The 60948-nt window shown below is 38.8% G+C and overlaps 2 protein-coding genes across 2 annotated transcripts; both read left to right on the top strand.

Annotated features, from left to right (window-relative positions):
* The first annotated feature begins 4889 nt into the window (after positions 1-4889).
* On the top strand, positions 4890-21648 carry LOC130917203 (zona pellucida-like domain-containing protein 1). Its single transcript, XM_057838348.1, has 10 exons — positions 4890-5653; positions 8299-8519; positions 8631-8812; positions 14166-14238; positions 16895-16992; positions 17208-17288; positions 17396-17567; positions 17638-17743; positions 20655-20684; positions 20894-21648. The coding sequence occupies exons 1-10, from the start codon at positions 5512-5514 to the stop codon at positions 21073-21075; spliced, it is 1287 nt and encodes a 428-aa protein (XP_057694331.1). The 5' UTR covers positions 4890-5511; the 3' UTR covers positions 21076-21648.
* A 6613-nt stretch (positions 21649-28261) lies between these two features.
* On the top strand, positions 28262-39727 carry LOC130917867 (zona pellucida-like domain-containing protein 1). Its single transcript, XM_057839604.1, has 10 exons — positions 28262-28387; positions 31468-31688; positions 31777-31961; positions 32036-32108; positions 32185-32282; positions 32545-32625; positions 34612-34780; positions 34843-34948; positions 38999-39022; positions 39148-39727. The coding sequence occupies exons 1-10, from the start codon at positions 28291-28293 to the stop codon at positions 39285-39287; spliced, it is 1194 nt and encodes a 397-aa protein (XP_057695587.1). The 5' UTR covers positions 28262-28290; the 3' UTR covers positions 39288-39727.
* Positions 39728-60948: the final 21221 nt, after the last annotated feature.

Genomic DNA, 60948 nt, shown 5'->3' with positions numbered 1-60948 from the left:
GACGAGCGTGGATGTTTGAGCTTCATCTGATAGCCGCAGCGCTATCTAACACATCTTGAAGTTAGCAGTAGGTCGTGGGCCTTTAAAGGTCTCAGAGCACAGCGTCGCGCAAAATGACAAGTTGAGTTTAGTGGAGATGCACAATAGCATCGTGAGCGTGCTGAAACTTTCAATGAAGAGTTTGAAGTATATTTATTGATCACAAATTTATGTACTGTACATCGACAGGCTAGTGTCTGAAAGAGGAGCCCAGAAGTAGAGCACATGGCTTCACGTTGGCTAAATAGGTCATTTGCAGGGTGGGAGTTGTAAAATAAGAAAGATGCTAAAGGGCTCACCATATGTATACATTTCATGCATTTGCTAGGCCATACGATCTCGTTTGCAACTCAATGTTGCTTGTTTTCTTGGAAGTGGCTCATATTTGATTTCAGCCCTACCTCATCGTCAACAGCCGCGGGCAATCACCACAAATTCTAAACAGCATTGGAGGCTGACACGTGAGGCCCTGGGCCAGGTCTATTCAGAAGGCTTTTTTAGAGGAGGAGTTCAACACTCACACTGGTGTAAAGGAGGTGAAAATAGGAAGCACTGCAAGATATGAAATTATTTGCATCTACTAGTATACAGTGGGGCAAATAAGTATTTAGTCAACCACTAATAGTGCAAGTTCTCCCACTTGAAAATATTAGAGAGGCCTGTAATTGTCAACATGGGTAAACCTCAACCATGAGAGACAGAATGTGGGGAAAAAAATCCCAGATAATCACATTGTTTGATTTTTAAAAAATTTATTTGCAAATCATGGTGGAAAATAAGAATTTGGTCAATACCAAAAGTTCATCTCAATACTTTGTTATGTACCCTTTGTTGGCAATAACGGAGGCCAAACGTTTTCTGTAACTCTTCACAAGCTTTTCACACACAGTTGCTGGTATTTTGGCCCATTCCTCTATGAAGATCTCCTCTAGAGCAGTGATGTTTTGGGGCTGTCGTTGGGCAACACGGACTTTCAACTCCCTCCTCACTAGAGGTGTGCAAAATTTCCGATTCTTAGATTATTCGCGATTCGGCTGTGGAAGATTGGAGAACGATTCACAAACATCCAAATTCCGATTATTGAAATATGCCAAGTAAAGAGGAAGTACAACACACTCAGCGCGCCACGCGGTCTTCGGGGCGCAACGAGGAAGAACGCAGCGAGAGTAGCTAAACATCATGCTTCTCATTACCCAGCCCCTCGGGTAATGCCAATGCTCAACTCACGGCTCTAGCGCAACTCATGCCACGAGATAAAAAAAAACACAACAACATACCTGACTGCTGCCGAAAAGCTGCTACAAAGTACGTCATCCACATAAAGTAATGGTAGATATCATTTATATAGGACTAGATGGACCATTGATTCGGTAGCGTGAGCAGCACATCTTCAAAAAGCTAGATGCGGGCGTAGTAAACGGCCGCCATCTTAAAGCGGTACACTTCCCTGCAAGGCTGTTGTAGCGAACCTTCCAAGCAAACCTAATTAACTTTTTATCTAAAATACTCCTAAATCGGTAAAATATTGACTTGAATCTATCTTTAAAATAGTTTTTAAACTTTCACGTCGAAAGTAGACAAAAGGGAAATTATGGAATAACGGGAGAAATTTTAACAACTTTAACAGTTGATTCACAACATTAAATTAATTGAATGTAGTTTAAAGCTGCTGTTACAGAATGGGGACTGGAGTTTTTTATTTACTGTTATTTTTGTATATTTGTTTACTACTATATGTTAACTTGATACTGAAATAGTAGTTTGGTTTAGCCTGAGAGGATTTTTGAACAATTTTGTAACTAATGTACAAAACATTTAATTTAAAAAAAAAAAAAAAAAAAAAAGGAGGGGGGGTGCATCAATAATCGTTTTATAATCGAATCGGAGCCTCTGAATCGTAATCGTAATCGAATCGTTAGGTGCCCAAAGATTCCCAGCTCTACTCCTCACCCATTCATTCTTTCCTTTACACAGATCAGTCGTCCTGGTCCCTTAGCAGAAAAACAACCCCAAAGCATGATGTTTCCACTCCCATGCTTCACAGTGGGTATGGTTTTTTTCTTCGGATGCAATTCTGTATTCTTTCTCCTCCAAACACGAGAACCTGGTGGTGTCTGGAAGGTGTCTTTTATACCGATAATGAGTTAAAACAGGTGCCATTAATACAGGTAATGAGTGGAGCCTCGTTAGACCTCGTTAGAAGAAGTTAGACCTCTTTGACAGCTAGAAATCTTGCTTGTTTGTAGGTGACCAAATACTTATTTTCCACTATAATTTGGAAATAAATTCTTTAAAAATCAAACAATGTGATTTTCTGTTTTTTTTTTCCACATTCTGTCTCTCATGGTTGAGGTTTACCCATGTTGACAATTACAGGCCTCTCTAATCTTTTCAAGTAGGAGAACTTGCACAATTGGTGGTTGACTAAATACTTATTTGCCCCACTTTATATCGAGACTACGTCGTTCTCCCCGGGGGGGCGGCCGAGAGGCTGGGGTTGGAGGCGGTAGCGCGCCTCGTGGCGGACCGTCAGCTCGATCCCGAGATCCAACTACGAGCTTTTTAACTGCAGCAACTTTAAGATATGCTATTGGAGCTGGAATTACTGAGGACAGTGGGAGAAAGCCCGTCTGAAGGCCGTAATATCGGGTGAAAGTTTGGCGAGGCTCTCAAGCCACTCCGGAGCTCTGCTGTCTGATATCACATTCTTGTATGCTATTTTTCCAATGATTTTATAAATTGTGATTTATTGACTAATCGTTTTAAATAAAACAAGAAATGGAATTATGTTGTCCAAATGTTTTATTGCGATCAATATCTGCAATAAAAAAGAATGACATACTATTGTTGTTTACGTGTACATACCGCGTAGTAACAAAATCTGTGACAGCCCTTCTGCATTCGGCAAATGTAAAATATTTTGTAATTTTACCTCATTTTGTCAATCAAGTGGCCGGCGTATCAATCTATAACTCACGTCAACACAGGCTGACAGGTTATAATTTTGTCCACAAATGATCAACGAAGTGATAAGAAAAATCATACAATCTCATATACGTCTCATCCACGTCATGCTGAATCCATTTTTGGACATTCCGTGGGTTCCTCCGGCTTGATTTTGCAGTTTAACTTCGTCAACACACTTCTAACTTGAACCGCAACTCACGAGGTTTTTTCTAAACTGGAAGTTCGAAGCAAACATTTTTCCAAGATGGCGCCGCCCATATTTCGCTCAGGAAACTTGTCTATACAGTGTTTCGAATTGGTCTGCTTTACACCACTGGAAACTATCATAAAAAGGCAGTTTTTACTATTCAATTACTTCTTAATCTGTATATACTATTATTTCATATTGTGTTAGTACAATGGCAGTTATTTTAATTTAGCATGAGGGAGGAACACTATAATAACATCAGGAACGGCCGCCATCTGTCCCGCCTGCGTTTTTTCATTTGCTGGCATCATTTGAAGGTCTGCAATACACCCCTCTTTTGTCTCTCTGTAGTCTTCACATAGTTTTATGATGGATGGCACATAATCGGGTGACAGCAGATTGTTGCTTTTCTCTCCTGCAATGAAAAAATACAATGAAGAAATAAATATGCCGGTAGGATGAATGCACATAGGTTATTCAATTACATTACTACACCCGAGCGCACGAATCACTTTTGATCAGATTTTATTTCTCTCTGCATGTGGAAGTGCGAGGCATTTCTCTTGAAGCATCTTCCCTAGCGGAGTGGTGGTATGGCCCAGCGGCCAAACACGCCCAATCACATTCAAATGTTAGCATAATTAAAAATTATAATAATAATTTGCATTCCTCCTATGAAATGGCGCTACAGAGCTTTGAACCATCATTTGAGAAGAAGTTTACCCGTCTGATGGCAGTCAGCCATTTTTCACGTCGCTCCTTCACTTTTGGGATCTGGTAAAAGTTCAGATTCTTAAAATTCTCCTGCACATTTGTGCAGCCAAATGCTACGCAGTACTTTTCACCATATTTTTTCGCGGGGTATCTAATTTGAAAAAAGATTACCACTTAAAAGTTTAAAAAGTTTAAACATAGCCTTGCAAAGCTACGGCGTGTTTACAAGCGACAAGCACGGCGTCAAGTCCATTCCCTGCAAAGTTGCGACACTGGCTAAGGGTTAAAAAAAAGTCATTATGTGTGCATCTAAGGTTTGGAATGTTAAGTTTTAACCGAAAAGGTGTTTTCGTTCTTTTTAGTTTTCCATCAAAACATGAAAATTCAAGAGAAACTGGTTAACTTGCAATTTCAAGCTCTGTAAACTTACCTTTTTTTTCACTTTTTTAAAACGATTTTTACAGTGTACAGAAACTAGCTTTCTTATAATTTGAAAACATTCATAATCTTGTATGTCTTAGCAACGGGTGGAATAAAACTATCATACTAATACATACTATAAATGTTTGAGTAGACCGACAGGTGATGTTGCCTTGCCAGGAAAAATGTTTCTGCCTTTAACTCACAAATTTTAATGTATATGTGTGAGCATTTGCCAAGTTCAAAACTTATTACATTTTATTTCAAGGCTATGAAGCTCTATAATAAACCATGAAGTTTTTGTAGCAGAAAATTAAGTGGAGACGACTGTAGTTCTTGTTCGTGAGGGGTTGGCACCCTACCATGTTACCATATAAATGACCAGTGGGTAAGAGCATTAACTCTAGGCCGTGAGGACAAAAGTGTAAAATGAACTCTACATTCCCACTTTTGGTTGTGCCAAGCTGAATGCACAGCTTTTAGTGACGCTTTGTGCGTCCCAATCACCTACAGACAGGTCCTCATCGGACCATGAGCTGACCATTATGCGGATGTGAATGTGGGCAGTCGCAATGGCTGATGACAGCTTAATTCCTGGGCTGCCTCCGCAACTCATATATGATCCCCCCCACCTCTGGTGAGGCTTGGCGTTTGTGTCAGCTGACAGGTGATGATCAGAAGCGGCAGAGGCGAGTGGGAAACCTCTCAGCGGGCTCGGATTTCTGGGCTCTGTGAAAAGATTTGTTGAGGCCGTTTCAGATCTGATGGAGGTTCCCATGTCCGTCACCGAGGCCATGCTTGGATAATGGCCGCCGTTATCTATCATATCTGTTTGCACACAACAAAATGCAGAAGAGGCTGACGATCGCCATCAAGAGTGCCCCCTCCCCGGTGGGGTTGCTTTGAAGGCATGAGGAAATGCTTAAACAGGTGTAGAAAAGAGGGCTGTGGGGGTGAAATGAGGCGCGACACGACTTAAAAAGGCCTTGGAAAATGAGGGCGGGGGGGCTGGCGGTCATCATGAGCGAATGAAGGCAAGAGGGGATCGGAGAACCCGGAGATAGACAGTGGCAATACTTTGATCGAGGTCACAGAGGGCAGTCGCCTCCAGGCTCGGGAAATACACGCCACTTTGGAGCGTCCGGCCCGGGAAAGGAACGACACGCCATGGTGACCCTCTGAAGATGATCGCGGCCAAACGTCTCACGGGTGCCCAAATGACGTCGTCGTGCCTCCTCATCCTGCTCCTGATGAGCGCCGTTGCCTCCGTATCGGCGCAGTTTAACGGATACAACTGTGACGCCAACCATCACAGCAGGTTTCCTGGTGAGGATGATGTAAAAAGCAACCGGCCGCAACACAGGAGTACTTTACATTTTCAAGTACATAGATGATAACGTCAAGTTTCTTGTTTTTTTTTTGTTTTTTTTTTTGTCTGTATAAATTGCAGTAGTGTAGAAATATACTGTAACATATCAAGAGATGTTCATATTACTAGTGCATTGCAGTAATTTTGTGAGAATCTTCCTTTGCAGTTGATTCCAGCATATTAATGATTTGGGTCCAATTCTCAATTCTCTTGTCAGTTTATACCTTCTTAATCAGTTTGAAAAAAGTTTGAATTTTTTTTTTCTCCCATGCCTTTTTTCCCCAATTGAACAGTGCTGTCTTTGACTCTTTCAGTGCTATTAACGATGATAGACATCCAATCATGTGGCTCCTTTCTGCCGTGAATTCAAAATAGTTTGTCACTAGACATCCAATCACTAATAGACATCCAATCACCGTCCATAGCGGGCAAAGGGTTAAGCAAATCAATCTCAAATTTGGAACTCACACAGTATATTATGTTGGTTCATTAAATACTTGAAAATTAGTTGCATCATTTGATCTGATGCTCCCTTTGTTTTAGTGCAAAGCAACACATTAAAACATTTATACGTTGTACAAAATCTATAAAAATTGTACACTGTAAACGCAGATGTTCAATATTATCAATTTGACTGAGTAGCGTAAACATCAACGCACAACTTAAAACAGTTATTATAATAATAATTCATAATGTCCAATATGAGTATGTTCCCATTGTTTCAACATTACGGCACATGTCTCATGTTAATAAGGTCATAGTGTGGTGAAAGATGATACAAAAGCAATTACTCATTTTAGATCAGCACAATCCAGATAAGGATCCGATATAATTATGTATTGTGCAAACAATGTTCAAAAAAGAAAATACAGAAATACTGTAAGAACCAATATGGACAGTTTAGAATAATGCCTTGTGCACATGTAGCAGAGCTTTTTAAAACCGAATATCGTCCCACCTCGTTTGTAGTAAAAATATCCATACCCAACCTCATCAGTGCAATTTTATGTATATTTCATATTAGTTCCTGGACGTTTCAAAGAGTGTAACCTCTAATACACCTTGAGGAACTTTTTTTGTGGCCACTTCGTAGCGTCGTCGTCAAGCACTTGCAGCAAATATGCCGCTGTTGAACATTTCCTTCCTAGGTTCAAGTGTATATACGGTCCGCAAGACTGGAGTGTTAAGTTAAAGTTAGCCGTAGACATGTTCTGACCCAAAATATTACACCCCCATCTTACAGTCCGAGACAGACCCTCCTCGCAATTGATGTTTTATTACTTATTTGATTTTAAAATCTTTGCGTTCACTTAATATACATTTCTAACTTACCTGAAATCATCTAGTAAAATTAGTAGGTAATCATCAAAACTTTTAAGTTTTTCAAAACTCAATATTTTTAAGTTTGTAACATTTTTTGACACTGTTGACTGTCTTAAATATTTTGAGTTCTGGTAATTCATTGGAGTTTACAGTGTACAGTACTCAATTTAAAATTGCATTCCATTGCAAACTATTGAGGGCAGCCTCCGATTTCTTATACTTTGCTTCAGTTTGGCACAGAAAAATGTGGATGATTTCAAGAAATTACTTTAAAAAAATGGAAAGCAGTTGGCCTCTTAAAAATATTTGAATATGATTATAAAGTGCAAATATTTACTGATTTCATATCCAAGTATTGTGTTGAATCCACATACACGTATTCTTTGCAATGTTGAAATAAAATATTGATACTGCAGTGCGCAGTACTACAATCGGTTATAATTCAGCATTAATATTGATGTACATAAATCAATATAAATAGAATGATTTCCTCTGTGTTTGAAGGCAAATCTACTGTTATTGTATCAATTGACCATCATGCTCTTATGTGTACTAGAGTGTTATGATAAAATGAAAGAATAATTGTACAAATGTTTAACCCTTCACTTGCCAAGTGACAATTAGTTTTAATTAAAAGAAATGTGGACCTGACATTTTGGATCATGCAGGCCACACTCGTACTGTATTTTTTAAAATTTTGTTATTGTATTATTTAAAAGAGTGGCTTATAAAAGGGTTAATGTGCTTGTAAGTTAATATATTGACTACCATGCAACGCTACATCACAATAATATTGTTTGCAAAAACTTATAAGACAATAAAACTGCTACTTTTTGATTGTACTTGCGATACAGACCTCTAAACACAAATCAAAATCAAAACAAAAGGTACACCAACAGAATTTAAATGAGAGTGTGTCTGAGCTACACTCCATCATACTGACAAGTATCCTGACATGTATTATCATTTTTAATATTCTAATAAGGTGCTGTGCTTGACCATATTATATTATTCATTACATTTTAATGGAATCTTTTCTTTTTTTGACACAACTGTCAGTATGATGCAGTGGTGGTATTCATCAAAACATAGGCTATAACAGTTTTGAGCAAAACAAAATTATTATCATGATAAAGGCAGTATTGGGGAAAAAAATGCTAGAAATGACATACCGTGCACTGTAAACAACAAAATGGACAATTTAGAATGGCAATACATGATACACTATATACAGTATAAGTAATACTGAAAGTAAAAATGTGTCATGTTTGTTTGAAAGGTGAAAGAGACATCAGCGTGTACTGCGGCGTGCAAACCATCACGGTAAAGATCAACTTCTGCCCGGTATTGTTCTCTGGCTACACCGACACGGACCTGGCCCTCAACAATCACCATGGCGATGCCCAGTGCCGCGGCTTCATCAACAACAACACCTTCCCCACGGTCGTGCTGTTCAGCATCGGCCTCAGCACCTTGGAAGCGTGCGGAAACAGCCTGGAGGTAAACAACATGTACAATTACACACGGGTATTTTATGTTGATATCATCAATAAGTTTGCTTCATTATGTTGTTTATCGATCCGGGAACACGTCTCTATTCTTGCTCGGCAGGTCAGTACAGCCTTCGGGCCAAATGCCTATGGAAACGTGTCGCTTGTACAAATCGGGAATGTCTCCGGCTTTATCGACACACCTGACCCGCCGACTATTATCAGCTACCTCCCTGGTCTGTTGTACAAATTCAGCTGCAGCTACCCATTGGAGTATCTGGTCAATAACTCACAGCTGGCATCGTAAGTTGGCCTTCCTCTTGGCTACTCATTTATTGATTAGGAGTGGGAACTAGGGTTGGTGATTCTTCATCTAATTAAAATATTATAGACCATCATCTAGAGAAATGTAACTGAAAAAGTGTTTATGTACTTACAGATGGGATGCAAACTTTTTTTTTTTTTTTTTTTTAATCAAACAGTATATACACTGTGGGGGGAAATGGTTGAAGTTGAAAAGTTCAAGGTTTGATTGAAAACTGACACATTGAGCTCAAAATGCTAAGTAAATAGGATTTTTACAATATATACTATCTGTATACCGAATTTTTCGGACTATAAGTCGCACCTGAGTATAAATCGCACCAGCCATAAAATGCTCAAAGAAGAGGAAAAAAACATATATAAGTCGCATTTTGGGGGGAAATTTACTTGATAAAATCCAACACATAGAACAGATATGTCATCTTGAAAGGCAATTTAATATAAAAATACAATAGAGAACACCATGCTGAATAAGTGTACAGAATGATGTTACATGATGCATGAACAACGAAATGCGAATATACTGTCCTCACCAGGACGCTACCGCTCAGTCCTGGCTATACAGCGAGCTAAACTCCCAAATGACGATGCTGGAGGTCCGTATGATTTGCTGAATTAATTTCGTCCTCAATACCAAACAGGTTCGCATCAATGTAAATAAATGATAATTAGGTGCTATTACAGCAATGACACAAACGGTTAGCATGCGTTCGCTAGCATTAGCACATCATTCAAACAACCACACAACTGGCTCTAAGGCTACGTTCATACTACAGGTCTTAATGCACAAATCCGATTTTTTGTCATATCCGTTTTTTTGGCGTGCCCGTTCAGACTGCCTTTGTCCATTGAGACCGTTCAAGTATTACGCATGCGCACTAATTCGCAGTCCGACCCGCATGCGCAGAAGCATCAAAACAACTGACACACGTCATCCGTCATTCCAGGGATATATTTTGCTTTTCTAAAGGAGGACAAAAATAACAGACATAAATAATCCCCGTTTAGGCTTATATTCAAAGTTTATATGGATCGATAGCATGCACGCACTGTCCGTGCATGTCACACACACAAACGGGCGGCCGTGTAGGCAATGTTGAAATATTGCTCACTTGGAGCAGAGAGAAAACTGAGCATTCTCAGGCTTATCCTCAACCCATTTTCATTTTTTATGACTGTTGTCAAGCCCAGCCCTTCCCCAAAAGCCGTGTTCACTGCAAGCTAGGCGCTAATAACGCACAGCTGCACCGGTACGGTAATGTCTCTCTCGCTATTTGATGACGTAATTGCTGCATGAAATCCGATTTGGGAGACTGGACAGTACAGACCGCCGCGACAGTCTAGAAAAATGTGGCCCAGATCGGATTTGAACCACATACGAAAGTGACCCAGATCGGATTTGAAATGGTCCAGTTCTATGCGACTTGTCACGTTCAGACCGTCAAGTTAATGCCTCACTCGAGTCGGAAAAACACGAAAAAATCGGATTTGTGCATTAAGACCTGTAGTATGAACGTAGCCTTATAGTCCGAAAAATATGGTAATTATTATTACGATAGTTATTATTATTACTATAATTATGTTGTTGTTGTTGACCAGCTCAGTTGTGATAGAGTTGTAGACTTTGCCACAGTTGTGGTGTATTATATTCAACAGCAATTGTTTTTGGCTGTGACCACTGGGCAGTGCTGTTGCATTATGTAGTGTTAGACACAATCATATTTCTAAATGTGTGTTTCACCTTTTAGAGAATAGATGGAGGTATGACGTATGTAGAAAAGAGAATTAATTATGGCGGCAGCAATTACTCCCCTTGTTTGCTGCATTGCGGCCGACAGCTGCTGATTGTATTTTGCGCTCTATGTTATCGCCTTGTTAATAAAGCGAGTGAACTGAACATCACGACTCATTTTCTTCTGTGCGCTCTCATAATACAGTGATCTCTCGCTACTACGCGCTTCAAACATCGCGCCCTCAGTCCATCGCGGATTTTATTTTTCAATTTAAAAAAAAAAAAAAAAAAAAAAATGCAGGATTTTATAGAGATGTCCCATTCTATCGAGTACAGCCTCTCACTCTCCTGAAGTGTTTCTTTCTCACTAGGCAGCTTGTTAAAGTAAACGATGAGTGACAAGGGAGCTGCTTCGAAGTGGCCAGACAACTACCTTTCAAAGGCCACCGCCTCATTTAGCTTTTTAAACAGCTATAGTTGCTATGACAACTCATTGTGTTGTGACGTATGTTGATCTAAGGAGCATGAATTGATTCGAGACGATTTAAGATTAAGAATTTATTAAAGAATTATACTTTGGGAAATTAAAGGGGGGAAAATGTGTCTTAAATGTACAGTGGGGCAAATAAGTATTTAGTCAACCACAAATTGTGCAAGTTCTCCAACTTGAAAATATTAGAGAGGCCTGTAATTGTCAACATGGGTAAACCTCAACCATGAGAGACAGAATATGGAAAAAAAAACAGATAATCAATTTGTTTGATTTTTAAAGAATTTATTCGCAAATCATGGTGGAAAATAAGTATTTGGTACATACCAAAAGTTCATCTCAATACTTTGTTATGTACGCTTTGTTGGCCATAACGGAGGCCAAACGTTTTCTGTAACTCTTCACAAGCTTTTCACACACTGTTGCTAGTATTTTGGCCCATTCCTCCATGCAGATCTCCTCTAGAGCAGTGATGTTTTGGGACTGTCGTTGGGACTTTCAACTTCCTCCTCACCCCATGGCGTCAAAATGATAACAAGAACGGGGATCAAAAATCCCAGAACCACACAGGGGGACCTAGTGAATGACCTTCAGAGAGCTGGGACCACAGTAACAAAGGCTACTATCAGTAACACAATGCGCCGCCAGGGACTCAAATCCTGCACTGCCAGACGTGTCCCCCTGCTGAAGAAAGTCCACTTCCAGGCCCGTCTGCGGTTCGCTAGAGAGCATTTGGATGATCCAGAAGAGGACTGGGAGAATGTGTTATGGTCAGATGAAACCAAAATAGAACTTTTTGGTATAAACACAGGTTCTCTTGTTTGGAGGAAAAAGAATACTGGATTGCACCATACCCACTGTGAAGCATGGCGGTGGAAACATCATGCTTTGGGGCTGTTTTTCTGCAAAGGGACCAGGACAACTGATCTGTGTAAAGAAAAGAATGAATGGGGGCCATGTATCAAGAGAGTTTGAGTGAAAATCTCCTTCCATCAGCAAGGGCATTGAAGATGAAACGTGGCTGGGTCTTTCAGCATGACAGTGATCCCAAACACACAGCCAGGGCAACAAAGGAGTGGCTACGTAAGAAGCATTTCAAGGTCCTGGAGTGGCCTAGCCAGTCTCCAGGTCTCAAGCCCGTAGAAAATCTGCAGAGGCAGTTGAAAGTCCGTGTTGCCCAACGACAGTCCCAAAACATCACTGCTCTAGAGGAGATCTGCATGGAGGAATGGGCCAAAATACCAGCAACAGTGTATGAAAAGCTTGTGAAGAGTTACAGAAAACGTTGGCCTCCGTTAGTGCCAACAAAGGGTACATAACAAAGTATTGGGATAAACTTTTGGTATTGACCAAATACTTATTTTCCATCATGATTTGCAAATAAATTCTTTAAAAATCAAACAATGTGATTTTCTGGGTATTTTTTCCACATTCTGTCTCAATGCTAAATCTGAATTAACACATTGAACACACAAAAAAAATTTATAATAATTAAGCTACAAAAAGCTACACCTCTAATTTGTGGATTTCGATTATCGCAGGGGGCGTCCCCATAAACCGTGAAAAACAAGGGATCACTGTACTACACTTTTATATTCTAGACCAGTGGTTCTTAACCTGGGTGCGATTGAACCCCAGGGGTTCGGTGAGTAAGTCTAAGGGGTTTGGTGAAGGTTAAGACACACAGGGTCCTATTATCATACTCTGACTTAAGGCCATCTGTCATTTTAGACTAGGTTTTGGACTGGGCTGCCTCCAATTTACTGGCTTTAATCCATTTCTTTCAACTTCTAGCCCTCTGTCTAATGGGAGGAGAAAGTGGTTTGCTCATTGAAAGGTTGACTCACACTTGGTATGAAGAAGTATAACAGACTGGCCGGCAGCGTGCACTGCACAGATAATAAGAAAAACATTTTCGTCACATTTTACGCCTTGAAAATAGTATGTGATGCAAGGATGCGACCATAAAATGAGAATGTAGATATGATGAACAACCATAATGGGATTATATCAAATTCCCATGTGATACATTAAAGCTGTTCAGACCATAAGGATACTCTGATTCCCTGTGTCTAAGCAGCTGAACAGGACAGGTTAAAAGTAAAATAAATAATAAAATAGTAAATAGTAAAATTAAAATAAAAGAATGTAGACATGAAATTTCATTTTCCAATGTGAAAATTAGCTGCAAAACATTTAATTTATTTGTTGTAAATTTGAAATAATAATAATTTGAATACATTTCAACGGGAATTTGCTTGCTAGCTTAGCTATATCAGTTTTTAATTTGAAGGGGGGAAAAAATTCCGAAGGCTTCGGCAAATGTGAATCTCATGGGGTTCGGTAACTAGCAAGGTTAAGAACCACTGCTTCAGGGTGTTTTGTTGTCTGTGTGAGCTGTAGTTCACAAAAACAAAACAATTTTGCAACTTATTTACAAATATATTTTGTGTGAAATGTTATTTTCCATTCGTCATGAATATTTACCATGGATATTATTTGAAATTGGGGCTTTAAAGTCCCTCAGCACTGCCAGCGGGCATTTGCATGTTGAATTTCAGCCCAATTTGTATGTGTTGAAAGACTTATTTTTGACTTGTCTTCCCTGGGCTATTTCATAGTTAGTTTGCTTTCCGGCACTTTAGGATGTACAAACTATGCACTGCATTAAGTATGGACCACATGCTTCATCATGCAAGTTCATACAGCTCAGTTAATCAAGCTCAGAATGTTAACTTGGTAAAAATGAGTTTGGAATACTTTGAATGACAAGTTACTTAATAAAACTAAATTATTTGAGTTATATCTACTTAAAATACTTAGTTAGCTTGACTAATTGTAATACTATTTGTTTGCTTGTTTGTTTTACAATGTAATGATTACACTCGGGGACAATTTCAAAAAATATTTTCAGTCAACGGTCAGAGTTAAAAACAACAAAATTGTGCACACAGTGTTATGTTTTAATTAGCATGTACATTTGGTCGAAGTTGGAAAAAAAAAAACTTACGCGCTTACGTACGTCAGTGGCCGCTGCTAAATTAAGCTGTGGCGTGGGATAAAGCCAATTAAAAAATCCCACTTTGACTACTAACTACGTCTTTTCACAGCTCGTCGGCAGCCATTTCTGTTAAGGACAGCAACGGCACGTTTGTGAGCACGCTGAGTCTCATGCTGTACAATGTGAGTGAGTTCGCCTGCTTTGCCTCATTACCAGGGAACATTTCAAGAACATGTTGGGATCATGGTTACGTTAGAAAGTTCAGAACAATTGGTATTCAACCAAGTGCATGCCTATTTTGACAAATGTGACAAATGTTGTATTTTTCTGCGGTTTGATAAAGGAAATCAGAAACTCTTTAAATTCGAGACCCAAGTTTAGCTCCTCCATAGACTTCACAATCAGTTGACAGGAAACGGGGCGAGTACCGTTCCGTAGGGGGCCTATTTTCAAAAACTTAAATTTCAAATATTTTCAAAACCAAAGCCGCTAGCAACCTTAAACCAAAACAGCCACTTCCCTTAGGCAAATATGAGTCTCCATGAGCAGTGGCATCAAAAAATTTAAAGTCATTCCCGAATAAAATCCAGATTAATTAATTTTTATATAAGTATAAAGAACCTTAAAATGGCTTTGAAATTCTCTGAGTTAAACCTAGATGCACAAAAATCACCGAATGCAAAGATAATCATCTATATTTTCCGGATCAATCGCAATATTTAACATATCATAGTTTTTGCCCGAAATAGCGACTTAAAAAAAAAAAAAATTATTTGCAGAAATGTAGATGTTTTCAACAGCTAATAAATCACTCAATCACTCAATACTTTAGGAAATCATGCAGAATCATTTCAATTTGACTCAACGAAAGCAAATTTAGCATTTTTCTATATACAATCACGACTTATTTACCGGTAAGTTGAATTCCGATGTCAATGTTGTCTCAGCACGTCTTGTAGGCTATCTGGCCCTCATCATTTTTAGATTGAAATTTTACATTGAATAAAACACTTTAAAAGCCGAATTTTATTTTGTATGGACATAGAAATGTCTAAATTACTAGTTTTAAAATTACGTAAAGTTAAAGCTATTGTGTATGGATACAAAATCTAGCATGGCGATCATCACAAAACAAAGAGCTTTTTAAGTTCTTGTAAATTAATGTTAAAATCCCGGAATTAAATCTTTCAAGATAAAGATACGCAAAATCTTTTCCATACATTTTATTTTTTTTCACGTTTCAAAGGGCATGCATGGTGCTATTATATACTGTATAATAATTACCTTGAATACTTGATCAAATCACTCCGGAGACACTCCTGCCTGCTTGTATGCACTAAAACCTTCATCCTATTTCAACCTAAATCTGGTGTTAGAAAACAGCGTGTGTTTGAGTTTATTGCAGTAAAAGCTTCCACGACACTCTACCTGGCCCAGCCCCTATGGGAAACCGTGTCACAATGTCTGTAGGTGCCGTCTGGTCAACTGGGATGATAGTGAAGACTATAGCCCCTTTCACATATGCCTAATCACTGTTATAATCCCAGGATTTCAACGGGCAGCCCTTGTATGTGAAAGCAATTTCCCCTTTTCACTGGTCGCGTCCTAGTATAATGCCCGGGACTTTCCCGGGACGAGGCGTACAGTATGTGAAAGCAAGCGCTAAATTCCCAGGTCACAGCACGTTAGCCGATGGCGTAAATATCATGGCGGGCCGATCGTCACTTCCTCTTTCTTCGCAGTAAGAAGAAAAGCAGTAAACAAACATCGCAACTATCAACATAGTAAGCTGGAAATAGCTAAATTATACTGAAAACATAAGGAAATTAAATTGCTACGCGATCGTAGAGCCAAGAAAGAAAGTCCATCGTCCATCCGTTTGGAAATGTGTGGTTTATTTTGTTGCCGATGTTAGGATCCGCAACGGCGGAAACAAGGTTGTACCTCAAAGCAGAAAACAATGGAGGCATACGTTCAAGCGTTCATTAAATACAAACAGAAATACACGTGATCACAGTAAAGGGGGAATAACACAATGGGTCCGTGACAGTAGGTCGACGGGGATCAATAATACTAACCTAAGCAGTAGGCAGAGAGCCGATAAGACAACAAAACGAATACACTCAAATACCAGCACAAGGTAGGGGATTTCAAAACAAAGGCGGCAGAGGTGTCGAATGGCGCCCACCCAGTTAATATCTCGGCACCCTTCTCTTGGCTCGCCTGAGTCTTGATGAGCTTGAATTGGCTGCAGTTACGACATCGGGAACGCTCCTGCAACTGGCTCTATAACAAAACACGATTTGACTAACATTGTGACAGCCGATGCGGACCAAAAATGACGTAATGTCCGGGTTTAAAATCGCGCCAGAAGCCCTCCCCGCACGGAGAGCGCCAGTGGGCAACCTGGGACAATTCTGTGAAAGTGTTCAACCCGCGTCATTCTCTACATGCGTAAAAGCAATGACGCGAGTAAATCCTGCGTCATTTTACACAGGAATTTACCAGGATTTGTTTGTGAAAGGGGCTTATGGCTCCTCTCCCTAATTCAAACTTGCTAGAACACGTTTTGGGTGGCTATAACCCTGATTATTGCATGGATATGGGTGGGGGGGGGTGCTAATCACATTTTTAAAGCTATTTTTAAGAATTGTCTATCTGCTAGACCATCAATAAATTAGTTGATAATCCAATGAAATTTAGAGATCCTAATAAATTGGGGTGGGGGCATTGAATTTAAGCGTCCTCTGTTGTTTTTACGCATTATTGATCAATTTGAATAGCTAAGGTACAAATCTATAATCAGAAACTTATATCTCAACGTGTCCTTTCGTGTAGGATTCAACATACAACCAAATGCTCTCCATCCCCATGGCCGGACTGGCTTTGAAAACCAGAGTGTTTGCTGCAGTCAAGGCCACAAACCTGGACAAACGGTACCGTGAAGCAGTTATTTAATGCCGACTCAATTCTAAAGACGCGATATGAATGAAAATAACTCAAGGGGCGACGACATTGACGTCGCCATTATGATATTATACGACAGCGAGGCGCCAAGCCGTGACAGAAGGAGAAAGACCTGTGTGTGCTTTCCCATGTGGAGTTAGATGGCTATCTAGCTTCCCAATCATACAGTTTTGTCCCCCTGCAGTTGGAACATCTTGATGGACTACTGTTACACAACCCCCTCAGGGAATCCTAATGATGAACTCCGCTACGACCTTTTCCTGGGGTAATCTGACTTCTCGGCGAACTACAAAAGGCGGGCTATTAACTATTCATGCCATTCATGTCTGAACGAACTATCGCTTGCGTGGCTGTTCATCTGTCTCGGCGCAGCTGCTACAAAGACCCCCAGACCACCGTTTTCGAGAACGGGAAGAGTCAAATGGGACGCTTTTCCTTTGAGGTCTTCCGCTTTGTGAAGCACCGGCACCAGAAGATGTCCACAGTTTTCCTGCATTGCGTCACCAAGCTGTGCAAGAGCGACGATTGCATCATGCTCATGCCGGTACATACTTGCCAAACTGCCGTAGGCTCCGAGTTTATGATCCAAGGTTGACCGTTTACGGCTTTTGCAGATCTGCGGGCGAAGACGAAGGCGGGACGAAGGGGCTGGCCTCGTTTCGCCTCCGGCCGCTAGTGGGAATGCGGTCATTAGCGCTGGACCAATCATCACCAGGAGTGGTATGAACTCATTCTTGACTCATTTAAGATGTATCACCTTTGTTCTGAAATGTTTTTTCAGTTTAAAATTTTAGGTGTGTTTGTCTAGCTATTTATACCTCGAAGGGTGGGTCACCTCGCCAGAACCCTATCTTGACATCCCAAGTTCCAAGAACTCATTTTAAAAACAAAAAAAAAAGAATGTAAAGCAAAATACTGCCGCATTTCAATTTTTGGTAAAGGAAATTAGAATTTCATAGTTTTGATTTTTTTGGGGGGTGGGGGGACTACTGTATAGGCATTCAACAAAACAGTCTTATTTTTACAGGTGATGTTGGATGTTTTACAATATAACAAGAATGATTGAAATGGAATGTTAAAGGTGTATGCTGTCGTTTAGGAGAAAAAAGTGAGATTGGTATAAATCGGGTTCGGCAGGTCAGGCTTTTCAAAAATCAGTGATCGTCAAGAAAATTGGATTGGGGCACCCCTACTTCCTACTGTTGTAATGGTAATAATAATAATTAGGGCTGTCAAAATTATCGCGTTAATGGGCGGTAATCAATTTTTTAAATTAATCACGTTAAAATATTTGACGCAATTAACGCACATGTCCCGCTCAAACAGATTAAAATGACAGCACAGTGTAACGTCAGCTTGTTGTCTTTTGATGTTTGGCGCCCTCTGCTGGCGCTTAGGTCCAACTGATTTTATGTGTTACACCATGAGTGAGCATGGTGTAATTATTGACATCAACAATGGCGAACTACTATTTTTTTTTTTGATTGAAAATTTTACAAATTTTAATAAAACGAAAACAAGGGGGTAAGAGGGGTTTTAATATAAAATTTCTATAACTTGTACTAACATTTATCTTATAAGAACTACAAGTCTTTGTATCCATGGATTGCTTTAAGAGAATGTTAGTAGTGTTAATGCCATCTTGTTGATTTATTGTTATAATAAACAAATAAAATACAAACAAATACTTATGTACCGTATGTTGAATGTAGATATCCGTCTGGTGCCTTATCTTTCCATTCCAACAATAATACACAGAAAAATATGGCATATTTTATAGATGGTTTGAATTGCGATTAATTACGATTAATTAATTTTTAAGCTGTAATTAACTCGATTAAATTTTTAATCGTTTGACAGCCCTAATAATAATATAATACAGTGGTACCTCTAGATACAAATTTTAATTCGTTCCAGTACCTGGTTTGTAAGTCGAAACACTCGTATGTCGAGCGTGAGTTTCCCATTAGAATACATTTTACAGTAATTCAATTAATTCGTTTCACAGCCCAAAAACCATGACCTCTTAAATCCTAAATAATGCAGGAACAATTACAAATATCTTTAATTACACATGGATAAACAAATTATAAATACAAATTGGAATAATATTTATAATATTGTAATAATTGTTTCTGTCTTTTGGACGAAAATACTTATTAGTCTTCAAAATGTGTTCGTCTTCGTCTAATTTTAGTCAACGAAAACTCAAATTTCATCTAGTTCTAGTCGACAATACTCAAAATGTTTTCGTCTATAAACTTTTAATGTTTTAGTCCATGAATAAATAAATAAATAAACCAATAAATAAATAAGAGCTTTCCATCAATTTCAAATGAACATGAACGACGAGCACATAACTTTAAATTCTACAAGGATATCACCATTTTCATGATGATAATACACACTCAGCAGTAAAACAGCACATTACTGTATCTGCAATTAATTAAACTCGTCTGGATGCCACGAACTGTATCTAAAATGTTTTCCAAGAGTTTAAGAAGACACGGAGTCACCGCGCTAAATGCTAATGCTAACACAAACGCTATGTTAACGCTACAATTTAGTTTAGTGTGTGTTGTTTACTCAGCACAGACCTTTAAAGGCTAAGGTAACATGGCATATCTAGCCAAGATAAGAAAGCAAAACTACACATAAAATAAGAAAATATCACACATTATGAATTTATGACGGAAACTATGGCGAATTTTAATCTCGTTCTCAACTGGCATCCATCTCGTTATGTTTTAGTCTCCCGAGACACGTTTTCAGCTCGTTATCGTGACGTCATCATCATGAAAAAAGTTGTTCGTTGACCCAATATTTTCGTTGTCGTCATCTTTGACGAAACCACCTCTGCTGTCGAGCCAGTTCACTGACACGCACACCACGTTCATATTTTTCCATCCTTCTTAATTTCAATAGTAAGCGTTGCCTTTTCACTTTTTTCACCACCGGCAGGAACCTTCTTGGGACCCATGTTGATTTCTCTCACAAAAGAAATCAGCCATGATGCCGTCTTGCAAGAAAATAACAAAACTGCGACGCTCTCATAAATCGTCATATTTCGAGGATGTCATCATATGTTGAGACAAATAATGAGTCAAATTTTACGTCGGATGTCGAAAGGATTGTATGTCGATGCGTTTGTATATTGAGGTACCATTGTATTGCCTAAACGGTGGCAGAGTGGTGAGCCCGTCGACCTCACATTTCTGAGATTTTTGATTCAATCCTGGCTTCGGCCTCCCTGTGTGCATGTTTTCCCCTATGTCTGCGTGGGTTCTGTGAGGGTACGCCGGCTTCCTCCCACATCCCAAAAACATGCATGGTAGGCTGATTGAACTCTCCAAATTGTCCGTAGATGTGCATGAATCATTGTTTGTCTGTATGTGCCCTGTGACTGGGCTTGCAACCTGTTCAAAGTGGACCGTTTTTGGCTGGGCTAGGCTCCAGCACCCCGAAACCCTTGTGAGGGTAAGTGGTTCAGAAGATGACTGAATAATGCATAAATTAACTCATCGGCTGCCACTGACAAAAATGGAGTTGACATTTCTCACTGTAATGCCAACAAATGAGTTAAACAAGAACAAAAGTGAGTTTAAAAAAGAAAATGTTTTTCTGATTCCAGATGATGTTCCCATCAACAACACTCAGCTTGGTAAGCAGCCTTCCACAATGTTTACACAATAAAATGGTGATAAAGTAGTAATTTGCGAGCCAGCTAAAAATTATTATGGGTTATGCATGTTAATTGCTGTTTTTTAACATGTTTTGCTGCAATCATTGTGATAAGCTCATGTCAAAGCAGGGTTTCTGTATTATGTTCCTTCTTCAACTGTCCACGCACTACTTTTTACCTGGCAACAGCAGGCGACCCCCCCAAACTGTTAAATCCGATGACCACCGCGCTAATCTCAGGCGTGGTGGTCCTGGGCGGGATGAGCGTGGGCTTCGTGCTGCTGTCACTGCACCTCCTTCAGAAATCACGTCTTCCCTCGTCATCCTCGGCAGCTGCAGCCTCAGGAGCTTGGAACCCTACTTTTAAATGAACCCATTAAGTTATCAACATGTCATAGTGAATTCATTTGCACACACGTGGCAAAATGTGTGTTTCAGGTGTTGTGTACTGTTTCTTTTCTTTTCTTTTTTTTTTTTTAACATCCACTGGATTATTAAAATCTTAGAAAATAAAAACAAATTGAAAAAAAATAGAACATTAAGTTAGGTAGAACTTTTAATAATTTTGGCAGATATAGTAAGGACATTTTTTATGGGTGCCTCGATGCTATCACTGTTACTATGATGTTGATGATTGCAATAAACCATAAAGTATAGAAGGAGAATGATTTAATATGATATGATTTACTGTGTATAATTTTTTCATAACATTTTTTCAGGTCCTTCATTCTGTTTTAAATGTGGAATACTTTGAATAAAAATCGTCTGTTCATTCTATGTGTGTGTAGGTTAAAACAACATTTCAGTTGTAATGTGTAATATAATACTACTATTCTTCATTCTTACGGAAATTTTGTATTCATTTAACAATAGCTGCGTTTCATTAGTTTGCAATATTTCAAAAATTTCAGCAAAGTATGATTGCTACTTATACATTTTTTCTATTGGAGGCTTTTTATTTTATTTTTTTTATTTTATTTTTTTTTAATCTTGTGAAGTGATTGGGAAGGTAAGTGATCATGTGACTAGGTATGTCACATCCAAGGGTTTGGTCTCAATATTGGTAGGGATGTTATAACAGCATAACCTGCATGTACACTTTTTGCTGGGGACTGGACATTAATAAGACCAAACAGATTGGGTGAAAGGGGGCAGGGCTATATTTCTCACAAATATGAACCTAATTAAGTGATAGGCTAAATTATGAGTGCAAAATAAAGTTTTTTATACTAACTTTTACGCGTATCGGTTCAGGTAATACACCGTTCGGTTAAAACCTTTGTTTTCAAGAAATGCTAAAGAAACATTTTGAAAACCTCCAGAATAAATCTCAAATCTCTGGATTTAATTAGCCAATTTATATTGCAATACAATATTTGAACTTCGTTATATTAACATACACAATAAATACAAACTTGTTAATCACTTAACTATCCAGGAATGCAAAAAATTAACATTTGTCTTAAGAGCACTCAACATTGTCCGTCTAAATAAATAAATAAATATAACTGAAAAACCTCTCAGGGTATAACAAAAATAAATAAAAATGGAGCCTTTTTAGCCTGAAACCTCGGTTTACCTCGGTTATGATTAGTGTATGATTATCTGAAAAAACTGCATAGGCTGCAAATAAAAAAATAGTGTTCAAAAAATACATTTGAATCCCTTCAGACATATTTTTTTTCTGCTGGGCAAAAAAAAAAAAAAATCACTGTTTTTTACTCTACACATACGCCAGAACAAAGTGTGATTTTTTTTGGGGTCAGGGATATTCCATACTTTAATGTTATTTTTATTCTTAATGTGTTTTTGATGAGAAATGAGCACTTTTTGAAGTTGCGTTGGGTCAGCCATTTTCAAAGAGCCAAACATAGCAAAGAGGGCTTACCAAAACTCATGTTTTGATTTGATGGGTAAAGTTTCATCCGATCATCTCCCAGGAGAGGCAATAACAATTAAAGTCAGTGTATTTATTGGTTTAGAGACGCGAACGTTTCATGTCCTTCAGCAGCATGCTTAAGTCTGAAGGGGTTAAATAAATGCAAGTCATCAGCCAATCAAACATGCGTTCAAGTTAAGGGTGGGGGGTACATTCAGCAAGTGAAAAGGAGTAAATGTAAGTCTGAACATAATGAAAATAATTCACTTAATAATGGTAGGGTCATTTCTGTCCGTACAACAATGGGAAGACATTTTAAATAACCTATTTACTGTAACTGAACTCATTACAATACATAATATTAGCTATATTTGTCTACTATCAAAATGAATAAGTTGGCTACAAATATATCATGAGCCTTCATGATACGCCAATAAGGTTGGTAGTAGAGCTGGGAATCTTTGGGCACCTAACGATTCGATTACGATTACGATTCAGAGGCTCCGATTCGATTATAAAATGATTATTGATGCACCCCCCTCCTTTTTTTTTTTTTTTTTTTTTTTTTTAATTTTGTACATTAGTTCCAAAATGTTTCAAAAATACTCTCAGGCTAAACCAAACTACACTATTTCAGTATCAAGTTAACATATAGCAGTAAACAAATATACAAAAATAACAGTAAATAATAAACTCCAGTCCCCATTCTGTATCAGCAGCTTTAAACTACATTCAATTAATTTAATGTTGTGAATCAACCGTTAAAGTTGTTGAAATTGCTCCCGTTATTCCATAATTTCCCTTTTGTCTACTTTCGACATGTGAAAGTTTTAAAACTATTTTAAAGATAGATTCAAGTCAATATTTTACCGATTTAGGAGTATTTTAGATAAAAAGTTAATTAGATTTTCTTGGAAGGTTCGCTACAACAGCCTTGCAGGGAAGTGTACTGCTTTAAGATGGCGGCCGTTTACTAACGCCCGCATCTAGCTTTTTGTAGGTGTTCTGCTAACGCTACCGAATCTATATTGCATCTAGTCCTATATAAATGTTATCTACCGTAACATTATGTGGATGTACTTTGTATCAGCTTTTCGGCAGCAGTCAGGTATGTTGTTGTGTTTTTTCATCTCGTGGCATGAGTTGAGCTAGAGCCGTGAGTTGAGCATTGGCATTACCCGAGGGGCCGAGTAATGAGAAGCATGATGTTAGCTACTCTCGCTCCGTTCCTCATTGACCGCGCGGTGCGCTGAGTGTGTTATACTTCCGCTTTACTTGGCATATTTCAATAATCGGAACTTGGATGTTTGTGAATCGTTCTCGAATCTTTCACGGCCGAATCGCGAATAATCTAAGAATCGGAAATTTTGCACACCTCTAGTTGGTAGTGATATGTCCCTGCCGTCCCTAAGCAAACCTTGGCCCTTCACATCATGTTGCATTTAAATTTGAAAAAGTTTTTGCGTTCTGGCAATATATTTTATATCGAAACATCTGAAAAATGTTATGAAAGCGTAAAAACATTTTTGCAATATTTGAGTTGGAAATTCCGGCATTATCATTCCACAATGTCACAGTGGAAAAAGTCAGACTTTTGTAATATAAAAAAATGTGAATAATATCATTTCTTAATGTTTTTCACAAGTAATGCTATACTGGACTGCTAACCTGGACAACTTTTATTATACATTGCGGAAAAAACAGACAAGACTGAAAAAGCAGTTTCTGCTCTTGCACTCCTCTTTAAAAGAAACTGCAGTATTTTAAGCCTAAAGAACTGTTGTCTTTGATAGAACAACGTGTCTATAGGCTGCCATAGCAGATTCATGGCGCATTAAGCCCCCGAACTATTTTTAATGAGTCATTTTTACCCTGGAAATCCCCGTTTACAGACGTTGCGCAACCGCTTTTGTTTCAACCTAGCCATAAAAAGAAGGTAAGTAATTATATTTATTATTCAAAATGTCTGTCATTTTTTAGCTCATAATCATTTATTGATGTCAAATATTTAGTTAAAAAAAAAAGAAAATGACTTTAAAAAATTATTCCCTCGCATATTTTAAACTATTAAACAAATTACGTCACAATAAAAAATTTGGCGTCTGTAAAAAAGTCACGGATATCTACCTCATAACTATCACTTAATTGTATTTTTTTTTTTTTTTTTTTTTTTTTGTAACTCGCATTTTCGGCGATATGTTAGATGATAAATAATCAATCCAAAAAAAGAAAAATTGAAAAATAACGTTTAAAAAGGTAACTATATGAAAAAGAAAATCTAAACCACTCATTGTTATCTGCGATTTCTGCATCGCAACCCTTGTTATATCACCATGTTTCACCCATAAAATAAAATTTTAAAAATCTGGCTGCGGCCATTCACAGCTGTGTCTTGACACTCAGTGATACATGCGACAAGGAGTTTTTGGATTGAAACAAGGTAGGTACGTGATAATATCTCGTTAAAATCGTGGCGTTTTTAATTCTGCTCTGGCGTGCTCTCGCCTCCAGTTAGGGTTTTGCTGTTTAAAAAAAAAATGTTTAAATGCCCTCCTGTTCAAAAATTTTCTAGCACCAGAAACTTGAGATTTTAAGCTTTCCAATGATGTATCACACATGCATATCGGACAATTTTATAATTTGGCGAAATTGGGGGTCTCAGAGCGGAACTTCAAGTCACCAGAGTGTGTTCCACCATATATATATATATATATATATATATATATATATATATATATATATATATATATATATATATATATATATATATATATATATACACACACACACACAAATCCTCCATCCAGAAAATAGTGGCCTCTCTGACCAACCTGGAGGCTTCTCTGACTAACCTGATTCAAAGCCAGAATCGGGAAGTCATGAAAGAATTACAGCTGATGCGCGCTGAAAACGACAAGCTCTAGCAAGTGGTTGAGGAGAAGGAGGCTCGCATCAAAAGGCTGGAAATTCTGGCTGATGATCTCGACCAAGGAAGACGCGCAAATGATCTCATCATCTCTGGATTACAACTGATGCCCAGATCATATGCCGAGGCCGCTAGCCCACCTGTGGCTCAAGAGGCAATTGCCAAGCTGCAAGAATTTGGAATAAAGGTGGTCCCGCAGGACATCCGTCACTGCTTTCTGCTCCCAACGGGGGGGGGGGAGGACCGGCGACGGTGGTCGTGAAGTTGGCAGACCACAAGAGCAAGGTTGCCCTGCTTGACCAGCGCCACCGCCTGAAAGGAACGAAGATTTTTCTGAATGACAACTTGATTAGCCGAAATGCCCACATAGCGAGAAAAGCACGTCAGCTCAAAAAAGAGGGGAAAATTGCCAGCACCTGGGTCTCTGATTCCAAAATCCTTGTCAAGTCGCAAGACATGAAGATAAGAGTCGTGAGAAGCCTGGAAGAGCTGACCTCATTCGAAAATTAATGATGACACCTGGTACCACCTTTTGGATGACCAGATTGATGAGTGCCATGACAAAAACATGTCGAACAACTGTAAGTACTACACAGCGGAACAGTACTACAATTCCATGGATGTGGACGGTAAACTGAAACAAATCTAATGAAAAAAAAGGAACTGACTTTAATTTGCACGGATACAACATTGCTGTGATATCACCGACCATCTGCCTAGCTTCACAAACTACACTCAACCACTGCGTAAATCCGACAAAGACAGTGTACAAAAGAATCAGAACTGATCAAAACATTGAAAACATGAAAAAAGATCTCTAAACTCAAGACTGGAATGATGTTTACAATGCAAACCCACGAGACAAAGAATGCAAAACAAACCTTGGATGACCAAGACGCTTATCAACGCTTGCAAAAAGAAAACAGCGCTGTAAGAGTATTTTATCTCCCAAGGACAGGGCCTGCGAGGAGAAGTTTAAGAAATATAGAAATAAGCTAAACTGGACATCAACTGATACAATGAACCCACTCAAATTGAAAATATGTGAAATTCCATGGCAATCAATGAGTTTTGAATGACATGTGGAAAAAACAAAAAACAAAACTGATAATAACTGGACTGTAACACAAACATGCTTGACAGTGCGTCCCGGGCTGTTGGGGGATGGGTATCGATAAGCATTTGCTTTTTCCCGTCTTTCCTTTGTCTGTCATCGTCTTTCTTTCGGGCAAATTCCACACTCTGAAACTGTCAATGATTATGATGATGATGACAATGACAATAAATTCATTCATTCATTCATATATTTTCAAATCCTAAATTTGATGGGGCAAGTAAATCGAGATCTTGTTGTTGCACAAATGTGCACACCTTATAACTGCAGATGTGTGGACAATCAACCAAATGTGAGTTTGATCACCTGTTATTATCTATGCTATTTAACTATAGCTAGAATTAAAATAGTTTTTCAATTCAAAACGTTTCCAGTTGTTTATTTCCTGTTGTATTACTAATGACTATCATTCAGAACTCTTGATCATCCTTTACTAAGGTTCCAGCAGAGGAAAGAAAAGAAATAATTGTATTTAAGCACAAAAAAATCGTTCCATGAATTTTCTTTGTGTTTTAATAGATCACAAGTATCACCAATCTTCTAAAATCAAATGCTTATTTTCAGTGCTGTACAGCATGTGATGTGTATTTCTGTATTTTTTTTTCTTTTCAATTCGTCAAGACTTTTCCCACATGGCTTCAAAAGCGAATACTACCGTGGTTTATGATTGCTGGAATTAACTTTCCAATTTTCAGCGAATTGATTTTCCTCCGCCATGACCCGTATAATAAAACTCCAGACCTCACGTGCATGACCGGCTGCACTCTAATCCAGACTTTCAACAGCCATTATGTGAGCATGTCTCCATTACGCCCAAGGAAAGATGGAATAAGTGGAGCGAATATTGTGGTCCCCCTTGCTTCGGGTTACTAAAATGTTTTCTGAAAAGTAAACGCTGGAAAGAACCCGCACAGAGTCACGTCATCATATTGTGGCGCTGATGCTGATGGAGACACCCATCCTTCATTCTGACCCCAATCAGAGCTTTTTCTTCCCAGGGGCTCAACTGACAAGATCGCTTACGGGACGACTGCTTAGACTATTGCACCAATTTTCTCTTCAATTTAAAGATAATCAAGAAGTATCCATGTTTTCAAGTAAAGAAACTCCAAACTGATTAGATATGCCGAGCAAAAAGCTAAAGTGTTGTTACATCTCAAACACATCAAAAGACAACAGGTACTTTTCTATACATTGTGTCCTGGTTAAAGAGCTAGCATACATTCCCTCACGTTTTGAAGTTTCAGATTAGCCATTAAGAGGCTGTATTTCACATATGCATTCAAAAACCTCAAGCCTATTGTTTGAGCATGTATGTTTATTGAGAGTCTTGTGTTGGGTTTCATCATTTGCCTCCAGGAGATGACCGTGGAGCCTCAATGTCACAAAAAGTGAATTGTTCACGCCAATGCATTATTGACCCTGTTCCCATCCAATCCTAAAACATTCCTCAAAACAGCATTCAGGTCGCTGCGTATAAAACCATGTCCACAGCATGCTCTCTTCACAAACTAGGCCAAGAGACTGAGGTAGGTTCAACCCCTTCACACTTTTCACATGTGGACTTTACGCTCAAATCCAGGACAACTCTGCTGGATTAATCTCCCACTGAAGTGATAGTTGTGTTTCTCTCTCAGATTTCGTATGTAGAGGGAGAGCAGTGGGAGATGGCTTTGATCGGCGTCCTCATCCTGACCTCTCTGTGGATTGCGGGCCGAGAGGCCCTCAGCCTGTCTGAATGTGGAGCACACGCCAGAAGACCCGGTGAGGCCGCCTTCAACCTTACACCTCACTGTTTTGATTATCTCCAAGCGGGGTGCATTGATTTTAGTTCAGACACGCCTTTGTGGATGCTGCATTGACTTCACACATGGACAAATGTGCTGAAACAATATATTTAAAATCAGGTTGAATGTCTGATTTTGTTTTAATGTTTGTATTTTGATGTCCTTAAGTGGACTGATATTCCTTATCAAAAAATGATTAGCCTTTAAGGTAAATTTCGTTTGATTAACAAGAACAACTGTGAAGCCACAGCAGCAGTGTTTTTGGAACTAGCTTTCGGTAGCAAATTGTGGGGGTCCTTAGCTTTCCAATGGTGAGGACGTAACCTGAATTTTGAAAAGTGCTACTACTTTTTCCTCTCCCTCTGCTCATTAGAATCTTGATAGATAATATATTTACATGTCTTTAACCTGTCCTGGTTAGCTGCTTGGTATATATTAGATATCAGTGTTGTTTGTTCAGAAATTGCAGCTAGGCAGAAGATATTATAAGGGGATTTTAAGAATGAAAGAACAGAGGGAAGTAGTGAAACAAAAACATGATTGAAATACAGTAAGGAGCACAAGTATTTGCACCCCTTGTGATTTTGCAAGTTCACCCTCTTTGAAAATAGGTAGAGGTCTGACATTTCAATCATAGATGCATTTCCACTTATAGAGACATAATCTACAAAAAAAAAATTCATTCATTTTCCATGCCGCTTACTCCTCACGAGGGTCGCGGGGGTGCTGGAGCCTATCCCAACTAACTACGGGCAGTAGGCAGGGGACACCCTGAACTGGTTGCCAGCCAATCGCAGGGCACAAGGAGACATACAACCATTCACGCACACACTCATACCTACGGACAATTTAGAGTGTTCAATCAGCCTACCATGCATGTTTTTGGGATGTGGGAGGAAACCGGAGTTCCCGGAGGAAACCCACGCAGGCACGGGGAGAACATGCAAACTCCACACAGGAATGCCGAAGCCCGGGATTGAACCCTTGATCTCAGAACTGTGAGGCAGACGTGCTAACCACTCAGCCACCGTGCCGCAAAAAAAAAAAAAAAAAAAAAAAAAAAAAAAAAAAAAAAAAATTCATATTGTATGATTTTTAAATAATTTATTTGTGATTAACTGGGATTCATAAGTATTTGCACCCCTGAGAATCAGCAATAATCATGAAAATCAAACAGTTGTCAGTCTGCCTTAAAAAAAAAGTCCACCTTAACCCCGTAACCACACACCCACCACCCGTTTGACTTCATTATTATCACCCGTGCACCCCACAGTCGGTCATAATCCAACTGCTACCATGGCAAGACCAGAGAGCTTTTGAAAGACACCAGAGGAAAAAAAATGTTGAGCTCCACAAAGCTGGAAAAGGTTATGGGTCAATTGGAAAGCAGCTTGGTGAGAATAAATCAACAGTTGCAGCAATTGTTAGGGAATGGAAATGGCTAAACATGACTGATAATCTACCTCAGACTGGGGCTCCATACAAAATCCCTCCTCGTGTGGCATCACCCAGGATGAGAAAAGTGAGGGCTCAGCCTAGAACTACACGGCAGGAGCTGGTCAATGACCTTAAGAGAGCAGATGCACAGTTTCAGTAGAACACTACGGCGCAATGGTTTAAACTCATGCAATGCTCAGAACGCTCCCCTTTTTTAAGCCAGTACATTTGAAGGTGTGTCTGAAGTTTGCCAGGGACCATCTGAATGATGCAGTGGGGTCATGGTAAAAAGTCATGTGATCAGATGAGACCAAAGTAGTACTTTTGGTGCAAACTTTATTTGTCGTGTATGGAGGAAAAAGAAGGATGAGTACAATCCCAGGAACACCATCCCCAATGTGAAGTATGGGGGTGGAAACCTCATGCTTTGGGGATCATTTTCGGCAAAGGGGAGAGGACGACTGTACTGTATAAAGCAGACGATGAATGGTGAAATGTATCGTCAGATTTTGACCCACAACCTCAGAGACTGGCTGGATTTTCCATCATGACAATGATCACACACAGCCAAGCTGAACAAGGAGTGGCTGCGTAAAAAGCATATGAAGGTCCCTGGAGTGGACTAGCCAGTCTCCAGACCTTAACCCAATAGAAAATCACAAGGGGTGCAAACAAAATACCGTACTGGCCCAAATGTAAGACAGCCCTGATTATAAGACCACCCCCTCTTTTTCAAGACTCAAGTTTGAAAAAAGACTTTTTGAACACCAAATTATTTTTTTATACAGAAAATTACAGTATTTATTACAGTACATCCGAAACAAATGATTAGAACAATATATTTGAGAGAAAAAGCATGTTATTTTGCCTCATTCAAATCTTAATATCTTAACATTTAAATCTGTAAACTAAAGCGCAATACATTCGTAAATGAATGGCTTCTGGTTTTTGAAATGGAAATAAACCAATCTATTGTGATAAAACAACAAAATTGCAATAACTGCATTAACCATCAAAGTGAAGTCTAACTGTTAACTGTGGTCTTGAAACAAATCTGAATAAGGAAAAACATTGCAATAAAATAATGCAAACTGGTTAAACTTGAGAGTAGCTGAGATCTGTCATGACAGAACATCGCTTCAATGATATCTGGCGCCATCTAGCGGCGTGAACGGGTATAATGTCCATATAAGACGACCCCCTCTTTTTCAGTCTTATTTCAATATAAAAAACACCGTCTTATATTTGGGCCAGTACGGTATTTCTGCTCCTCACTGTATATGCTACCTTGCTTTAAGTAGTATTGCAAAGTCTTTACGACTGCCCTTACAGAAGGGACTCTTAATGGGGAGGGAATAGGGAAGATAGGTCAGATTAGTGTGTCACAGGAGTGTGTAAGTAATGTTAGTTTTACTGTGTAATTAATAATCCTCGCACCAACAGTTCTATACAAATATATCTAGTGATACTTAATTATGCGTGTATCCACTCTTACCAGTGTGTTAGTGACAATAAATCAACTCATTTGCTCCAATTTACAATGAATGAATTATTGTGAACATCTCTACTTAGAAGTAACCTGAACATTCTTGTTGTGTCACCATTTCTAATCAACATCAGAATACACGGACATCACAGTAATGTGTGGCACATCTGCCATCGAGCTGGCTATCCAGGTCTGCCCAGTGATCTACACTGGCTACAATGCAAGTTTACTGATCCTCAACCACGTTGTGGGCAATTCAGACTGTAAGGGTATCCTAGATAATTTGGCGGAACCCCCTGTTGTCAGATTCAGTTTCCCTATTCGAGAGGGAACTGCCTGCGGGAGTAAGTTCCTGGTGAGTGGCATGCAGGCCAAAACAAAGAGAGCTCTACATAGGTTGGAGTGGGTGTAAAAAATCCTGTTTTTAATGTATTATTCTTCAGACCTCAAGTGCAGCAGGAACTGGCATTTTCTCCGACTTCTCCAACATCCAACGGGTTAATGTCAGTGGTGTGGTGCGATCCTTGGATCCCACCATCGGTACGATAACCTACAACGCTGAGCTCAAATATTACTACTCGTGTGCCTACCCTCTGGAATATCTTATTAACAACACCCAAGTGGACGTGTAAGTAGGCAGCGACAACACGTCGAAAAGACAAATTTGACCACCAACGGAGTTGTGTTCGTTCCCCTTCGTAGGTCATCTGCTTCAATTGCTCTAAAGGACAACAATGGCAGCTTCATCAGCACCCTCAGCATGGCCTTGTTCCAGGTGCCACCATCCCCAGTTACAAACCCTCAAATTGGCTTGTACAGTATCATGTGTAACATATTCAACTTCTTTCTAGGACAAAAACTACACCGTTCCTCTTATCATGCCAAATGAGGGCATCGAGCTAAGAAAAAATATCTACGTGGAGGTGGTTGCGTCCAACCTGACGTCGCAGTAAGAACCTTTATAGATCTGGATGGGACGAAGGCCAGTGTTTATCAAACCCTTGTTGTAGGATCATTCGGATATCCTGCAGAATGTAGTTTTGTCAATCAGGTGGTTTGATAAATGCCGGTACTAGATACTTCCTGGGTGGCTCTCCTCTGTCCTCTCCCGTCTGCAACTACATGTGTCATGATAGTTTGTAAATGTGAGGATTCCGCCTGTGACCTGGAGTCTCTGACTCGGTGCTGGGGACCTCATTGTTTCTTCACAGGTACTTTGTGCTTCTGGACCGGTGTTACGCCTCAGTGTCCCAGCATCCAACCAACTCTACATTCTTTAACCTTTTTGTCTCGTAAGTTCCAAAAATGACAATGCACCAACTTCTTTTCTTGATGATTGAAAAAGATAGCTACTAAATCTAATCATGTTTAATCCTGGGATACACTTGGGATACACTAAATGCTTGAATTGTCATTGTATAATTTTATAATGTGATGTGTTCTCAAAAGCCTTCATTACACTTGTTCAAAGACTTCACTATCAGTTGATGAGACAGCTTGTACAAACATTGTGCCACGGCTTCCCGTAGGTCCTGGGCCAGGCAGAGTGAGTGGCGGCTTTCACTGCAATAAACATATGCTGCATTCTAACGCCGAATTTTGGTGGAAACAGGACGAAAGTTTGAGTGCATACAAGCTGGCAGGAGTGTGTCGAGAGTGATTTGTTCACGGATTCAAGGTAGTCATTATATTTTTAAAAATCCTCATGCACGCCATCCGAAACGTGAAAAAAACTCAAATGAGTGGAAAAAAATTAGCGTAACCTTAGCTTGAAATATTTACATAAAATGAATGATAACTGCAGGTTTTTTTTTTTTTTTTTTTTTGCTTTTAACCAAGAATTTGGACTGTTTTACGTTCATATCTCCAGAAAATCCGGGAATTACGCAATTATTTACAAGAATTTTCAACTTAAAAAGCTTTGTTTTGTGACGCCCCCAAGTTGGATTTTGTATCTTTAGACAATAGTGTAACTCAGCCAACTGCGCGTTTTTTGGCAAAAAAAAAAAAAAAAAAGTAATGTTGACATTTCTGCGTCCATACAAAACAAATTTCGGCTTTTACATGTTTTATTTCATGTAACATTTTAATCTTAAAAACGACAAGAGCCAGATAGCGGGCAAGACGTGCTGAGGCAATAGTGATTCAACCTAAATAAGTTGTGCTTGTATATAGAAAAATGCAAATTTTGCTTTTGTTGAGTAAAATCAAGATTATTCTGCATGCTTTTATCATGTACAGTATTCTGATGTGAAAATGGAGTGATTTATTCTTGAACTGGCCTCCCAAAGCGCCTCACATGCATTTTCACGAGCAATAAAATCGCAAGTTCCTGCACCATAGCTAATTTGTAGGGATGAAATTTCAATTATTCATGGAGGATTTGTCTCAAAGAACGAACAGACAACCCAAGAGGACATGCGTGTTTGCGGGCAGACCGCCGGGGTTCTCAAAACATTGTCTCAAGGGTCAATGTTTTGGGGTGTCCTTGCAGTTTGTGGGAGGCCAGGTTTCTTTTTCTTTACATCACCTGTTTCCCTGAAGTTGTTTACCCATGAAACAATCGACTGCCGGCCAGCAACACGACCACAAGGGGCAATATTGAAATGTCAACGGAATGCATGTTGCGTTGCGACAATTGAGTGACCGCTTGAAAAAAACGCCTTAACAGCGAAAGCGCGTTCCAACTTCGTCCACTCCATGATGCTCACTGGGGTTCATGAAAAATAAAAACCGCACGTTAAGAACCAAACTTTAAGCCCCACTCTCTCAAATAAGTCCATCCTTACCATCCTCAGTGCAACCATCGCTTCAGGGCGGCAAATTTCTATAAGCTAATTGCTCTGCCTCGCCCTATATGATATGTTAAATATTGCTATTGATCCTGAAAATATAGGTGATTATCTCTGCATGTGGTGATTTCTGTGCATCTAGCTTGAAATCTGAGAATTTCATATCCATTGTAAGTTTGTTATACTCATATTTAAAAAATTATTATTCAGGATTTTATTAGAGAATGACTTTGAATTTTTTATGCCTCTGCTCATGGAGACTTATAAATCCCTAGGAAGGTGCCTTTTTTGGGTTTAGGTCACTAATGGCTTTAATTTTGAAAGAATTTTAATTTTAAGGTTTTGAAAATAGGGCCCCTACGGAACGGCCCCGCGCCCCGTTTCCCGTCAACTGATAGTGAAGTCTCTGACTTGTTTGGTATTAACACGTTGGCTTAATGTATCAGTGCCAGTGGAACACATAGGAGGTTCTCCTTGTATTGAAAGGTGCTCCATCGCCCAGCTGACTACTATCTTGGAGAACGGCGAGAGCCAAAAGGCTCGTTTCTTCTTTTCTGCTTTCCGGTTCATCGAGCAGCAAAACGAGACCATTTCCACTTACTACCTACACTGCATCACCCGACTCTGCGAGCAGAGCTCTTGCAGCACCTTTAAGGTAAGAAGGCCTCCGCTCGGAAGAACAAAAACACAGCTCCACTCACCATTGACGACTCACAGCAATGCAACAATCGAAGGAGGAGGAATGTGGAGACTACGGTGTTCCAGGACAGCATCAATGAGCTATCGGTGCTCACCGTCCCCATAAAAACCAGGACTGATGAACGTATGTACACTTCGATGTCATTTTCACACTTTCGGTTTAAGCAGCATTATGTCACCGCCATATTTTATTGTGTCTTTTTTCTTTTTTTAATCATGTGATAGCACCTTACAATCTTTTGAAAATGAGACAAACTAGGATTTTTATAATCCAATACTTTCAGCTCAAAATCCAAAGGCTAATTTAATTGAATCTTTCACTATTAACATACAGTATGCTGCTGGTATTAACGCAATGAATCGCTAAAGTCACAAACTTGTGTTTTTTTTCTAACCCTGCAATCTACTCATCATCATTCCCATTAGTTATCGAAGGCCATTATTACAGGAACATTCCTGATGAGTCGACTTCACGACTTCAAAATTCGACTTCAAATTCAAGTCTCACCTGAATTTTCCAATTTTGATAAAAAATTCACAACGTTATCATTTGAAACTCAACATTTTAGGTAAACTGGACTTCAGAGAAGTAGTTTGAACTCATCGTTTTAAAGAGTAAGTGTAGAATCTTTGAGTTAATGGGGGTTTAATTAGTAGGTGGAGTTGATTTCAACAAATTTCATGCAGTTTGTCAGTTATTTGTTAGTTTCAGGGCTCCGAGGTGGCTAAGCTAGCACGAGTCAATGGTGCCTGCTTACTATACCAATAAATAAATAAACAATATTAACAGATCTAACATAGTCAAATAAATTCAAAATGCAGATCATTGTTCGAAATACCCACGCGGTCAAAACAATGTCGACCCAAACTGCCGTTAATTCCTTTCATTCTGCAGGACTATTTTTTTAAAAGATTTTTTTAGATGCGTAAATTTCGTTCCTACAAAAAAAAAAAAAAAAAATCAGCGGTGAAAAAGAAAAAAACAAAACAAAACGATGTTATATCACTCCACCCTGCTTGCTGGATTACAAATCATGCTTTTCATACTACAATTATTGACATGCAATGGCAAGTTTTAGTAACTTTATCCTGAAAACATAGCCAACACTATTAATTGCACGGGTCATTGGGGATTCTCATTCGCCCATATATCGTTTTTTTGTTGGTACGCTAAACAGGCACCATTGACTCATGCTAGCTTAGCCACTCCAGAGCCCTGAAACTTACAAATAACTAACAAACTGCATAGAATTGCATGAAATCAACTCCACCGACTAATTAAACCTCCGCTAGCTCGAAGATTGAGCCTTTTGTCAAAAATTCTGGACTTCCCCTTTAAGTAAATTGAACTTCAGATAAGTAATTTGAACTTATCATTTTAAGTAAAGCGGACTTTAGTTGCAGCAAAAACCATTATAATTTATTGCAAGCTAGCACTGAACCCAGGCTGCCACAGTGGCAGTGGAGTGCGCAGACAACTGTGCTAAATGCCCCAGCTGCTTGTTAGCGCTTACTTTTGAAGGCATCAGGAGTAAAATTAAGGCTAAATTCACACAACTTATCATTTTAGGTTAAATTTATGAAGAAATTTCAGTATAGCCCATAAACTTCAAGTTCAATTCAACTCATTTAATCAACTTCATAATATTAAATGAACAGAATGAGTTAAGAATCCTCAAAATAATAACTACAGAGAAGTGGAGAATTTGAGTTATTCTACTTAATATCTTCAATTAGCATGAAGTTTCATTTTATTACCGGATATACAGGTAGTCCCCAGTTTACGAACAAGCTCCGTTCCTGCGGTGGCGATGTAACCTGGATTTCAGCGTAGGTAGGAATAAACCCTTTAAATTAGGGTGACCATATTTTGATTTCCAAAAAAGAGGACACTCGGCCCGGCCTCGAGATACTTGAATTTTACTCGGAGTTCACTCAAAGATGCCTATATCACTTTAATATATTTAAAGTGTGCCTCCTCCGTCTGGATAGAAAAATTCAGTTTCATTTAAAAAAAAAAAAAAAAAACATAAAACACTGGCCTATTGCCATATTGTACTGTATATATATACTATATGGAAATATTTTTTTACTCAACAGGCTTGATTCTTCCTAAAAAAAAATCCAACAATTACAAAAAAAAAAAAAAAAAAAAATCAAACAATTACAAAAAAAAAAAAACAACAACAAAAAAAATAATGATGATTAAAAAAAAAAAAAAAAATATATATATATATATATATATATATATATATATATATATATATATATATAATGCAGACCCATGGAAATGTAGTCCAGTCAATACACACACACAGAAGACTATGTGCCAACTCAACATTTTTATAAATTACTATCACGACAATTGTCGTTGACAAACTGTTATTCCCACTCAATTTTTATTCTCATTCAATGTTCTAAATTGTTCGCAAACAATAACTGAAATAAAGTGACAAGCTACTCAACCAGCATTTTTCGAAACACAGCAGTTCAAAACTACATTGCCCATAATGCCTAGCGCAGCTGAGCTCAATGATTGCTACCCTATTAGCGAGTACGGGAGCCGAGGCAAAATCAGACTTTGCGAAAAAAATTTTACAATCATCAGCAGTGCAAAGACGCGACACCAAACGGGATTTTACAGATTACACGAGTACAAATCTGTTGCCATTATATATGTATTTATCATTTAAAAAAAACTAATAAGAAACACAGCTATTTAAAATGCATTCAACCAAATAAGCTAACGCAGAACAATTACAAGACTCATACAATACTGTATACTGCATCTCTGAGTACACATATAACCCAATATACAACAGAAGACACATGATCGACATTAACAGGAGATAAACTTACAGAAAGGTGTATGGAGCCATGTCTTTTAGAACGCCTTACTGAACTCCTTAGTCTGATCTCTCGCCGAACCGTCAGTAGATGGTGGTAATTCCCCATGAAACAAAGGGTAAACTGCCAACAAAAAAGAAGAAGATCTATTCCTTTTCCCGCCCCTACTAGTAGGAGCCACGTCAACGCAGGCAGGCGCTGCCCCCTAGCTGCCGGAGGGATTATCTTCAAATTGGTCCGTGAAAAATCATAAACCGGATATTTTCATGAATTTATGAAACCAGGCCGGAAGCTCCGGAGGGCACGTAATAAGAGGACTTACCCGGGCAAAAGAGGACGTTTGGTCACCCTACTTTAAATACCTCTAAACGCATTCTAAATTTAAAAAACAACTATCCAAAAACATGTATTATATGTCAATGTGCTGTCCTCGCCAAGACGTTGGAGCTAAGTCCTAGCTAGACAGTGAGCTAAGCTCCGAAATGACGATGTTAGACGTCCGTTCGGTTTGGAGACTATATTCAGTTGCTCATGAAATTAACACTTGCAGAATGAAACTAAAATAAAATGAAATTGAATCAGTCTCGTCTTCAATAACAACAATTCAACTTTGCATTTACAAGTAGCTGCTGATACAGCAACAAACGATTAGCATGTTTCAGTTAGCAGCCGCACATCTTCAAAAAGAATGACAGAAACTCACCCTAAGTATTCGAGCACAATTGAAAACACACAAAAAACAGCACAAAAAGCGTTTATATACAGCCGTGGCCTCTGGATGCTTCGCAAGCAACAAATGTGCGCGCAGTCTGTCAGCTGTCTCACTCGGCTGCGCTCTACCATGTGTGCGTGTGCGGGGCAAGCGCGTGTGTACATGCGCTCGCGTGCAGAAGTACTGCCTGCTCTACGCTTCCTGTGCCAAAATAAAAGCATGCATCACAAAACAAAAGTCAACATTAAAAAACAAAAACGAAAAAAAACGACGAAACTCAGGTGTCAAAAAGTTGAAATCACGTATGTCGAGTACGTCGTAACCTGGGGACTACCTTTTTTTTTTTTTTTTTATGTGTAAGTCAATTCGTATCAAAAAATGTGAATATGACAGTACAGAAGGTCAAATTCCGAACACAGGAGGATTGCTGTTGCAGAGAAACCCTCATAACATAACAGGAGGGTAAAAAATTTAAAGCTTCCACCCTTATGATTGGAAAAAGATTGATGTACGGTGCTGAAGTCTTGGTCGTTTACAGTGGGTTTATATGAAAAAACTTTTCTATAAGTTTTAGTTTTTAGTGTCGATGTTGAAATATTCTTCTTATCTTTCTAGCAATCACTCAGTCTAAAGAAGAGGGTGAGTATATTTTCTCTCATGCCACCTCTGCAGACATAACCCTTCATTTTTTCATGATCAAATTTCACAATTTCCTGTGTGGTCAGTCTCTATGAAATAATACATTCCATTCTTTGTGCATACAGCCCTGTCTGGCAACAACCAGTCTAACGGCAAGGGCGCTTGGGTGGGCCTGGGGATTGCTGTGGGCGTCCTTGTTGTGCTGGCTGTGACGGCTGTTTTGATGGCGGCCTCTTTTTATCGAAAGATGAAGCTGTTGAGCTAGCGGTGGGTCAGCGTTCGCTTAAAGCGAGCAGGGTTTGGGAAGTACACGATGTATTCAGGAGCACTAATCAAGATTGTTTCATACATATTTATGGAACGCACATCTATACAATGGCTGCATCACGACGCATACAAATGATATTACTCCAGTATTTGCATGGACCCTGAACACATAGTTTGTTGATAGTATTTCGTGCAAGCAAGAGTTGACACTTGCATTAGTCTGTTTCAACGTTTTGCATGTTTTATGTAGACGAGCATGTGCAATCAATTAGATACATGCCGTTAATTTAATCTGTGTTGGACACTTGTTGCAATAAGGTATCACCCTTAAAGATTTCATGATGTAGTAATTTATTTTCAGAATGTAATTGCTTTCAGGCTGGGCACAAGACAGTAAGCATCGGAATACCACATATCATAAGAAAAATGTTGTGGCAACATCAAAATGTTTTTGCTTTCTTTTTTGTTGTTGTTGGGGATAACGTATGCATTTTTACTATTAAATCTTGCAAGATATGCAAACAAAGTGTGTTCCAGTGGCAGATTCAAATCGAACACTACATGGGATTTCTGACAAGGACATAATCATGGTTACCTAGAGGCACAGTGTCAGCATTTAGACAAAGATGAGTGGTACTACAGTTACCCACATTTTTGTAATGACTCTCCACTAGAGGGTGTCTAATCACCATTTTTACCGTTTTCTTTCTTTCTTTCTTTCTTTCTTTCTTTCTTTCTTTCTTTCTTTCTTTCTTTCTTTCTTTCTTTCTTTCTTTCTTTCTTTCTTTCTTTCTTTCTTTCTTTCTTTCTTTTTTCTTTTTTCTTTCTTTTTTTCTTTCTTTTTTCTTTCCTTTTTGCTTTCTTTCTTTCTCTTTCTTTTTTCCCTTTTCTTTCTTTTTCTTTCTTTCTTTTTCTTTCTTTCTCTTTCTTTTTCTTTCTTTCTTTCAAGTATTTCCATATTGCTATTTGGTATGAAACACTCTTATCGTGATTGCACTCTTCAATGCAAATTCTTCCTAAGGTTCATAAATACTGTTGTTTAACTTTATTGCATTAACATTTAAAGAACTGATTAAGCCATTAGGGAATTCATTTTTATTTCTAAAAGGTAAATAAGGGAATTAATTTGGAACAACACATGCAAGAAAACCAGTTTTTGTTGTTGTTGTAACCAACTCATTCAGTGCCATTGAAATTGATAGGTATTCCATTTTAACTGGTACGGGTGACATTGACTTATCACATATCAGTCCCATTGACAATGATAGACATGAATATCACTGTCAATGGTAGCCAATGAAAGCTTTTATAACAGTAGGATGGTTGTTGATCTGTGTCCTCAGTTTCAGTGTTGTAAATGGTAATGTGTCAAAGTTACTTTGTGTTCAATGTAAAGTCACTGAATTTTTTTTAAGCAATTCTGGTTGTCTATCATGTCAGTGGCAGACAATAAGTTAATGATTTAAAGAAGGAAAAAAATGAAGAATGTAAACACACCAAGAGGCGTGACAGCTTGCTGACATGCTAACCCGAACCAAGTGACGTCTGCGAAAAATCACACAAAACTTGCCCGGATCATGCATGTCATACGGCGGCGGGGTTGTTGATTGTCTTCGCCAATCGGCAACCCGCCCGGCGGCGAGCAAGTTACAGCTCCTTCCCCTGCTACGGACAGGGGAGCTCGCCGGGAAAGCAGCTGGAGAGTACCGCCGGACAAACGGCCGACATCGGAGGAGCGCGTAGCTGCCACATGGTCAACACGAATATGGTGCATAATAATGCTTTGCTACACGGCGAAGACGTAAAAAGAGAGAGGCGTGCAATTGTTGTGCAGCTAACATGGCAGAATGTGTCTGAGGAGAACTTGTCCACATGTCCGTCCTTGATCAAACGTAAGTAAATAGTCCTTTATTTAAAGAAAGTTTTATAGTGTTTACTTTGTAATCGCTGTATTCGGGCCCATTTTTAACACAAAGTTACAATTTCTGATGGGGTTAAAAATTTGACAGAACACTGGGCACACTAAGAGGGCAATAAGCCAAGTTTAAAGAGGGGGTGTGCAAACAAGCCGCCGGTCATCGGCCAAGTGGCATTTTCGGTGGACAATGAGCCACAAAATGCAAGCCACCTCCGAATTAAAACGTGTGCCACGATCCCAGTATTTGACATAATACAAAATACAATGTTTACTCACTTCCTCGAAAGTCCAATGGTCCCATAGTAGTTTGGCTTGTTTTGGCCAAAATCCGTGGTGAACGGGAACCTTTTGAAACCCTAAAAGGCTCACATGCCTCTCTCTGGTGCAGCAACAATTTTCTGCAGCCGTCTGGCTGGCGTGATGCGAAAAATAAATGAATGAATCCGCAAAATTGGCTGAATCCTGAATCCTGAGTCCATCTGCATGCTAAAATGCAATGCTTTATTGTTAGATGCTGACCTGGGCGACGTCACATTCGCTTTCGTCTTAAACCTGAGACTGAAGCCGGAGGTCACTCAATTTCATGGCGTGGGATTCAAAAATTGAATGTATAAAACGATCGCTCCCTCACACATCCAAGCGGTCCATTTCATTCAGGAGCATAAAACACAGTGTGAAATATGAAATAAACATGCCTTTTGGTGTCATACGCACTTTACGGAGGGTGCGAGTCCCCCCCCCCCTCCGAGGGTGCCCCCCCTCCTGGTGGCCAAAAACAGTTTTCTGGTAAAATATTGTCCATAGAAGTTGTAGAGCAATAAAACAAACAACAAAAATGTATAAAATTAACAAAAAATATATATTTTTATAATGGGTCACAGGTCAAATTTATTTTTCGAACAGATCATGCGACTAGCATCTTAGACGGTCATTTGCTTTGCTTAGCCAAAACCACCCGAGGACCGAAGAGGCAAGATGGATATACGTAATTCTTTCAAACCGAAGCATAGGCGGAGTTTGACTTTTAGGGCACGGGGGGCACAACATGTTGATGACCCCGAAACGCAGTGTCAGCAATAAAATTAACTTACAACATTATTTATAATAATAAGTTGACAATGAGCATTTTTTTGTTTCCCATCATTCTTGAGGGGAATTCTAAATAAGGCTGCTTAGGCAATACTTTTCGCCAAGATCGTCATCTATTGAATATGGTATGCCCTGCGGTGTCATCCCAATGTAGTTACCCAAGTCAAAAATTGTATCCCCTGGGCGGAGCCATATTGAAGTAGATTTTTGTCTTTATTATTCAATCCAAAAAAAGTTGTTTCAATCAAAATATATATTTTCAATCCAAGAAAAATGTCGCTTCAATCAAAAAAAAAAAAAAAGTGTTTGAATGCAAAAATAAATTTTAAACTCAAACATCCCCCCAAAAAATGCATGTGAAAGCTATTTTTCTTTGATCGATTATTTTTTTAACTGAAGTTGTTTTTTTTTTTTTTTTTAATTTAAGCAACTTTTTTGATTGAAGTAATGTTGATTTGTGTTTGGGCCACATTTTGGTTAGGACATTTTTGTCTTTATTATTCAATCAAAAATAATTTGCTTAAAATATATATATATTTTCAAAAAGAAAAATCACTTCAATCCAAAAAAAAAGAAAAAATTCAATAGTGGAACAAGTTTTTGAATGCGAAAAAATATTATACTGTACATTGAAAAATTGGCATTTGAACACTTAACATTTGCCCTCCCTATATATATATATATATATATATATATATATATATATATATATATATGTATATACATATATCAGTACTTCTCAAATAGTGGGGCGCAGAGCGATGCCAGGGGTGGCGCGTGTGACCTCGGGGAACATGCTTTTCTTTTCTTCTTTTTTTTTTTTTTTTTTTTTTTTTTGCCGTACTAGAATAAAGTGTACTTGCACATCCACTCAGTGGGTGGCAGTGGAGCTCTCATTTTCAAAGTCCGCGCAGTATTTTTGAAGTAAGCAAGAGGACACGGAAGAGACTCATGAAGACCTAGAGAGCTGTGCGCCGTTTTCGAAAGCCGTTTTCCGGCCGGACTCACGCAGCGACCCACTGTCTTCTCCGGTTCTCATGTGTCCGCTCGAGAAGTGCCATTTTCGGCTTGGGATCGTCATGACGACCGTCCTCACCTACGGTTCTCCCTCGGCCGCCGAGAATGCGCTTAATTCAGGCGGTTTGCCTTCTGGTTTTGACATTTAATACAGTGGTAGATGAGGAAGACCACTGTTTACTGTGTCTAAAAATGATTATAGCGGACAGCCGGAAGCCAAATAAATTAAGACGCCACTTAAAGACATTAGACCCCAATCTTATTGATAAGCTGCTTGGTTGTTTTTCAGCGAAAACATGCCGAATATTGCCAACAATCGTCCCGCTTTGTCAGTGTTATATCAGTAAACCAGTGAGCACTGTGAGCATGCTCAGTTCAATATAACCCCACATCATTGCAAACAGGAGGTGATACTGCGAGCAGCGAAAATAAAAACTGTCCTTCTGTCCAAAAACACTTTTTTTTTTCTTCTTCTATTCAGTTTTGTTTTTTCGGTCAAATTTTTTGGCATATTGTCCTCATGAGTTTATGTTTCTAATCAATTTGAATTTGTTATTATTTACTGATTTTATTTTTCAGTATCAAATGGTAAAAAAATGTACCTTGAGTGTATTTCTACAGTTTGGATGTGACTTTTTTTTTTTTAATTCAGGCAAAATGATGCGCGTTAAGTTTTTTCTGTTACAAACAAAACAATGTTAATAAAGTTATACTTTATAAGATGATGTCTGTTATTTTCTCTAATAGAAAAAAAAGGATACAATGTGAGGCAGAGGCGTACTTATAATAGTAATATTATAGACAAATGATACTATTTACAGTGGCGGCAGAGTTTGGGGGGGCGCGAAACATTTACGTCTTCCTTGGGGGGCGTAACAGAAAATAATTGAGAAGCACTGATATATATGTATTTATATATATATATCAGAGGTTGCGCTAGACTTTTTCGTTGTCTGTCATTTTGACTGACAGGGTCATAAAAATCCGGTCATAATCTATTTTTACCCGTCAATTAAATTTTTAAAATGATGATAATGACATTGTGGTGACCCTTTGTTTGGCATAATTCACCTTCCGTACTTGTGTGTCCATTTGGCCGAGCGCGTTACCGGCTACGACAGTCACGTGACAGAGACACTTAAGAGCCGCGCGCGGTCCCCTCACTATCCACTCGCTCTCGCTATATGATTGGCCGAAGAGTCGAAATACTCTCTCGTGAAATGCCCGTTTAAAAATGTTCCCGTTGTTACTTCTTGCGTTCGCTTATAAGTGCCCATTTAAAAAGGAAAAGCGATGGATGATACTACACACAGAGCGTATTATTAACAAATGTTAAAGTTGTATAATCATATAGCGAGAATAAGGAACGTCACTGACAAGCGCAGGCCCCCGCGAGTGGATAGTGAGGGGTCTAGGATAGTGCGCCTACAGCTAACAAGACTCTTAACGTTGCATACCGCTTCAACATATTCAATAGAATTTAGTTTTCATTCATTTTAAATTAATATTCTGTCCGAACAAGCTTAACAGAGAATCCACACCGTGCCATCACACATCAAGCAGATGAATATGTAACTTTTTCTCCGCAGTGACAAAAACAGCTGACTGTGGCCCCAGTAGTTAGGTAGCCTACCATATGTAGCATATGGAACAATGAAATTAACAGTTCACCTGCTGTGGCCTGAACGTAGTCTCACACTTTCCTCCTGGTGCGCATGGACTTGAATTGCGTGCCCGCTTGTGCAGTCCCTGTTTTTTCACCTCTTTTATCAACACCATCATCGTTTTGGGGCTTTTTGAAGAAACTTCGGACACTCAGTTGCCTTGACATTTTTAAGAGTAAGGCCAAGGACGTCATAGGGTTAGGGTTAGGTTGATCCTCTCAGTCACTGCAGCACAACAATGGCTTTGATCTGGCCAAAGAAGCAGACTTCACACGGGCATCTGTCAATCATCGTTTAACTTGTTAAACAGTTGCAAGGAAGCCGCGCTGGAATGAATGTGTGTACTGTGTTAAATGCCAGAAGTGATCATGAGGAGTTTGAAATTTCTACATGTCACTTCAACGGTCACAGCTAAAGTAGATAAACAGAAGCATTTAATAAAGCTCAGCATTTATCTGCTACAGTACTTTATTCTTGTTCAAAAATGATTTGGTTGGATATTTATGTTTAAAACTTATCATAATTATGAAATTTGAAGTGCTTAAAAACCATTTATTTATATACATTTTTTAAATCACTTTGGGGAGGGGGGAGTGAGAAAAAAACATGTCTTATACACAGTGACCCAAAAAAAAGTTTACACTGCCATAATACAACTTAAATGCCATGTTTATTCAGCTTAGAATTAGAATTGAATCACAAATTATACATTATTGTAAAGAACATGTACAGTACACTCTATTTTTCAATGTGTCCTCCCTTAAGTGTCACAACAGCCTCCAGCCGCCTGCGGAACGCTTCTTTATGTAGGATGCTGTCATCTTTTCCCAAGATCTAACAATGGACCTCTCCAAGGCTGCCACAGAAGTTTGTGGCTTCTTACAGGCACTGTCCTCCACAGTTGCCCATATGCTATAATCCAGGGGATTGAGATCTGGACTCTGGGGTGGCCACATATCACCTTGTCAATCAATTTTTTGGTCCGCACAGATCGGCACTTCCAGACCCAGGTTTTCGTGAGGCTGTTCCAATATCTTTCAGTTTCTTTTTAACTTTTTAGACTGCACATCTGGATATTCTCAGATTTGCTGCAATCTCAGTAGGTGTCAGACCGGCACGCAGCAATTCAGGTACAGATTAAGTTTTCTTCATTTTCAGCAGAAGCACAGGAATTGTAGAGACGAGAGATTACCAGCTGCATTGAGTGACCTTAATGAATCACTTAAGCATGACAACCTATTTAGATATGTTTCAATGGCTTTTAAACAAGCAGTCAACTGAGTGTAAACTTTTTTTTGGGTCAACCTGTATGTATCTCTTTCCAATGCTAAATCTGAATAAATACATTGGGCACAAAAAACACACACACACAAAAAAAATTAAATGGGGGGGTGGGCTACTTCGCGGTTTTTCACTTATCGCGGCGGGTTCTGGTCCCCATTAACCACGAAAAACAAGGGATGACTGTACACTGTGGTGATCTAAAGTCTTTCCAAACAGCTATTTAAGTCATCTTGTGAAAATATCTTGAAAAAAATATATATACATTTTTTTTGATATCGCAATATATTATCGCAATATATCGCAAACCCCAAATCCCAATATCGTTCAGGCCTAATATATATATATATATATATATATATATATATATATATATATATATATATATATATATATATATATATATATATATATATATATATATATATTTTAATTTATTTATTTATTTATTTATTTTTTTTTTTTTATGCAAAGCAAATGGCCGTCTAAGGTGCTAGTCACATGATCTGTTCGAATAATAATTTTGACACGTTATGAAAATATATTTTCAATTGAGGTTGGAGGAGGACCATCGCGATCGTACACATTCTAATACCGTATTGTTGAGCCAGTTCACAAACTCGCACACCACTCTCAAATTTTTCTATCATTCAATCTTCATTTCAATGGTAAACATCCCCTTTTACCTTTTTTTCACTACCTGCACTAACCTTGTTGGAACCCATGTTGATTTCTCTCGAAAGAAAATCCGCCTTGTGTCAGTGCTGTCATAAATTGTCGGATGTAGAAACAAATGGAAAGTCAACTTTAACACCGGATGTCGAAATGATCGTATGTCGAAGCGATTGTATGTCGAGGTACAACTGCACCTACTTTTACCAGGTTTAACAGTTCAGAGATAAGGGTTCAAATCCAGGTACTGGATGTATGGGCATTGTATGTTGTCATTGTACTTTCTCTCAGTAATTCTGTTTGCTCCAATCCCCTTTGGGGTTTCCCCAAACGTAAGAGTGATTTTGAGTCAGCAAAAAATTTCAGGGTTTTTCGTTCGGACATGTTTCAGTGAGTTTCAGTCTCTATAACTGTTCTTATTTGTCTTCTTTGCAGGTATGCTCAGTGGGACAAGGAGAGCAACCAGCAGACAAGGTGACGAGATGATCCGCTTTGTAACATGATTGGGGGGAGGACGAGCAGCTGAGCTCACTCCATTAAGGCAGCAGTAAATGTGCGCTCGCAATGAATCCTTCCTTTTTATGACTTCTCTGTAATTTAATTAAATTAACAGAGATGGACTCTGACCTTTGGATAGGGGCCACTCTGCCCTCTAAAAGTGTTATTGGGCTAAGGCTAGGGTCATAGGGGGATTTGTATTGAATCCGTTGCCAGTGTTGCAAACGACAAGCCATATTTTATGATATTTTAGCGGTTGACTCCTGGTGTCTTGTCTCCGTGAGCGGCATTTGAATGGCCGCCATTAAATACTGTCACTTTCATCTCTGCCAGACAAGGGTGAAGACAAAAAAGTTCTGTAGTCCTTTTTAGCTTTGTTTTTTTTTTTACCTTTCAGTCAAGTGGATGAATAATTGTTCTGTCATTGCCACTCTAATTAAAAGGCATATGAATGTGTCTGTAGGCTACGGTGTAACTCGGCCAGACAGCATGTTCATGAAAAATGGATGGAGCAGCTGTAACCTAGTTTAAGGCTGGCACGTCAACATGTAGTGCGGCGTGACTTTGAATAAACGCGGGCGTGATGACGGTGCAAAAGATAAAATAATGATAGTAAAAAGCTGCACGTGGATAAAGAGAGGTGGAAAAGTGTTATAGCGGACTGCTGAGTGAGCGGAAAGCGTGTGAGGAGGTCTGGTTATTCCATTAACCTTTCGTAATGAGGAAGAGAACTCGGACGGCAGCAGGTAAAGCAAAATGTCATGTTGAAGTCATCACAGCGAGCACAAAGCAACAGCACTTTCTCAATGGACCCTTTATGGCGAGTGTATCTTAGCTCACCTTAAGGTGCAAGATTGTTTTCTGGCAAAATACTACTATACCTAGCTTCAGCTCAACAAATTTTTCTAAAGATCGTGTAGAGATATTTATTCCCATATATTTGTTTATTTTACTTGATATATTCATTTCTTCAATGTTTGTCTTCTTTCTGATTTTGTTTGGATAAGAGTGCAGTTTTCAGCTTCTTCTCTGAAGCAAGGTCAAAGCAGAGAACTTAACATAGCTGCTAGTGAAATTCCACTTTCTTATGAGCCACTTCATGAGTTAATATGAGGGCCGGCCTGTTCACATTTGTTCCTGAACTGTGTGTTGTTATCTACTGTTCATTAAGAGCAATTAAGAAAGAAAAGAGGAAATCAACTTTTTTCCTTTTCAATAGTTGTGGATCACTGTAATCAGTGCTTAATTTGCAAATCATAAGGTTCCGGAACACAAAGTACATATGGCAGCGCAGGGATGACGGGACGGGCACAGGTCCTGGAACATACGCAGAAAACGGTGCTGAAAACAACACGCAAATGCCCACTTGCCATTCTATGGGACTTACAAGCCTCAGTTTCAGATAATATCCATGGTATAAATGTTATGACAACAATTTACAATTATTTTGGCCATATTCTGCACAGCACGGGTCATTATCCACATAGCCACAGGTGGGACTTACAGTACACAGTCAGCAATTAGTTTCTCAACAGCTCTAACTTGTAAAACATATAAAAAATATAAAAAAAATAAAAAATAAAAAAAAAAAGAATCAGAGATTACCATAAATAACACAAACCTCCCATTATTATTATTTATTATACTAACTGGTGGGTTTGAGGAAGCTATCTGATTGGTCAGTTGCCATGTATCAATCACAATATAACATGGCTTGATGATTAATACATGGCTAGGGCCTCATCACCAAATGTATCATTACGCCATTATATTTTTGCCTTGAGTCTGTGGTTTACTCACATATTTATCCGTTAAGTCATTATACGTCTACAATAATTTATTCCAATAACACAATCATAATTATTGTATAGGCCCATGTAAGCCAATAAATTTGAAAATAATTCAAAAAGGTGTTGCTTACTTTCTTGCATTTACCTTGAACTGAGATGCTGTCCAAACAGTTGTACATCCCATCCCTGACCTGTTGCAGGATGTCCCACATTCTTCTCCGCTCAGTGCGCTCTCCTCTACTTCTGAGTCTTCCTGTAAGCGAGCTGATGTTGCGGTTCCCGCCTTTTGCTCTAGCTGCTCTTCTGGGCTAGCTGATGCCAGGATACTGGCCTGTTGCTCCGGCTGTTGGTGGTCCACTTGGCTGACTCCTGGCGCTGTAGCTGGCCAACACACCGGGTGGCGCTGAATCTGACCAGCTGCTGCCACGGTAGCAGCCTCCTGCCCCACCTTGGCTGGCTGTCCATGAACATGGCTAGCTGCTGAGGCGCTCGCCTCCTCCCGCCCATTAGCATGATCGCCGCAGTTGCCCTCATCCCCAGTTGTTGCTTTTCTGACTCGTTTTGAGCCATCTTCCTTCTTTTTGAAAAAGGACAGTAAATGCAACTGTCTTTTTGGCATGTTGAAATACAGTTTGATCCTGGCTGCTTGCTCCCCAGACGCCGAAATTTTCTTTTTTCTTTTTTTTTTTTGTGTCAGGGGCGGGATTTGTTGGTCCAGCTTTTCAGTGCATCAACAAATGTCCGACTCTTTCAAATGAAGTTAAATTTATATAAACAACATTGTTACGGGCATCCCCAGGGGGCTGTTGTCCCGTTTTAGTGTGACCGGCATTGCCAATTTGGCGTAGAACAAGAAGTGGGCTGGCGTAAGGGGGAGAGAGAGTGAAAAGGAGAGTTGCGCGGGAGTGCGTTGTTGACTTTCTGACTTTCCGCCACTGGTTTTTGTTTATTTAATAAAAGTCTCAATGCAACAGCCGTCGGAGGCCTCTCTGTGTTTTCATACACTACACCACCTCCCCGAAGGAAGAACCAGACGTAGGAGCAACGACGAACGAGCCACGGAAATTGCCGGTCCACATATTATTTTCTATACACGAGAGGTGCCGGATCTGCCCAAATAAGTCCCGGAACACAGTGAAGCCAAAATCAAGAGGTGAAATCAAGCCCTGACTGTAATGTAGACAAAGCACCACAGAAGTGTGTCACAGTGGGACCTTCTGTGTTAATATGTTTGTCTTAGCTGCCATTTTATTTTTAATTGTTGTTTTAAATCGTTCCCCTCCGTGAGTCATCACCTTATCGTGGTAATATTAACATATGGTATACAGGTCTGACACAACGGCAAAACAAAAAAAAATAATTCAAAATTCAAAAACACAATGTGATTTGTCATGTTTTTAAGTCATTTTCTCACGGTGAAAGTAGGTCAGTATAAAATAACCTCCCCACCCCTTGGTGTGACAAATGCACTGAATTTGTGAGGAAAAAGTATTGTGGCAATTGTTGTGTGTCCGGCCCAAATGCATGATAGAAAGTTGGGCAACCGTGTCTGGGAGTCGTGGCTGAAAATGTTATTACATGTGCGTTGTGTTCAATAAAGTGCGGACTGGTGTGGTGTATGGGGCATAAGAGCAGCAAGTGTGAAATATAAGTTAGCCTTCTTTCATTCTTCCCCACGTCGCTTGCCACAGTATGTAAGTACCCTTTAATGTGTTCTTGTGCTAATAAGGCTTTCACTCAATCATGAGATTTAAGAATATCATGACTGAAGTGCGAAATAATGTATGCTGTTGGACACATGCCTGCTGAGATAAATTATAGTGACCGCAAAAAAAAAAAAAAATAAATAAAAATTCTAATACTACCTTCATATGATGTTGAAATAATGAAAATTACCACTTGTGGAGTTGAAAATTTTAAAGAAGTTGGAGTTTGATCACCCCCAGCTGTGTCGCCTGGGCGACGATGTATGCTGTTGCGAGGCCTGAAGCACCCAGTGAACCCAGGATGCATCACTGGTGATGCGTCCCAGTTATGGTTGCCAATCCTTCCTTGAAAAACGGAATCGTCCCGTATTCAGAAAGAAATTATGTGTCCCGTATTGAGCTTTCAAGGAATGCACTTTGTCCTGCATTATCATAAAAATCGGAAATAGTGTCTTATTTGTAGAATGAACGAATACTGGTATGGTGCACGCATGACCCGTCCACTCAAGGGCGTAGGTTTGCATAGCGGCGGTAGGGACATAACACTACCAACTTTTCAGGATGTTCAAATTGTCCCCACCAACTTTTAAGCAACCTTATTTGCATTATATAAAGTGTTCAGTTATATAAGTAATTTAGATTGACTTTCTATATGTTGTAAGGATAGAATTTACCCTACCATTATTAAGTGAACTACAGTACTTTAATTATGTTCAGACTTAGATTGACCCCTTTTCACTTGCAGAAAGTGCCAGTCCATTTTTCCCCTCTAACGCACATTTGATTGGCTGATGATGAACCCGGACGAAGACTGGAAACGGGTCTCGTGATTGGCTGATGATGAACGTGGAAGCAAAACCGAAACAATTTTGCGACGTGCGAGATTTGTCCCGCATTATCATGGAACTCGGAATTAGTGTCTTATTTGTAGAACGAACAAATACTGGTATGGTGCATGCATTACCCCGCCATTCAAGGGCGTAGGTTTACATAGGGACGGTAGGGACATAACACTTTTACCAACCAACTTTGAGCAACCTTATTTGCATTATATAAAGTGTTCCGTAATATAAGTAATTTATTTAGATTTACTTCCCATATGTTGTAGGGATAGAATTCACCCTACCATTATTAAGTGAATTACAGTACTTTAATTATGTTCAGACTTACAGTGACCCCTTTTTACTTGAAAGTGCCAGTCCTTTTTGTTCCCTCCGACGCACGTTTGATTGGCTGATGACTTGACCCCCCCACCCCCACCCCTGCCAAATTAACACACACAAACACACACCCTCACCCCCAGATCACCCCTCGAAAGAAATACAACATGCCGCTGCCTTCTTCAAAGACAGTCATGTCCAAAGTCCGGCCCGGGAGCCAAATGCGGCCCGCGGTCAAATTTCATCTGGCCCCCAGCCTCTGTCATAAAATCAATTACGTCTGGCCCGCACACCGTATTGGCCCGAATATAAGACTGTGTTTTTTGCATTGAAATAAGACTGAAAAAGTGGGGGTCGTCTTATATTCGCGGTCTAGACATTATACCCATTTACGACGCTAGATGGCGCCAGATATCATTGAAGCAATGTTCTGTCATGACAGAGCTCAGCTACTTTCAAGTTTAACCAGTTTGCATTATTTTGTTACAATGTTTTTCCTTATTCAGATTTGTTTCAAGACTACAGTAACAGTTAGACTTCACTTTGATGGTTATGGAGTTATTGTCATTTTGTTGTTTATACTCATTTACGACGCTAGATGGTGCCAGATATCATTGAAGCAATGTTCTGTCATGACAAATCTCAGCTACTTTCAAGTTTAACCAGTTTGCATTATTTTATTACAAGGTTTTTCCTTATTCAGATGTGTTTCAAGACTACATTTACAGTTAGACTTCACTTTGATGGTTAATGCAGTTATTGTAATTTTGTTGTTTTATCACAATAGATTGGTTAATTTACATTTCAAAAACCAGAAACCATTCATTTACAAATGTGATTGCACTTTAGTTTACATATTTAAATGTTTAGATATTAAGATTTGAATGAGGCAAAATAACATGCTTTTTCTCTCAAATATATTGTTGTAATCATTTGTTTCAGATGTACTGTAATCATTTTCTGAATAAAAATTAATTTGGTGTTCAAAAAGTCTTTTTTCAAACTTAAGTCTTGAAAAAGAGGGGGTCATTTCAGGGCTGTCTTACATCCGGGCCAATACGGTAAACTGGTCAGCAGTGCTGCTACCAGCATATGAAGTAGCTTACACACTAAATGCTGCTCCTCATTTATCCACTAAAAGGCAGCAGCACTCTAAGCAACATTATCCCCTGTGACCCTTTACTTCCTTTACTTTTCTAAAATGGCAACAATCAACAACACCAAAAAAAAGAAAGTTGACTGCGACGGCCGACGCTTCAAGGATAGGTGGAAATTGGACTATTTCTTCACTAAAATATGCAACAACTCGGTCTGCCTCATTTGCAAAGAGACAGTAGCTGTTTTTAAAAAGTTCAGTGTGAGGCAATAATACCAAACAAGACACGCTGACATGTACGACAAGATTATAGGGAAGATACGCAGCGAGAAATAGAAGCAACTTGAAGCTAGTCTAATTTCACAGCAGCAGTATTTCGCAAGAGCCCGACAGTCAAAAGAGAACGGCACAAACGCTAGTTGCGAGATTGTTGAAATTATTAATTTAAAAAAATAATAAAGAAAATGTGACACACTGAATGGCTTGCTAAAATTTGCTTAAATATATTGTTCTACGTAAAGGACGTCATCCAAGGTCGGCCACCCACATTTTTACCACACCAAATCTGGCCCCCTGTGCAAAAAGTTTGGACACCACTGTTCAAAGACGAGGGATATTAGTTTTTTTTTCCCGCCAGCAGCAGCCACTGTAAGTAATGTACAAACGCAAATGTTGTGTAGGTGAGGAACACACCACTAATTTCGCTACTGAAAGTCCGAACTGCATCAGAGTTAGCATAACCTTATTCTGTGCGAATTTCCCGAACTCGAGCAGGAATCTGCTTTGAGAGAAATATCCTCCTGGATGATTTCTACTGTTAACGTTTATTTAACTGTGAGAAATGTAGTGAGCCAAGGTTTACCCCCTCCTCCCAGTTTTCATTTTTATTTTATTTATGTGATTCTAAAGCTGCCCAAAGGAGCTTTCATTTTTTGTCGAGTTTGGCTGTGCTTGTGGACAAAAACAGTTGCGTTATACATGGAGGAAGGCTCCATTTTTATTCATTTTTGTTATTCCCTACTAAGACGTTTTTTTTTTTTCATATTTTCAGGAAATGTAATGTGTAGTTGCCACTAGTAGCATGTCTGGTGGGGTATGCATTAGGGGGTGTGCCATTTTAGGCACCCCACGATTTGATTAGATTAGATTAATTACGATTCAGGGTGCTACGATTCGATTCTTGAACGATGCTCACGGTATTGACGATGATCACTCATATCACGATTATCGATGCATCGTACATTACTAGTTAATAAAGTAGACAAACACATTTTTTGTCCATTATTTATTTCAAATATCCTAATGATTCAACAGGAACGATGGAAACATGCCCATACAATAAAAAGCTGCCCTTAAGCTGCATTTGTATTTATTTATTTTTACAAGAAAGTGGAAAAACATGAACCATTTTAAAGGGAGTACTTATTTCTCTCAACAATACAATAAAATTTACACAGGTACATTATCTGGAAACAAAGTGTCTTCAGAAATTAGACTTCTTTTAACCAATATACTTTGTTTTCACAAACTAACTCAAAACAACGTACAGTATCATGTAGAGCTATGATGGAATGGAATGCCCTTCCAGACCAAATTTTTAAAACTCAAAGTTAGTTTCAAAAAGCAACTAAAGCAGTATTTTAGGATCAACTGTATTTAATTTTTGATGGAAATTGTAATAGAATTCTCTTTGTTGTTGTCTACTTATATATTGCTTATTGTCTATTTACCTCCTTACTCTCTTCTTTTTGTGTCAGTATGTTGAATTATGCCTTTTTTAGTGTGGGATTTTCCAAGATAAGAACTTTTTCTTTTCGTTCTTTTATATATAGCCTATCTTCATTTGTATGTTGATGTCTTGTTTATGTTTTGTGGGGACCCCAGGAAGAGTAGCGGATGTGTTCATCAGCTAATGGGGATCCTAATAAAATACAAATCCAAAAAAAACTGTTGAATGAAGCTGTTCTGATTTAAGTAAGACATTTGTATAGATTAGGGATGCTTAATACTTCGTTTGCTATTCCTAAACACTTCCAATACGCATATAATGCTAAATTAAGTTGTTTTGGTTTGAGCAGGGCACGTACAGTGCCTTGCAAAAGTATTCGGCCCCCTTGAATCTTGCAACCTTTTGCCACATTTCAGGCTTCAAACATAAAGATATGAAATTTATTTATTTTTTTGTCAAGAATCAACAACAAGTGGGACACAATCGTGAAGTGGAACAACATTTATTGGATAATTTAAACTTTTTTAACAAATAAAAAACTGAAAAGTGGGGCGTGCAATATTATTCGGCCCCTTTACTTTCAGTGCAGCAAACTCACTCCAGAAGTTCAGTGAGGATCTCTGAATGATCCAATGTTGTCCTAAATGACCGATGATGATAAATAGAATCCACCTGTGTGTAATCAAGTCTCCGTATAAATGCACCTGCTCTGTGATAGTCTCAGGGTTCTGTTTAAAGTGCAGAGAGCATTATGAAAACTGAAGAAAAATAGTCGTGTAAAAACTGTCAAAGACGATTTCTCTTTTCTCAGGTTCTTTTATTCTCGTGGAAAAAACAGGAAGTGAACGGCACACAATTCTAGAGTTACAGAAAATGTTCAAATACATTTATTGAGGAAATACTGACCGGCCAGGACATTTCACGGATACGGGCTCCATGAAAGTGTCTCACCCCCCTTCTTGTCCCGTATATATTTGTGTTAACAGATGTGGTCAGAGCCAATAGGCAGCCTAGTCCTGCCTTATGGCCAAGTCTGAATACAAACTTAACCTTATTTGGAAATAGGTAATGTGAAGCTGCCTGTTGGGGGCTGTTGAATTCTGTGACCAGCACACAGAGATAATTAAGTCCAGATGGTATGTGGTAGAACAAAGAACACTGTGTTTTAGGATATAAGAGAAATAATATATTCTAGTTATTAACTATATGAGTAAATATGCATACAAGAGTATAATAATAGGTAAATATATATGTGTGTATCCTTTCAATCCCTCTTTGGATTCAAATTAAAAATTGAATCCACCCAACTAAAAAACAAAACAACAAATCAGCAAAAGAAAAACAACAACAACAAAACCCAAGTAAACTCAAAGAAAAAATACATCACAAACCACGTGAGAGGTGACGAGACAAAAACGGTAAAACAAAGAAACGAAAAACGTATAATATAAACAATTAAAAAATAAACCATAATATCTGAGTCCAGAGAGCATAACACATTCCCATCTCCCAAGGGTGAGCACACACGAATTCCCAGAGTCTGTCCCAAACAGGTGTGCAAAGTTAAAGTCAGCATCGCTGCAATCTCATGGCCTTGGTGTTATAAGGGATTGAGCTCATAACTTACTCCACGGGAAAAGGGTTCGGTCCATGAAAAGGGTCAGTTCCATGGTGATATTCCATGGCTCAGGTTGAAACTAATCCTTTTTGTCAATGTGTGTTGAAGAAAACAATAATCGCAATCCTTAACGCAATGTCCAGTGGTCGAGAAAGCAGTTCAGAAAACAAGACGCAAGCATCAATATCTCATACTATTGTAAACACTGACACCGCCCTCTTTTGTGCTGTAATCTGTTCAACTAAAAACACAGAATGCAATAGAAAAACATCAAATCATAAACAATTAAACATAAAATGAGTCAGCCTATCTAAAAAAAAACAATGCTGGTCGCTCTTGTAGGTTGTAACGTCATAGTTGCTCATAAGAAAGAAAAATTGTATTAATACTATAAAAATGGTCGTTTAAATGTGATACAAGTTAAACATTAATCAGAACTATCACTCAATGACCTCATTTAAATAAAATGCTCGTTGGAATTCTACAGGCAGGAAGATAACTGTCACAATTAAAATTCATTCATGTCAAAGGAACCTGAAAACCTTCACGCACAGAAGGACAATACCCTCGGCTGGGATGAAACTCGCAACAGTTAAAGCCAACGGGTGCACCCACTCAGGGTCCAGGTGGGGACTGAATCAGCCCTCCGATCATCTAACCTTCGGAGAGCATGGGCCCCATTCCTGACACCCGGGTCACCCTGCAGCCCCACCAGATCAGTGAGTCACCAAGCTCACGATGGTAATGGAGGCCGTGCGTCCTGCGAAGGCCGTGCGTCCTGCCAACGGTGTTGACAGGACTCAAAAACGACATGAAAATAGCCAAATTGTCATCACTTATCCTCTCAAGTTATCATATATGTAATCTTACCACCTGGAGAATCCCAAAAGCATCTATCTCCAAACTCCTGGAACATATAACATGACAAATCATTATCACCTGGGAGAGCAATAACTCATCTGTTTCTTCCTACCATATTACTAACACAGAAACTAAATCCCTTCCATTTAAAATATGGGAGAATAATGTGCTTGAACAATATGCTTGCAAAAATTTTAACTCATCTGAATATGTAGTGTCATTTTATCTGTATGTTTTCAGTTGAACAGATAGCACAGATCCATCAAACCTTCAAAAAAAACTATCCATATGTCAGTAGATAATTAACAAAACATAAAAATATAATCATGTTTTTTTAGAGTTTAAAAATCAACACAACCCCCCATAGGTACAGTATATAATAATGATGATGATGTCCCTCTTTTAGCCATGCTTACAAATCAAAGCATGGCTATATATAACATAAAACTATAACACTACTAGGTTACGTAAAAACAAAAAAGCATTGTAATGAAAAAATCCAAACGATCATCATGAATTTATAACAACATACGAGATAAATCAAAAATCCAAACAAAATTGAAAGATCCCTCTTTGGAAACTAAAAAACAAAATATCATTTCAAAAGAAAAAATTTCCTTGTAAATACATCATCATTATTATACCCAACAAAAACAAAATGAGCAAACCCCATAGAGGCAAACATTACCAACATTAATAAATCTAATCCATTTGAAGACGCCTTTCTGGCACTCCGGATCATCATGTAATCAAATGAAAACATCCTACCAAATGTAATATTAAAAGAAGAAAACATAAGAAAAACTGGTGACAAATTCAAAGACGGAGAAAAGATAGCAAATCCGACAAGGCTAGTCTGAAGTCAGTATTGAAATGGCGAAGAGAGTCAGTTTTCCTTAGGGAAAACGGCAACAAATTCCAGAGCCAACAGCTGGATGCCCTTCCCCCATGGTCAGACGAAGCAAAGGTCCAGTATATTCTGCCGGCTGTGAAACAACCTCTGTTCCGCGATATCATCAGAAAGATTCAACCAACTCTTAGTAGGACTTCAGTATGTCGCTGGATGGATAAATAGCCTGGCGTAATGGGGTCTTTGCCAGTCTGATAGAAGGAATACGGTTCAGTCAGCCCGCTCCGGTCCAGTTGGAGTCCACCAGGAGGCTTTCAAGGGAGGCCTGCTAAGGTCACCATGGCTCAAGCTAACTTTGGCACTCTACCCCACCTATGGAGAAAGTGGTTGAGTAGACCTAACTAAGTCCTTGCCTGATGGTAAATTTAAACGCACAAAGCAAGGTATCTCAAATCAAATCATGGCTTCTATAAATTTAAAAAAATAAAAAATAACCACAACTAAATAAAAATATTAAATTTACCGAAGTCGCGAAAGAAAAAGAAAACATATTAAAAGGAAATCAGAATCCAAAATTCATTATACAAAATTTCAAAAGTGAAAAAGATCATTTGAAACTTATCTTCAAAGTTAAGAAAAATGAAAAGCTAAAAATTCCAAAGAATAAAAATCGGAAACCGAAAAATCAATAGTACGTGCTATTAGCCAAACAAAAGTACTTGAGCCTCAATTTATCAAAACCACTTGAACGTAAAAATGAAAAATAAAAATCAAAAATGAAAAATAAAATCAAAAATGAAAAATCAAAAAATCAAAAATAAAATGAAAAATAAAAATTGGTATTATTCTGGGAAATTTGTTCCCTCCAACGTAAATATGAAATCATCATAAGCCATACGAAAACGCAATTTTCCCAACTGTACAAACAAAATTCTTACATGATTACAAAATTAACAATTTTCCCAGAATAACGTCGTTTAGCGTAATGCCAAATAAAGTCTATTTCCTCTCTCAAAATTGTCTGCTCCCTCTTTAGTAATTTGTCAATTAAATTTGGCTGTGGCATCTCTCGACGAAAATGGCCACTTATTTCCCACTATAATTTCATTACAACAAAATTTACATAAATTGGACTTCTCTTCACATCCCAGATTCCGAAATTAATAAAAACGTTCATCCCTCTTTTTGGTCACAGCTGAAATAAAAAATAGCCAGATTATATCAGCATGTGACCCAAAAGATTACATTTTAGCAAAATTTGGCATTTTCAAGTCCTTAAAAATCAAAATTAGATTGCATATCGTCTAATATTTCGAACATGACTCAAGACAGGTCCCCTCTCATTCTTTCGTGAATCAATAGTTGCTCTTTGTCAATTTTAAGATTTACTTCGGCTGCTTCCAATTCTCAGTGTCCCATCTACATTAAAACTAATTAGTACTTTGTCACTTCCACCTTTGAATGAAATCATCAACACTGGAGTTTCTTGAGCGTATTTGTGGTGCCCTTGGTTGCGTCCTGGTTACAGGAGTGCAGGGGCACATTAATAAAACCATTCAAAGCTACCTCAAATGTGATTGGATTCACCGTGATGCAGTCCAATGTCAGCAGGTCCCTCGGATCACAGTGACCGGTATACAAAAACATTCAGTACCTAAAGAATACATGTCAAGGGATATTTGAACTCATGTCCAATCAGTTGCCAAACGGCATTGTCCCACCATGGGTCCCAATTCTTGAGCTTCGTGTCTTAGTCATCAATCTAAATACTTATGCATTAGTCGAGGTGAGATCTGGTATGCATCATAGGTTAGAAGTCGGGGAGCTTTAGTGGTTGGTGTGGAAAATGGGAACCTGTCTCGGAAAACAGCAAACAATGGAGTGACAGGAGACAAAATGTTCAAGAACAACAAATTTAAACCTAGGATAAGACAGAATGTCAACCAATTGGTGAAAAATAAACAAGTACATATCAGTCTCACTACAGCACCGCAGGCCATAAATTATCTTCGTGCCTGGATCCAAACCTCTCCGTCGATAGCCAATTCTGGCAGTGTTTCTGCAAAAAGTCAAAATCATTTAATAACAATTTTAAGTCAATTAACTCACCTTATTGATTTGGAATCATGCGTTAATTTCCAGGTGTTAGGGTGTATCTATTTAAGTTCCAACTTCTAGTCTTTGTCTGGGATCTTTTTTGGATTTGGTCACAGGATAGCAGCCGACTGGCCTTTGCCATCTGCTTTCAATTAGGGGAGGGGGTGAAAACAAGTCTGTGTCAGCTATCGTGGTCATCGCCTGGGCTGGGGCTCTGCTGCCCCCCCCCCCCCTCCCTTTTTCACTGCTTCTGCAGTTCTCCTGTTACAATATTTATTTTTTTTAATTCTAGCATAAATATAACAGCTGTGCCAACTGTTTCTTCATAATTGATAGATTGCAGTTAAGATTTTGCCGATTTAGTCTCGCTTCAACAGCCTTCCAGAGAAGTTTATTATTATTATTAAGCTATTGGTTTAGAGTTCTCGGATGGAGTTTAATTTCGACATTTGTTGATCAATCAAATGTGAAATTATCTCCCACCGATGTATAATTTTAAATCAGAATACTACCTCCTTAGCACAATATTTTCACAAATCACAACAATCCTTGCTCCATATTTTAATCAGATATTTAAACCTATTTCAATCTATGAGCTCGTGAATGAATAAAT

The sequence above is a fragment of the Corythoichthys intestinalis genome, chromosome 6, assembly GCF_030265065.1.
Source record: "Corythoichthys intestinalis isolate RoL2023-P3 chromosome 6, ASM3026506v1, whole genome shotgun sequence".
Lineage (NCBI taxonomy): Eukaryota > Metazoa > Chordata > Actinopteri > Syngnathiformes > Syngnathidae > Corythoichthys > Corythoichthys intestinalis.
This window is presented reverse-complemented; position numbering and strand designations above follow the sequence as displayed.

Coding starts and splice junctions, on each gene's coding strand:
- LOC130917203 (XM_057838348.1), top strand. CDS start 5,512: ATGATCGCGGCCAAACGTCTCACGGGTGCCCAAATGACGTCGTCGTGC. Junction 17,289..17,395: donor CGCTACGACCTTTTCCTGGG/GTAATCTGACTT, acceptor GTCTCGGCGCAG/CTGCTACAAAGACCCCCAGA. Junction 20,685..20,893: donor CATCAACAACACTCAGCTTG/GTAAGCAGCCTT, acceptor ACCTGGCAACAG/CAGGCGACCCCCCCAAACTG.
- LOC130917867 (XM_057839604.1), top strand. CDS start 28,291: ATGGCTTTGATCGGCGTCCTCATCCTGACCTCTCTGTGGATTGCGGGC. Junction 28,388..31,467: donor AGCACACGCCAGAAGACCCG/GTGAGGCCGCCT, acceptor AATCAACATCAG/AATACACGGACATCACAGTA. Junction 31,962..32,035: donor AACAACACCCAAGTGGACGT/GTAAGTAGGCAG, acceptor TCCCCTTCGTAG/GTCATCTGCTTCAATTGCTC.